We start from the raw sequence: 71812 nt of genomic DNA, 5'->3' as shown, positions 1-71812 counted from the left end.
GGGCACTGCGAAGGACATAAGGTCTCGAAAATCCTCTGTGTCCACCAGGTGGAAAGGCAGCATTTATGTAGCCAACAGCTTGCAGATTGTGAAATTCAGCCTCTTAGCTTTGTCATGGCTAGGAGAAAATGGTATTTTACTTGTCCACATCTGAGGGACCGAGGGCTGGCTGTTGTGCTTAGACGGGGTTGAGTAGGGTGTCCCCGGCAAACTGCCGGTCTGTGAGGAAGATGCAGGTGGAAAAGTTAGGTTGCCTTGATCCAAGGTGGTGCTCTCGATGTCGGAAAGCGCTCAACACCAGCTGGTGTTTCCACTTCCAAATGAAATAATGACCTGCCAATCACACTGGCTGATGCGGGTAAAGAGGTGGCTGGTCTGCATCCAAAGACATGTGTGACTGCTGTACCCCCAGTCACAGAGGGTGAAGAGGCCACGGATGCACAAGATGGGACAGACAGTGGTTGGCCCGGCCCGATAGGCCGCATTGTAGCACAGTGAGCTTCCCACTGCAACTTCTGCTTCATATCCATGTGACGGTTCATGCATTAAGTACTCAAACTATGGATTTTTTGGCCTCTACTTAGCTTTTGGTGACAAATATTACAGATAACACGAGTTGGGTCATCCTTATCGATCTGAAAAAATGCCCAGGCTATGCAAGGCTAAGAGCCCATGCGACCTGAAGAGCCAATACGACTTGTGGTCAGAGGCAGAGTTGTGGTTGAGGATGCAGTTGTTGACCTGCTTCCAGTACTCCGTCTCTGTCCAGGAAGGCGCAACCTAACCTCGTCATCAATAGCATTTGTGACGCCCAGCTGCGCTTGGTATCACAGATCCTAGAAGAGTGCATTGATGGAATCCTCCACAAGAGGCCCCCATAAACATTCACACATCTCCACCTTCCACCTCAGACCAGCAGAGGGAGCCCGTTAGGGACATAATTAGGGAAGGTGGAGCTAGAAAGTTCAGTTCCTCTGAAGAGTTCCTTCAGTAGAGAAGCCAAAGAGAGGTCAGTCTGCAGTAGAGCTCAGTCTAGTCTAGAGTACTCAGTTAATAGTTCAGCAGTGGAGCACGAGGCTCCTGCTAGCTTGATTCAGGGAGCCCAGTTAGAGATTAAGGTGTGCTGGCGCCATAAGATCGGTGAAGCACTGCAAGCTGCCGTTAGTGTGTATAGCCTAGTGAGGGCCCGAGTAGGCTGAAGGCGAGTGGAGAGTTAGTACATACTGGGCAGGGGAGCTTAACCAGCTCACCCAGAAGCATTTACCGGACACTGTATCCGAGCTAACCGGGATCTCTATGACCCAGTAAGGCATAACTGGAATCCCTGGAGACCTAAAAGTCCCAGGATCGCTAAGGTGCTGATACGTAACAGAGCCAGGAGACGCTTAGGCCCCGCATACTGGGAGCGTGAACTCCAAGACAAGGCCATACCATAAGGTCAGCCAGCGCAGGACAGAGACAAAGTTAAGCCTAGCCCCAGGCAGGTCAGAAACTTACTACGCAGAGGCAAGAAACAGGAGGCCCTACACCCGCTCATTGGGGAGGATACTGATATGCACCCTTCACCCTACAGTGCTCCGGGATGTGCCTGAATTTCCACCAGTAAAAGGTACTGAAGTGACTGCCGCGTCCTTTCCCTTTCTTGCTCTTACCCAGCTGGGTCTCGCCTGTCCTGCATTCCCCCTGCATACGCTGCCCTGAGGCCTAGCTCCACCTTTGGGAAGCTATACCATCGAGCTGCCTTATCACCGGCCTCAGTAGACTGCTGCAGCGCTGGTGGTTCTCACCAGATACCACAGGTGGCATCACAAACTCTTATAAAATTAACAATTATCCACCTTTTTAAAGAGTGACCCCAGGATACGGGCTCGGGAGCCGACCACCGCGACATCCCCAAGGCCAGGCAAAGGCCTGGGTACCAAGTCGTCCCCATTCCCTGGGTTAGTCACATCCTCCTCCACCTCCTCTGCTGACCTCATCGACTGGCTGACTGTGGGTTGACAGTAAGTGGGATCTCCAACCTCGTCATCATCACCCTGTGTGTTCTCACACCCGTCGTCCTCAGAGCCAACCTCTTCCTGCCCTGACCGAAAAGTCAAGTTGTCGCTCCAATCAGGTATTTGAGTCTCATCATTGTCTTCATCATTGTCTCCACCAACAGGAATTACAGTTTGGGAATAAGGGTCTACATTATGCTCAGAACCTTCTTCATCTGGTCCTGGATCCGACTCATAAAGATTCTGGGCATCAGCGCAGATCATTTCCTCGTCTGGATTAACAGAAGCTCTGGAGCAGACCTCCGTTTCCCAGGCTATAGTATGAGTAAACAGCTGTGCAGACTCAACCATCTGTGTTACCCCATACTCAGACGGGCAGCTGGAGACTTGGGAGCTGTGAGGAGGCAATTGCGATTTGGGTGACACCTCTGAGGACTGGAGTATTTGTGATGTTGAAGTTGAGGTGGAGGAGAGCCCACTTGAAGGAGCACTTGATATCCGTTGAATCACCTGCTATTTTTGTGCCTCATCTGGAATTTGTAGCGATGGGCGTATCCGTAAGAAAGCTATCGTATCACATTGTCCACGAAAAGAAGTAGACATCTTAGTTTGGCTGGAAGATGGTCTTTCTTCTGCAGATGTTACCCCCCCCACCGCAGGAGGCTCGACCCACCAGTGGACAGGCACCAGTATTGTTAGAGGGGGGCTGGCCGTCAGGGTCCACCGCGGCTCGGGCACAAACCTGGCGACACGGAGGTCGCAAGGGCAGGAACGGACTGGCCATGTCGGCTTCGCACTCCAGCGTAGTCCCTCTGCCCGCTCGCGCCCGTAACCTCAAAGGGATGCGCAAGCGGCTTTTCTTCCAAGGGCTGTTCCCCGCCCAGCAGGAGCATGGGTGAGCTCAGGTCGGCCTTCCACTGCACTTCCTTACCTCACTCGCCCTCTTTCCTTCTTCCGTACTCCATCTAACCCTTTGGCTCTGTGGTGTCCGTTCTCGCTCCAGCTCTCTCCTTCTCACAGGTGGACTACCGCGTGTATTCACACTGTGGTGAATCTTTCAGGCCCAGGCATAAGAAGTTGTCGAGGTACTGGATAATATGTGCCCCCTTAGAAACGTCCATTACAACCCATTCAAGGAAGCAACTAAATGCCTCAAATAGTGAGCAGGATCTGGAGCACCCCATGGGCAAACAGCGATCTATATAGTATGCTCCTTCCCAGAAGCAGCCCAATAGGTGGACACTATTTGGAGGCACAGGTAGTAAGTAACCGGAATGCAGCATCAATGTCTGTTTTGGCCATTAGGGTGACCCTTCCCAACTTCTTGATCCGCCTGATTGCCTTGTCAAAGGATGTACAGTATATAGTACTGTACTTGGTTCTGCGTCGATGTTGTCGTTTACTGACCTGCCCCTTGGATTTGACAAATGGTGGATTAGTCCGAATGTATTGGGTTCCGTTTTTGGCACAACTCACAAAAGGAATACCACTACGTCTTGTAAGGAAAGTGTTCTGAATGGAACCGCCATTCTACTTAAATATATATACTTTTTAATTTTCTTGTCACGACGTCTGGGTGTTGGTAGGCTGATTTAAGATTTTTACTCTAGCCTTTCTTGATTTTAGAAGGGCATGACATGCCTATATCTGTGTCTCCCCATCCTTTTACTCCTCCACCTCTTTTCTTTTCGCATGACTATATGTACTTGATGTAACATACCTGGCGGCGTACTTGCATAGTGTACCATCTCCCACTATGCAAGATTGCAATCTTAGCCTTCAGTCCAGTTTGTAAGTCGTGCTCCTGTTCTTGCTGTGGACATGCTCTGGTCTGTCTGTTTAGGGTGGCGGCCTGGTTATTTCCTGCTTCTTATAGCTGCTGTGGGCACACCTTTAATGTGTCCTCAGCCTGGTACTGTCTGTCACTGGATATTTAAACCAGCTTCACCTGGAAGCTAGTGCCTGAGCATCTTGGTCCTTCAGAGGGCTTCTTGCCTCTGTAGTGCCAGGTCCTGTCTGAACTATCTCCAAGCTGGTTGTCTGTTTGCCTTCCTGGAGGCTGTATATCCAGGCCTGTCTGAACTCGCTCTTAGCCTGTTCGTTTCTGCCTCTGGGGGCCATATTCCCAGGCTCGTTCCTCTATTTTGCTTCAGTACAGTTCCTGTCGGAACTGTCTCCTAGCTTCCTACCTGTTTTTTCTTTATGTTTGTTTGTTCCCTTTTTCTGCAGTGTCTGAACCAGCTCTTGAATTTACCTAGACTCGTTCCTGCATTTTGTTGCAGTAACTGTTCTTGTCTGAACTGTGTCCTAGCTTCTTACCTGTTTTGTCTTTATGTCTGTTTGCTCCCTTTTTCTGCAATGTCTGAACCAGCACTTGGCTTTATCTAGGCTCGGTCCTGCATTTTGTTGCAGTAACTGTTCTTGTCTGAACTGTATCCTAGCTTCATACCTGTTTGGTCTTTATGTCCATTTGCTCCCTTTTTCTGCAGTGTCTTAACCAGCACTTGGCTTTAAATAGGCTCGTTCCTGCATTTTGTTGCAGTAACTGTTCTTGTCTGAACTGTCTCCTAGCTTGGTACCTGTTTTGTCTTTATGTCCGTCTGTTCCCTTTTTCTGCAGTGTCTGAACCAGCACTTGGCTTTACCTAAACTCGTTCCTGCATTTTGTTGTAGTAACTGTTCTTGTCTGACTTGTCTCCTAGCTTCTTACCTGTTTTGTCTTTATGTCCATCTGCTCCCTTTTTCTGTAGAGTCTGAACCTGCGCCTAACTTCTACTCGTTGTCATTGTACTTCCGTTTGTGAGTTGGAGTCCTTTCTCTACTTCTTTGCAAGTACCTTGTGTGTATCTGGTTCTGCATTTCTTTTCCAGTCTGTTCCGTGTGAACAGAGCTCTGTCCCCTTTGCTTTGTCTTTGTTTAATGTTTCGGTGATTTATCTCTGTCCTGTCTTACTTACCGCTCAGGCGGTTCCTGCTTGCTCAGCCTTGTCCACCGCACTTGCGTTTTCGCTCTGCTCAGCCTTGTCCACCGCGTCTGCGGTTTCGCTCTGCTTAGCCTTGTTTACCGCGTCTGCTGTTTCGCTCTGCTCAGCCTTGTCTACCGCGTCTGCGGTTTTGTTCTGCTCAGCCTGGTCTACCGCGCTTGTGGTTTCGCTCTGCTCAGCCTTGTCTACCACGTCTGCGGTTTCGCTCTGCTCAGCCCTGTCCACCGCGTCTGCGGTTTTGCTCTACTCAGCCTTGTCTACCGCGTCTGCGGTTTTGCTCTGCACAGCCTTGTCTACCACGTCTGTGGTTTCGCTCTGCTCAGCTTTGTCTACCGCATCTGCGGATTTGCACTGCTCAGCCTTGTCCACCACGTCTGCGGTTTTGCTCTGCTAAGCCTTGTCCACCGCGTCTGCGGTTTTGCTCTGCTCAGCCTTGTCTACCGCTTCTGCGGTTTTGCTCTGCTCAGTCATGTCTACCGCGTCTGCGGTTTTGAACTGCTCAGCCTTGTCCACCACGTCTGCAGTTTTGCTCTGCTCAGCCATGTCTACCGCATCTGCAGTTTCGCTCTGCTCAGCCTTGTCTACCACGTCTGTGGCTTTGCTCTGCTCAGCCTTGTCTACCGCACCTGCGGTTTCGCTTTACTCTGCTTGATTACCACATCTTTGGCTCTGAACCCGTCTCCCAGTCTGTACTGGCCCTTACCCAGCCTGTGCTCCAGCCTGCCTGTTTCTGTATTCCCCAGTGTGGTTCAACAGCCGTGTCTGGGGTCTGACCTGGAGTGGCAGCTTGTCCCTCTGCTCGGTTCCTCCGTGGTGCACTGGCGTTGTATGCCGTCGTGCGACCTTGGTCGGATGGGGCAGATACTTAGTTATGCCACTCCAGGCACTCTCCAGTTCATGCCACAGTGGACTCACTAATCACGCACACGCCAGTCAGTCCGGTGGTGTGCATAACACTTGTCACTTTTCCATGTGTTAGTTGTGTCTTCTCAGCAGTTCGGAAGGAAAGGTAGGAAGTTCTAAAGGAGAGAAATGTCCAGAAACGATGGGAGATTTTGCTAAATTAAATTCTCACTGCACAATCAATAATAATCCCGAAAAGAAGGAAGAATGGAAAGCATTTATGGAGACCAGGATGGCTAAATACTGAACTTAAAAACATGCTAAAAAGGAACAAACAAATGAATATCAAATGAAAATAAAGGTTTATATCTAAAGAAGAATATAATGCTGTCTTCAGGGAAAGCTTGGCTAGCATTAGAAGAGCTAGAGACAGTAATGAAGTGAGGCTTGCAAGAGAGACCAAAAGAAATAAGAAAGGATTTTGGAAGTAAGTCAAATGTTAAATAAAAGCCAAAGATGATATAGGATTTTTACAGGATGGAAAGGGTAAAGTGGTGAAAAAATGATGTTGAGAAGACTGAACTTTTAAATTCCTATTTTGCTTCTGTGTTCTCTAAGAAAGCAAATGTAACATCAAGTGATCTTCACTGTGCTGTAGAAGAAAAGGAACATGTGAACAAGTCATACATATGAATACTGCATATGAGTGGTCAGGCTGGCTTTAGGAATTAGAATTTATTACATAATTTACCATCTATGTTACATCCATGTCAGTTCAATCAATGATCAACCATTCTCAAAATTTGCAAAAATCAATCTTGGTCAAAAGAAGTCTAACTGCTAGCTCATATCCCTGCTGCCTTTTTAGGGTTATCAATACAGGATGAGCAGAGTGATTAGCAAATATAAACAGAGCCATGCTGCTTCTGCTGCTTTCCAGTAAGTCACCCTAGTGATGGATTCACAGCTACACTGCTCTGCACTTCTGTATTACTGTATGTCTTCCTTGCTGCTGCTTCTTATTATCTGTTACGTACAGGCAGGGTTGTAGGAATGCTTCATGTTTGAGTGTCCTTTATATGGGAGATCACAGCAAGCAATCTATACCACCTAATTCAGTGATATCTAAAAATTAGCGGATGAGCCAACAGAGGAAAGATTAGTTATATATCTGGATACAAGTCATATGTTTTGTAAAATGGTGCCCCAGAGTAGTGTTGAGCCACCCCCGTAGTGTTCGAGTTCGGTTAGGTTCGTCGAACACCCGTGTGTTCGCCGAACTGTTCGTCGAACACCTTCGAACACCGTTAAAACCAATGGCAGGCAAACAAAAACACATAGAAACACATAGAAAACACCTTCAAAGGTGTCCAAAAGCTGACAAACTGCTCAGAAGACACAACTAACACATGGAAAAGTGACAAGTACATATAGTCATGCGAAAAGAAAAGAGGTGGAGGAGTAAAAGGAGGGGGAGACACAGATATAGGCATGTCATGCCCTTCTAAAATCCAAAAAGTGAGAAGCCGAGACGGCCAGTCCGCTCCTGCCCGTGCCACCTCCGTGTCGCTGGGTTTGTGCCAGAGCCGCGGTGAACCCTGACGGCCAGCCCCCCTCTCCCAATACTGGTGCCTGTCCGCTGGTGGGTCGAGAGAGCCCCCCTGTGGTGGAGGCAGCTCTAAGCTTTTTAATTTAAATTGTCCCTCTAATTTGAATGAATACACTTTAAATCCATTTACAAGGATCTATTGGAGGGCAAGTCTCATGCCTGCAGCCGCGTAATTCCAGCTCCAGTAGCGTCCACTAAAGCTGCTGCAGTTAAAAAGCTTTTATAAGGATCGAGCTCGGCTGTCCACCGCAAGGCATCCTAGTGCCAGTCCCAGCCCCTATGCCTTGGGGTGCCTCCTGATGCTCTTCACTAAGTATCCCGTGGTCCCGAAGCATTTCCTTTGAAAAAATTAAGTGTCCAAACTACAGGTGGTGTAGCTTGCTTAACAGCCGGGATAATCCGCTGACTAGCAGACACTGCTACTAGGCACAATGTATTTCCTGGGCTAGATGCAGTTAAAAATTTGTAAGTAGATACTCTCGTTGGATGCTGAGAAAGCATTCCATAGAGTCTCCTGGCACGCCATATATGATTCTCTTAAAAAGCTTGGGATAGGGGTCTAGGGGACCCTTTTATAGCCAAAATCACGGCCCTGTATCACAATACGTCACCTAGGCTGAAGATAAATGGAACTGTAGCACCGAGGGCTCGGTTGCTACAGACGTATTGCACCTCACCCAGAGGTGTGATATCTCACTCTCAGATAAGGATGGAGTGTGGATCAGGACCCGACACCTGCATGCATTACACCACATTGCCGTGGGGCAGGGCGACCAATATGCCCCTGAGATGGGCACGACTGTCCCTGTCCCTGGCTGGAGTGGGGGGAGGGAACACTGAGGAAGGGGAACCCTGCAGTGCAGGAGCAGGGAGGAAGCAGTTCCTGGGTGCATTGAGAAGGGAGTATAAAAGGTGGGCACCATCTTAGTTCAGTGCAGAGAAGTCTGAGCAGAAGTGGCAGGGAGCAGGGGCTCTGCATGAGCTCTGCTCCGGAGGCGGGCCTAGTAACAGAGGCCCAGGCCTGCAAGAGGGAGAAGGAAGGAAGAGGAGCGGAGAAGGCTCCAGGAACGAGGAATGAAGGGATCCCAGGGGTGCGGACGGGCGAGTCGCCACCGCACGCCCGAATCCACCTGCGTGGAGGGGTCAGGCCAAAGGGGGAGACCGGTCCCCGAACTAGTGGAGGCAGGAAACAACCCTCAGCTAGAAACCGGAGGCTCTGACATTTTATGTGGCGCAGCCCCTTGCTCCACCCGCTAGGAAGGCACCACATAGGGTCAGGGAAACTGGCGCCAAGTTTACCAAGAGGAGGCCCGAGGCAGCCGGACAGAAGTGTTGGTAAGAAAGGCCAGACAAAGGACACACAAAGGGGGTCCTGTGAAGCGCTCCAAAGTTATCTGGGAGTTGTCTGAGCCCCTCACCTGGTGAGCACAGTACGACGTGGGCAGCCGTTACCTGCAGACGTGGTCTGGATAATAAGAACTGTGAGTAAAGGCCCTGAACTGCATCACTGACTCTGTGTCGTTACTGCTGCTGCCCTGCACCATCACCCCCATCCTCCGCATACACTGCCCTGAGGCTATACTCCTCCCGTGGGGAGTTATGCTATGCTCTGCTGCACCCACAACACCAGCCTTAGCGGTCTGCCCTGTAGCGGCGGTTCACTCTGACAGCAATCCATGGGTGGCGTAGTCGGACATTTAAACATCAAAACCACATAAATAGTTCCGCCACTGGTTTGACCGCCCTGAGCCACGGAACCGGATCGCCGCCACGAAGACTACAACCACCAGCATCCACCAAAAAGGGTCCGGCTCCGGGTGTCCGAAGGCCCAGGGGGTGCGTCAGAACATTTTCATCACCTTTCACAATCACCAATGGGACAAGGCAGGGATGTCCTCTGTCCCCTTTCTTATACATCCTAGTGACGGAGCACCTGCTCTCATCAATTCGCCATAACCCCAATATTAGGTGGATTGAGGTGGGAGGCACCGAGTACAAGTGCTCTCTATTTGCTGATGATGTCCTAGTATATATCACTCAATCACATATATCCATCCCTGCTGTTATGGCTGAAATAGATCACTTTGTTACATGGTAAAATTTTAAAATCAATGCAGCGAAGTCTGAGGCCCTCGATGTCTCCCTCCCTAAATCCATATAGGATTCCATCCAGTCAAACTTTCCCTTTGCCTGGCCCTCACAGGGTATCAAATACTTAGGAATTCCTATTCATAGAGACCTCTCCCATCTATGTTATCTTAATTTTGGGCCCTTTATTGAACAATTCCATACAGACCACGGTTGGCAAGTTAGAACTGTAAGATTCACTATGTGAACCACTGGTGTTTTGTGGAAAAGCACATGTAAGATTCTGCAACAGTCTCTGCTGATACTGCTGCATGCGTGCATCCCTTTCTATGGCAGGAAAAATTTCTGCAAATTTACTTTTGTACCGGGGATCTAACAGTGTGGCAACCCAGTAGTCAGGATTATTTCTAATTCTCACAATTCGAGGGTCATGTTGCAGGTAGTGCAGCAAGAAGGCACTCATGTGTGTTGCGCATCCAGGAGCACCAAGTCCCTGTTGTGTTGGTGGCGAGGTAACAAACATGCTTCCTTCCTCTGTCCTCTCCCCCCAACCTCGCACAACAGAAATGTGATCAAGGTCTCCCTCATCTGATGAGTCTTCCATCAGTTCGTCCTCCACTTCTTCCTGGGCTCCTGCACCTTCCTCACTAGTTTGGCTGCTACCATGCGCCCTGGTAAAATCATCTCCCCCACCCTCACATGCCTGCCGCCCTGGTGCTGCCGACCGTCTGGACCTTGCAGATGTTAGCCCTTCCGCATACAACTCCTCCTCCTCTACTTCCTCCACCTCCTCTTGTGCCACCACCTGACTCCGAATTCTGTTTAACATGTGCTCCAGCATGTAAATCACCGGAATAGTCATGCTGATAATGGCATCGTCAGCACTAAACATCTTCGTCGCCATTTCAAAACTGTGCAGAAGGGTGCATAGGTCCCTGATCTGAGACCACTCCTCCAGCGTGATTTGCCCCACCTCTGAATCTCGTTGGCCCAGGCTATACGTCAGAACGTATTGCACCAGGGTTTGTCGGTGCTGCCACAGTCGCTGCAACATGTGCAGAGTTGAATTCCACCGGGTAGGCACATCGCATTTTAGCCGGTGAAGTGGCAGGCCCAACGACTTCTGTAGAGATGTAAGTCGCTGAGCTGCGGGATGCGAACGGCTTAAGTGATCACACAGCGACCGTGCCCTCTGCAGAAGGCCATCTAGTCTGGGATAGTGGGCTAAAAATTGCTGGACAACCAGGTTCAACACGTGAGCCATACAAGGCACGTGTGTGACATTGCCCCGGCGAAGGGCCGCACCCAGGTTTGCAGCATTGTCGCACACGGCCTTCCCTGGTTTCAGGTCCAGTGGAGACAACCATTCATGAAATTGGTTCTCCAGAGCTGACCACAACTCCTCAGCTGTGTGACTCACATTTCCCAGACATTTCAATGTAAAAACCGCCTGATGACGTTGAGCCCTACTGCCAGCATAGTAAGGAGGTGTGCAGGATCCCTTCTGCGCAGTTAGAAAGCTTGTGGCATGACCAGACAGGCTTTGGGTGCAGGTGGAAGACCGAGAGGAGGTTGAGGAGGCAGAAGCAGTGGAGGAAAAATGACATAAAGAGGATTGACGCACAACTCGTGGGGACGGCAAGACTTGGACAGCAGCCCCTTGTCCTGCTGTCACCATAGTTACCCAGTGCCCAGTCAGCGACATGTAACGCCCCTGTCCATGCCTACTCGTCCAAGTGTCTGTGGTGAAATGCACCCTGTCACACACAGAGTTTCTCAAAGAAGCGGTGATGTTGTGTGCGACATGCTGGTGGAGCGCAGGCACACCTTTCTTTGAGAAGTAGTGCCGACTGGGCATCTGGTACTGGGGCACTGCGACGGACATAAGGTCTCGAAAATCCTCTGTGTCCACCAGGCGGAAAGGCAGCATTTCTGTAGCCAAGAGCTTGCAGATGGTGAAATTCAACCTCTTAGCTTTCTCATGGCTAGGAGGAAATGGTCTTTTACTTGTCCACATCTGAGGGACCGAGGGCTGGCTATTGTGCTTAGACGGGGTTGATAAGGGTGTCCCCGGCAAACTGCCGGTCTGTGAGGAAGATGCAGGCGGACATGTTAGGTTGCCTTGATCCAAAGGTGGTGCTATCGATGTCGGACAGCGCTCAAGACCAGCTGGTGTTACCACCTCCAAAGAAAATGATGACCTGCCAATCACGCTGGCTGTTGCGGGTAAAGAGGTGGCAGGTCTGCGCCCCAAAACAGGTGTGACTGCTGTCCCCCCAGTCACAGAGGATGAAGAGGCCGCGGATGCACAAGATATGGCAGACGGTGGTTGGCCCGGCCGGCTAGACCGCATTGTAGCACACTGAGCTTCCCACTGCAACTTATGCTTCATGTCTTGGCCTCTACTTAGCTTTTGCTGACAAATGTTACAGATAACACGAGTTGGGTCATCTTTATCGATCTGAAAAAATGCCCAGGCTATGCAAGGCTTAGCACCCATGCGACCTGAAGAGCCACCACGACTTGTGGTGAGAGGCAGAGTTGTGTTTGAGGATGCAGTTGTTGACGTGCTTCCAGTACTACGTCTCTGTCCAGGAAGGCGCAACCTGACCTCGTCGTCACTAGCATCTTCCTCCACCTCCTCTGCTGACCTCATCTCTTGGCTGACTGTGGGTTGACAGTAAGTGGGATCTCCGACCTTATCATCATCACCCTGTGCGTTATCACACCCGTCGTCCTCAGAGCCAACCTGTTCCTGCCCTGACAAAAAACTAAAGTTGTCGCTCCAATCAGGTATTTGAGTCTTATCATCGTCTTCCTCATTGTCTCCACCAACAGGAGTTACAGTTTGGGAATGAGGGTCTACATTATGGTCAGAACCTTCTGCGTCTGGTCCTGGATCCGACTCATAAAGATTCTGGGCATCAGTGCAGATCATTTCCTCGTCTGGATTCACAGAAGCGCTGGAGTCGACCTCTGATTCCCAGGCTATAGTATGAGTAAACAGCTCTGCAGACTCAACCATCTGTTCTACCTCATACTCAGACGGGCAGCTGGAGATTTGGGAGCTGTGAGGAAGCAAGTGCGATTTGGGTGACACCTTTGAGGACTGGAGTATTTGTGATGTTGAAGTTGATGTGGAGGAGAGCCCACTTAAAGGAGCACTTGATATCCGTTGAAGCACCTGCTGTTTTTGTGCCTCATCTGGAATTTGTAGTGATTGGCGTGGCCGTAAGAAAGGGATCTTATCACATTGTCCGCTAAAAGAAGTAGACATTTTAGTTTGGCTGGAAGATGGTCTTTCTTCTGCACCTACCCCACGGACACAACCTTTTTTCCCCTTCCCAACACGCCTATTCCCCTTTCCACCAGCAGCAGGCCTTTTTCCACTCATTTTGGTGGTTAACTAATTCACAACTCTGGAGTTGTTTGCACAAAAAAACAATGGATGGTAACCGAGCAGAGCTGAGTGGCCAAACTGTGGTATTAGGCCAAAACTATTGGCTGGGTTAGATGCAGAAAAAAATTATTTTTAATTTGCAACGTGATGGAGGTCAGTATAGATGGACTAATAGACCAAGTCCCACACACCGCTAGAAGCCCAAATATTTTTTCAGAGCTAGATGCAGAAAAAAATTATATTCAATTTGCAACCTGCTGGACGTCAGTATAGAAGGACTAATAGAACAAGTCCCACACACTGCTAGAAGCCCAAATATTTTTTCAGAGCTAAATGAAGAAAAAAAATATTTTAATTTGCAGCCTAATGGAGGTCAGTATAGATGGACTAATAGACCAAGTCCCACACACTGCTAGAAGCCCAAATATTTTTTCAGAGCTAAATGAAGAAAAAAATTATTTTTAATTTGCAACCTGATGGAGGTCAGTATAGATGGACTAATAGACCAAGTCCCACACACTGCTAGAAGCCCAAATATTTTTTCAGAGCTAGATGCAGAAAAAAATTATTTTTAATTTGCAACCTGATGGAGGTCAGTATAGATGGACTAATAGACCAAGTCCCACACACTGCTAGAAGCCCAAATATTTTTTCAGAGCTAAATGAAGAAAAAAATTATTTTTAATTTGCAACCTGATGGAGGTCAGTATAGATGGACTAATAGACCAAGTCCCACACACCGCTAGAAGCCCAAATATTTTTTCAGAGCTAGATGCAGAAAATTTTTTTATTCAATTTGCAACCTGATGGAGGTCAGTATAGATGGACTAATAGACCAAGTCCCAAACACTGCTAGAAGCCCAAATATTTTTTCAGAGCTAGATGCAGAAAAAAAATATTTTTAATTTGCAACCTGATGGAGGTCAGTATAGATGGACTAATAGACCAAGTCCCACACGCTGCTAGAAGCCCAAATATTTTTTCAGAGATAAATGAAGAAAAAAATTATTTTTAATTTGCAACCTGATGGAGGTCAGTATAGATGGACTAATAGACCAAGTCCCACACACTGCTAGAAGCCCAAATATTTTTTCAGAGCTAGATGCAGAAAAAAATTATATTCAGTTTGCAACCTGATGGAGGTCAGTATAGATGGACTAATAGAATGATGCTATGCCCAAAAGATTTTACTTCACTAGGTGCAGTAAAAAAATTGGTATTCTATACACAGGTGGTATATCTTGCAACACAGATAGGCTACTCCACTGACTAACACACTCTGCAATAGGCCAAAAAGGATTAGCTTTGCTAGATTCAGCCAAATGCTGTGAAAAAAACTTGCACAGCACTGGCACAGACCTGCCTGGCAAAAACTGATAGGAACTGATGTAACCTAGTCCTGAAAAGGACTCCAATTACAATTAGTCTTTACTCCCACAATCTATCTATTTAAGAGCACAGACCTGCCTGATAAAAGTCGTAGGAAATGCTGTAACCTAGTCCTTAAAAGGACTGCAATCACAACTATTCCCTACTCCCAAGCTATCTGTATATTTGTGCGAAAATTGGCTTGAAATTAACAAGGTATAGCGCACACAGCAACAGCGGTGCCGTCTAACACGCAGCTGCAGCAGTGAGAAAATGGTGGCGACGGGGAAAATGTCTTGGTCTTATAGGGCAAGGACATGTGACATACACTGCCAATCACACATGCCCTTGCTTGTGTGAAAAAAAGCACTTCGCTCCGTGTGTGCGCTGCTGATAGGCTGACAGATTGCACCTCCCCACTGCAAATGCGGGAAAGAGAAAAAAAATGGAGATCTTCATTGTTCCTGCAGAGATCCATCCCCTGCCCCTTCCCCCGCCCCGCTGTACACTCAAACTGCGTATTAACATTAATTTTCATCATTACTGAGAAAAAATCCAGTTATGATTTTGGTGCACGAACAGTTATCGAACATAACCTCGAACAGCCGAATTTTTCTCAAATTGTTCGTGTTCGCCGACCGGCTCGAACACCGAACAAAACAGCTCGAATTTGAGATTGGCGAACAGTTCGAGTAGAACAACGCTCATCTCTACCCCAGAGTCAATGTACAAACAAATCCCTGATAACTATGTTGCTCATGCATAATAACATTTGTAATTTTGTCTATTTCTGAAACTTATATCATTAGCAAATTTCTGATTTAAATAAGTTTGAAAAAACATATGTGGTAGCGTGGCCAAGCGGTCTAAGGTGCTGGATTAAGGCTCCAGTCTTTCTGGAGGCTTGGTTTCAAAACCCATCGCTGCCATTATTTATTTGGATGTAATTTTTACCAAAAATTAGGAAATAGTTGAGGAAGTAAAGGGGATTGAGAATTTAGGAGGCAGCAGTAATTCTATCCTATACTTTTGAACTACAAAAGGTGGAAAACCTGCGAAAACTGAGATTTTAAGATTGGACTGTAGAAAGGCAGTTTTTAATGGACTCAGTAAAAAGGAAGGAAAGGTAGGATGTTCTAAAGGAAAGAAATGTCCAGGAAGGGTGGGAGATTTGGCTAAATTAAATTCTCACTGCACAATCAGAAACAATCCCGAAAAGAAGGAAGAATGGAAAGCATTTATGGAGACCAGGATGGCTGAATACTGAACTTAAAAGCTTGCTAAAAAGGAACAAAGAAATGAATATCAAATGGAAAGAAGGGTTCATATCTAAAGAAGAATATAATGCTGTCTGCAGGGAAAGCTGGGCTAGCGTTAGAAGAGCTAAAGCCAGTAATGAATTGAGGCTTGCAAGAGAGACCAAAAGCAATAAGAAAGGATTTTGGAAGTAAGTCAAAAGTTAAAGAAAAGCCAAAGATGCTATAGGATTTTTAAAAGATGAAAAGGGTAAAGTGGTCAATAATGATGTTGAGAAGACTGAACTTTTAAATTCCTTTTTGGCTTCTGTGTTCTCTAAGAAAGCAAATGTAACATCAAGTGATCTTCACTGTGCTGTAGAAGAAAAGGAACATGTGAACAAGCCAGAGGTATGAATACTGCATATGAGTGGTCATGTTGGCTTTAGGCATCTGAATTAATTACATAATTTACCATCTATGTTACATCCATGTCAGTTCAATCAATGATCAACCATTCTCAAAATTTGCCAAAATCAATCTTGGTCAAAAGAAGTCTAACTGCTAGCTCATATCCCTGCTGCCTCTTTAGGATTATCAATACAGGATGAGCAGAGTGATTAGCAAACATAAACAGAGCCATGCTGCTTCTGCTGCTTTCCAGTAAGTCACCCTAGTGATGAACTCATAGCTACATTGCTCTGCACTGCTGTATAATGTCTTCCTTGCTGCTGCTTCTGATTATCTGTTACGTACAGGCAGGGGTGTTGGAATCCTTCATGTTTGAGTGTGCTTTATATGGGAGATCATAGCAAGTAATCTTTACAACCAAATTCAGTGATATTTAAAAATTAGCGGATGAGCCAACAGAGGAAAGATTAGTAAAGTATCTGGATACAAGTCATATGTTTTGTAAAATGGTGCCCCAGAGTCAATGTACAAACAAATCCCTGAAAATTACGTTGCTGTTGCATAATAACATTTGTCCTTTTGTCTTAATGGATATAAAATATTTTCTGCCACTTACATCAAAAGCAAACTTTTGATATAAATAACATTGAATATCTTTGAAAGGTAGCGTGGCCGAGTGGTCTAAGACACTGGATTTAGGCTCCAGTCTCTCTGGAGGCGTGGATTCAAATCCCATCGCTGCCATTATTAATTTGGATCTAATTTTTTCAAACAAATAGGAAAAGGTTGAGGAAGTAAAGGGAGTTGAGAACTTAGGAGGCAGTGATCATGGTATCCTATAATTTTGAAATACAAATGGAGGAAAACCTGCGAAAACTGAGATTTTAAGATTGGACTGTAGAAAGGCAGTTTTTAATGGACTCAGTAAAAAGGAAGGAAAGGTAGGATGTTCTAAAGGAAAGAAATGTCCAGGAAGGATGGGAGACTTGGCTAAATTAAATTCTCACTGCACAATCAGAAACAATCCCGAAAAGAAGGAAGAATGGAGAGCATTTATGGAGACCAGGATGGCTGAATATTGAACTTAAAAGCTCGCTAAAAAGGAACAAAGAAATTAATATCAAATGGAAAGAAGGGTTTATATCTAAAGAAGAATATAATGCTGTCTGCAGGGAAAGCTGGGCTAGCGTTAGAAGAGCTAAAGCCAGTAATGAATTGAGGCTTGCAAGAGAGACCAAAAGCAATAAGAAAGGATTTTGGAAGTAAGTCAAAAGTAAAAGAAAAGCCAAAGATGCTATAGGATTTTTAAAAGATGAAAAGGGTAAAGTGGTCAATAATGATGTTGAGAAGACTGAACTTTTAAATTCCTTTTTGGCTTCTGTGTTCTCTAAGAAAGCAAATGTAACATCAAGTGATCTTCACTGTGCTGTAGAAGAAAAGGAACATGTGAACAAGCCATACGTATGAATACTGCATATGAGTGGTCATGTTGGCTTTAGGCATCAGAATTAATTACATAATTTACCATATATGTTACATCCATGTCAGTTCAATCAATGATCAACCATTCTCAAAATTTGCCAAAATCAATCTTGGTCAAAAGAAGTCTAACTGCTAGCTCATATCCCTGCTGCCTTTTTAGGGTTATCAATACAGGATGAGCAGAGTGATTAGCAAACATAAACAGAGCCATGCTGCTTCTGCTGCTTTCCAGTAAGTCACCCTAGTGATGGATTCATAGCTACATTGCTCTGCACTGCTGTATAATGTCTTCCTTGCTGCTGCTTCTGTTTATCTGTTACGTACAGTCAGGGGTGTAGGAATCCTTCATGTTTGAGTGTCCTGTATTTGGGAGATCATAGCAAGTAATCTATACCACCTAATTCAGTGAAATCTAAAAATTAACGGATGAGCCAACAGAGGAAAGGTTAGTTAAATATCTGGATACAAGTCATATGTTTTGCAAAATGGTGCCCCAGAGTCAATGTACAAACAAATCCCTGATAACTACGTTGCTCATGCATAATAACTTTTGTATTTTTGTCTAATTAGATATACAATGTTTTCTGCAACTTATATCATTAGCAAATTTCTGATTTAAATAAGTTTCAAAATCTGTATGGGGTAGGGTGGCCGAGCTGTCTAAGGCGCTGGATTAAGGCTCCAGTCTCTCTGGAGGCATGGGTTCAAATCTCACCGCTGCCACTATTTATTTGCATCTAATTTTTACCAAAAATTAGGAAACAGTTGAGGAAGTAAAGGGGATTGAGAAATTAGGAGGCAGCGGTAATTTTATCCTATACTTTCGAACTATAAATGGTGGAAAACCTGCGAAAACTGAGATTTTAAGATTGGACTGTAGAAAGGCAGTTTTTAATGGACTCAGTAAAAAATGAAAGAAAGGTAGGATGTTCTAAAGGAAAGTAATATCCAGGAAGGATGGGAGATTTTGCTGAATTAAATTCTCACTGCACAATCAGTAACAAAATCCCGAAGAGAAGGAAGAATGGAAAGCATTTATGGAGACCAGGATGGCTGAATACTGAACTTAAAAGCTTGCTAAAAAGGAACAAAGAAATGAATATCAAATGTTAAGAAGAATATAATGCTGTCTGCAGGGAAAGCTGGGCTAGCATTTGAAGAGCTAAAGCCAGTAATGAATTTAGGCTTGCAAGAGAGAACAAAAGCAATAAGAAAGGATTTTGGAAGTAAGTCAAAAGTTAAAGAAAAGCCAAAGATGCTATAGGATTTTTAAAGGATGAAAGGGTAAAGTGGTCAATAATGATGTTGAGAAGACTGAACTTTTAAATTCCTATTTGGCTTCTGTGTTCTCTAAGAAAGCAAATGTAACATCAAGTGATCTTCACTGTGCTGTAGAAGAAAAGGAACATGTGAACAAGTCATACCTATGAATACTGCATATGAGTGGTCATGTTGGCATTAGGCATCAGAATTAATTACATCATTTACCATCTATGTTACATCCATGTCAGTTCAATCAATGATCAACCATTCTCAAAATTTGCCAAAATCAATCTTGGTCAAAAGAAGTCGAACTGCTAGCTCTTATCCCTGCTGCATTTTTAGGGTTATCAATACAGGATGAGCAGAATGATTAGCAAACATAAACAGAGCCATGCTGCTTCTGCTGCTTTCCAGTAAGTCACCCTAGTGATAAACTCATAGCTACACTGCTCTGTACTGCTGTATAATGTCTTCCTTGCTGCTGCTTCTGATTATCTGTTACGTACAGGCAGGGGTGTAAGTATCCTTCATGTTTGAGTGTCCTGTATATGGGAAATCATAGCAAGTAATCTATACCACCTAATTTAGTGATATCTAAAAATTAGCTGATGAGAAAACAGAGGAAAGATTAGTTAAATATCTGGATACAAGTCATATGTTTTGTAAAATGGTGCCCCAGAGTCAATGTGCAAACAAATCCCTGATAACTACGTTGCTCATGCATAATAACATTTTTTATTTTTGTCTAATTAGTTATACAATGATTCTGCAACTTATATCATTAGCAAATTTCTGATTTAAATAAGTTTGAACATCCATATGAGGTAGCGTGGCCGAGCAGTCTAAGGCGCTGGATTAAGGCTCCAGTCTCTATGGAGGTGTGGGTTCAAATCCCACCACTGCCATTATTTATTTGGATCTAATTTTTACCAAAAATTAGGAAACAGTTGAGGAAGTAAAGGGGGTTGAGAATTTAAAAGGCAGCGGTAATTTTATCCTATACTTTTGAACTACAAAAGGTGGAAAACCTGCGAAAACTGAGATTTTAAGATTGGACTGTAGAAAGGCAGTTTTCAATGGACTCAGTAAAAAGGAAGGAAAGGTAGGATGTTCTAAAGGAAAGAAATGTCCAGAAAGGATGGGAGATTTTGCTAAATTAAATTCTCACTGCACAATCAGTATCAAACCCAAAAAGAAGGAAGAATGGAAAGCATTTATGGAGGCCAGGATGGCTGAATACTTAACTTAAAAGCTTGCTTAAAAGGAACAAAGAAATGAATATCAAAAGGAAAGAAGGGTTCATATCTAAAGAATATAATGCTGTCTGCATGGAAAGCTGGGCTAGCATTAGAAGAGCTAAAGCCAGCAATGAATTGAGGCTTGCAAGACAGACCAAAAACAATAAAAAGGATTTTGGAAGTAAGTCAAAAGTAAAAGAAAAGCCAAAGATGCTATAGGATTTTTAAAAGATGAAAAGGGTAAAGTGGTCAATAATGATGTTGAGAAGACTGAACTTTTAAATTCCTTTTTGGCTTCTGTGTTCTCTAAGAAAGGAAATGTAACATCAAGTGATCTTCACTGTGCTGTATAAGAAAAGGAACATGTGAACAAGCCATACGTATGAATACTGCATATGAGTGGTCATGTTGGCATTAGGCATCAGAATTAATTACATAATTTACCATCTATGTTACATCCATGTCAGTTCAATCAATGATCAACCATTCTCAAAATTTGCCAAAATCAATCTTGGTCAAAAGAAGTCTAACTGCTAGCTCATATCCCTGCTGCCTTTTTAGGGTTATCAATACAGGATGAGTAGAGTGATTAGCAAACATAAATAGAGCCATGCTGCTTCTGCTGCTTTCCAGTATGTCACCCTAGTGATGAACTCATAGTTACACTGCTCTGCACTGCTGTATAATGTCTTCCTTGCTGCTGCTTTTGATTATCTGTTACGTATAGGAAGGGGAGTAGGAATCCTTCATGTTTGAGTGTCCTGTATATGGGAGATCATAGCAAGTAATCTATACCACCTAATTCAGTGAAATCTAAAAATTAACGGATGAGCCAACAGAGGAAAGGTTAGTTAAATATCTGGATACAAGTCATATGTTTTGTAAAATGGTGCCCCAGAGTCAATGTACAAACAAATCCCTGATAACTACGTTGCTCATGCATAATAACATTTGTATTTTTGTCTAATTAGATATACAATGTTTTCTGCAACTTATATCATTAGCAAATTTCTGATTTAAATAAGTTTGAAAATCTGTATGAGTTAGCGTGGCCGTGCTGTCTAAGGCGCTGGTTTAAGGCTCCAGTCTCTCTGGAGGCATGGGTTCAAATCTCACCGCTGCCGCTATTTATTTGCATCTAATTTTTACCAAAAATTAGGAAACAGTTGAGGAAGTAAAGGGGGTTGAGAATTTAGGAGGCAGCAGAAATTCTATCCTATACTTTTGAACTACAAAAGGTGGAAAACCTGCGAAAACTGAGATTTTAAGATTGGACTGTAGAAAGGCAGTTTTTAATGGACTCAGTAAAAAATGAAAGAAAGGTAGGATGTTCTAAAGGAAAGTAATATCCAGGAAGGATGGGAGATTTTGCTGAATTAAATTCTCACTGCACAATCAGTAACAAAATCCCGAAGAGAAGGAAGAATGGAAAGCATTTATGGAGACCAGGATGGCTGAATACTGAACTTAAAAGCTTGCTAAAAAGGAACAAAGAAATGAATATCAAATGGAAAGAAGAATATAATGCTGTCTGCAGGGAAAGCTGGGCTAGCATTTGAAGAGCTAAAGCCAGTAATGAATTTAGGCTTGCAAGAGAGAACAAAAGCAATAAGAAAGGATTTTGGAAGTAAGTCAAAAGTTAAAGAAAAGCCAAAGATGCTATAGGATTTTTAAAGGATGAAAGGGTAAAGTGGTCAATAATGATGTTGAGAAGACTGAACTTTTAAATTCCTATTTGGCTTCTGTGTTCTCTAAGAAAGCAAATGTAACATCAAGTGATCTTCACTGTGCTGTAGAAGAAAAGGAACATGTGAACAAGTCATACATATGAATACTGCATATGAGTGGTCATGTTGGCATTAGGCATCAGAATTAATTACATCATTTACCATCTATGTTACATCCATGTCAGTTCAATCAATGATCAACCATTCTCAAAATTTGCCAAAATCAATCTTGGTCAAAAGAAGTCGAACTGCTAGCTCTTATCCCTGCTGCATTTTTAGGGTTATCAATACAGGATGAGCAGAATGATTAGCAAACATAAACAGAGCCATGCTGCTTCTGCTGCTTTCCAGTAAGTCACCCTAGTGATAAACTCATAGCTACACTGCTCTGTACTGCTGTATAATGTCTTCCTTGCTGCTGCTTCTGATTATCTGTTACGTACAGGCAGGGGTGTAAGTATCCTTCATGTTTGAGTGTCCTGTATATGGGAAATCATAGCAAGTAATCTATACCACCTAATTTAGTGATATCTAAAAATTAGCTGATGAGAAAACAGAGGAAAGATTAGTTAAATATCTGGATACAAGTCATATGTTTTGTAAAATGGTGCCCCAGAGTCAATGTGCAAACAAATCCCTGATAACTACGTTGCTCATGCATAATAACATTTTTTATTTTTGTCTAATTAGTTATACAATGATTCTGCAACTTATATCATTAGCAAATTTCTGATTTAAATAAGTTTGAACATCCATATGAGGTAGCGTGGCCGAGCAGTCTAAGGCGCTGGATTAAGGCTCCAGTCTCTATGGAGGTGTGGGTTCAAATCCCACCACTGCCATTATTTATTTGGATCTAATTTTTACCAAAAATTAGGAAACAGTTGAGGAAGTAAAGGGGGTTGAGAATTTAAAAGGCAGCGGTAATTTTATCCTATACTTTTGAACTACAAAAGGTGGAAAACCTGCGAAAACTGAGATTTTAAGATTGGACTGTAGAAAGGCAGTTTTCAATGGACTCAGTAAAAAGGAAGGAAAGGTAGGATGTTCTAAAGGAAAGAAATGTCCAGAAAGGATGGGAGATTTTGCTAAATTAAATTCTCACTGCACAATCAGTATCAAACCCAAAAAGAAGGAAGAATGGAAAGCATTTATGGAGGCCAGGATGGCTGAATACTTAACTTAAAAGCTTGCTTAAAAGGAACAAAGAAATGAATATCAAAAGGAAAGAAGGGTTCATATCTAAAGAATATAATGCTGTCTGCATGGAAAGCTGGGCTAGCATTAGAAGAGCTAAAGCCAGCAATGAATTGAGGCTTGCAAGACAGACCAAAAACAATAAAAAGGATTTTGGAAGTAAGTCAAAAGTAAAAGAAAAGCCAAAGATGCTATAGGATTTTTAAAAGATGAAAAGGGTAAAGTGGTCAATAATGATGTTGAGAAGACTGAACTTTTAAATTCCTTTTTGGCTTCTGTGTTCTCTAAGAAAGGAAATGTAACATCAAGTGATCTTCACTGTGCTGTATAAGAAAAGGAACATGTGAACAAGCCATACGTATGAATACTGCATATGAGTGGTCATGTTGGCATTAGGCATCAGAATTAATTACATAATTTACCATCTATGTTACATCCATGTCAGTTCAATCAATGATCAACCATTCTCAAAATTTGCCAAAATCAATCTTGGTCAAAAGAAGTCTAACTGCTAGCTCATATCCCTGCTGCCTTTTTAGGGTTATCAATACAGGATGAGTAGAGTGATTAGCAAACATAAATAGAGCCATGCTGCTTCTGCTGCTTTCCAGTATGTCACCCTAGTGATGAACTCATAGTTACACTGCTCTGCACTGCTGTATAATGTCTTCCTTGCTGCTGCTTTTGATTATCTGTTACGTATAGGAAGGGGAGTAGGAATCCTTCATGTTTGAGTGTCCTGTATATGGGAGATCATAGCAAGTAATCTATACCACCTAATTCAGTGAAATCTAAAAATTAACGGATGAGCCAACAGAGGAAAGGTTAGTTAAATATCTGGATACAAGTCATATGTTTTGTAAAATGGTGCCCCAGAGTCAATGTACAAACAAATCCCTGATAACTACGTTGCTCATGCATAATAACATTTGTATTTTTGTCTAATTAGATATACAATGTTTTCTGCAACTTATATCATTAGCAAATTTCTGATTTAAATAAGTTTGAAAATCTGTATGAGTTAGCGTGGCCGTGCTGTCTAAGGCGCTGGTTTAAGGCTCCAGTCTCTCTGGAGGCATGGGTTCAAATCTCACCGCTGCCGCTATTTATTTGCATCTAATTTTTACCAAAAATTAGGAAACAGTTGAGGAAGTAAAGGGGGTTGAGAATTTAGGAGGCAGCAGAAATTCTATCCTATACTTTTGAACTACAAAAGGTGGAAAACCTGCGAAAACTGAGATTTTAAGATTGGACTGTAGAAAGGCAGTTTTTAATGGACTCAGTAAAAAATGAAAGAAAGGTAGGATGTTCTAAAGGAAAGTAATATCCAGGAAGGATGGGAGATTTTGCTGAATTAAATTCTCACTGCACAATCAGTAACAAAATCCCGAAGAGAAGGAAGAATGGAAAGCATTTATGGAGACCAGGATGGCTGAATACTGAACTTAACAGCTTGCTAAAAAGGAACAAAGAAATGAATATCAAATGGAAAGAAGAATATAATGCTGTCTGCAGGGAAAGCTGGGCTAGCATTTGAAGAGCTAAAGCCAGTAATGAATTTAGGCTTGCAAGAGAGAACAAAAGCAATAAGAAAGGATTTTGGAAGTAAGTCAAAAGTTAAAGAAAAGCCAAAGATGCTATAGGATTTTTAAAGGATGAAAGGGTAAAGTGGTCAATAATGATGTTGAGAAGACTGAACTTTTAAATTCCTATTTGGCTTCTGTGTTCTCTAAGAAAGCAAATGTAACATCAAGTGATCTTCACTGTGCTGTAGAAGAAAAGGAACATGTGAACAAGTCATACATATGAATACTGCATATGAGTGGTCATGTTGGCATTAGGCATCAGAATTAATTACATCATTTACCATCTATGTTACATCCATGTCAGTTCAATCAATGATCAACCATTCTCAAAATTTGCCAAAATCAATCTTGGTCAAAAGAAGTCGAACTGCTAGCTCTTATCCCTGCTGCATTTTTAGGGTTATCAATACAGGATGAGCAGAATGATTAGCAAACATAAACAGAGCCATGCTGCTTCTGCTGCTTTCCAGTAAGTCACCCTAGTGATAAACTCATAGCTACACTGCTCTGCACTGCTGTATAATGTCTTCCTTGCTGCTGCTTCTGATTATCTGTTACGTACAGGCAGGGGTGTAAGTATCCTTCATGTTTGAGTGTCCTGTATATGGGAAATCATAGCAAGTAATCTATACCACCTAATTTAGTGATATCTAAAAATTAGCTGATGAGAAAACAGAGGAAAGATTAGTTAAATATCTGGATACAAGTCATATGTTTTGTAAAATGGTGCCCCAGAGTCAATGTGCAAACAAATCCCTGATAACTACGTTGCTCATGCATAATAACATTTTTTATTTTTGTCTAATTAGTTATACAATGATTCTGCAACTTATATCATTAGCAAATTTCTGATTTAAATAAGTTTGAACATCCATATGAGGTAGCGTGGCCGAGCAGTCTAAGGCGCTGGATTAAGGCTCCAGTCTCTATGGAGGTGTGGGTTCAAATCCCACCACTGCCATTATTTATTTGGATCTAATTTTTACCAAAAATTAGGAAACAGTTGAGGAAGTAAAGGGGGTTGAGAATTTAAAAGGCAGCGGTAATTTTATCCTATACTTTTGAACTACAAAAGGTGGAAAACCTGCGAAAACTGAGATTTTAAGATTGGACTGTAGAAAGGCAGTTTTCAATGGACTCAGTAAAAAGGAAGGAAAGGTAGGATGTTCTAAAGGAAAGAAATGTCCAGAAAGGATGGGAGATTTTGCTAAATTAAATTCTCACTGCACAAGCAGTAACAATCCCGAAAAGAAGGAACAATGGAAAGCATTTATGGAGACCAGGATGGCTGAATACTGAACTTAAAAGCTTGCTAAAAAGGAACAAAGAAATGAATATCAAATGGAAAGAAGGGTTCATATCTAAAGAATATAATGCTGTCTCCAGGCAAAGCTGGGCTAGCATTAGAAGAGCTAAAGCCAGTAATGAATTGAGGCTTGCAAGAGAGACCAAAAACAATAAGAAAGGATTTTGGAAGTAAGTCAAAAGTAAAAGAAAAGCCAAAGATGCTATAGGATTTTTAAAAGATGAAAAGGGTAAAGTGGTCAATAATGATGTTGAGAAGACTGAACTTTTAAATTCCTTTTTGGCTTCTGTGTTCTCTAAGAAAGGAAATGTAACATCAAGTGATCTTCACTGTGCTGTAGAAGAAAAGGAACATGTGAACAAGCCATACGTATGAATACTGCATATGAGTGGTCATGTTGGCTTTAGGCATCAGAATTAATTACATAATTTACCATCTATGTTACATCCATGTCAGTTCAATCAATGATCAACCATTCTCAAAATTTGCCAAAATCAATCTTGGTCAAAAGAAGTCTAACTGCTAGCTCATATCCCTGCTGCCTTTTTAGGGTTATCAATACAGGATGAGCAGGGTGATTAGCAAACATAAACAGAGCCATGCTGCTTCTGCTGCTTTCCAGTAAGTCACCCTAGTGATGAACTCATAGCTACATTGCTCTGCACTGCTGTATAATGACTTCCTTGCTGCTGCTTCTGATTATCTGTTACGTACAGGCAGGGGTGTAGGAATCCTTCATGTTTGAGTGTCCTGTATATGGAAAATCATAGCAAGTAATCTATACCACCTAATTCAGTGATATTTAAAAATTAGCGGATGAGGCAACAGAGGAAAGATAAGTTAAATATCTGGATACAAGTCATATGTTTTGTAAAATGGTGCCATAGAGTCAATGTACAAACAAATCCCTGATAACTACGTTGCTCATGCATAACAACATTTGTATTTTTGTCTAATTAGATATACGATGTTTTCTGCAACTTATATCATTAGCAAATTTCTGATTTAAATAAGTTTGAAAATCTGTATGAGGTAGCATGGCCGAGCTGTCTAAGGCGCTGGATTAAGGCTCCAGTCTCTCTGGAGGCATGGGTTAAAATCTCACCGCTGCCACTATTTATTTGCATCTAATTTTTACCAAAAATTAGGAAACAGTTGAGGAAGTAAAGGGGATTGAGAATTTAGGAGGCAGCGGTAATTTTATCCTATACTTTTGAACTACAAAAGGTGGAAAACCTGCGAAAACTGAGATTTTAAGATTCGACTGTAGAAAGGAATTTTTTAATGGACTCAGTAAAAAATGAAGGAAAGGTAGGATGTTCTAAAGGAAAGTAATATCCAGGAAGGATGGGAGATTTTGCTGAATTAAATTCTCACTGCACAATCAGTAACAAAATCCCGAAGAGAAGGAAGAATGGAAAGCATTTATGGAGACCAGGATGTCTGAATACTGAACTTAAAAGCTTGCTAAAAAGGAACAAAGAAATGAATATCAAATGGAAAGAAGAATATAATGCTGTCTGCAGGGAAAGCTGGGCTAGCATTTGAAGAGCTAAAGCCAGTAATGAATTTAGGCTTGCAAGAGAGACCAAAAGCAATAAGAAAAGATTTTGGAAGTAAGTCAAAAGTTAAAGAAAAGCCAAATATGCTATAGGGTTTTTAAAGGATGAAAGGGTATAGTGGTCAATAATGATGTTGAGAAGACTGAACTTTTAAATTCCTATTTGGCTTCTGTGTTCTCTAAGAAAGCAAATGTAACATCAAGTGATCTTCACTGTGCTGTAGAAGAAAAGGAACATGTGAACAAGTCATACGTATGAATACTGCATATGAGTGGTCATGCTGGCTTTAGGCATCAGAATTAATTACATCTTTTACCATCTATGTTACATCCATGTCAGTTCAATCAATGATCAACCATTCTCAAAATTTGCCAAAATCAATCTTGGTCAAAAGAAGTCGAACTGCTAGCTCTTATCCCTGCTGCCTTTTTAGGGTTATCAATACAGGATGAGCAGAGTGATTAGCAAACATAAACAGAGCCATTCTGCTTCTGCTGCTTTCCAGTAAGTCACCCTAGTGATGAACTTATAGCTACACTTCTCTGCACTGCTGTATAATGTCTTCCTTGCTGCTGCTTCTGATTATCTGTTACGTACAGGCAGGGGTGTAGGAATCCTTCATGTTTGAGTGTCCTGTATATGGGAGATCATAGCAAGTAATCTATACCACCTAATTCAGTGATATCTAAAAATTAGCGGATGAGAAAACAGAGGAAAGATTAGTTAAATATCTGGATACAAGTCATATGTTTTGTAAAATGGTGCCCCAGAGTCAATGTGCAAACAAATCCCTGATAACTACGTTGCTCATGCATAATAACATTTGTAATTTTGTCTAATTAGTTATACAATGATTCTGCAACTTATATCATTAGCAAATTTCTGATTTAAATAAGGTTGAACATCCATATGAGGTAGCGTGGCTGAGCAGTCTAAGGAGCTGGATTAAGGCTCCAGTCTCTATGGAGGCGTGGGTTCAAATCCCACCGCTGCCATTATTTATTTGGATCTAATTTTTACCAAAAATTAGGAAACATTTGACAAAGTAAAGGGGGTTGAGAATTTAGGAGGCAGCGGTAATTCTATCCTATACTTTAGAACTACAAAAGGTGGAAAACCTGCGAAAACTGAGATTTTAAGATTGGACTGTGGAAAGGCAGTTTTCAATGGACTCAGTAAAAAGGAAGGAAAGGTAGGATGTTCTAAAGGAAATAAATGTCCAGACAGGATGGGAGATTTTGCTTAATTAAATTCTCACTGGACAATCAGTAACAATTCCAAAAAGAAGGAAGAATGGAAAGCATTTATGGAGACCAGGATGGCTGAACACTGAACTTAAAAGCTTGCTAAAAAGGAACAAAGAATTGAATATCAAATGAAAAGAAGGGTTCATATCTAAAGAAGAATATAATGCTGTCTGCAGGGAAAGCTGGGCTAGCGTTAGAAGAGCTAAAGCCAGTAATGAAGTGAGGCTTGCAAGAGAGACCAAAAGCAATAAGAAAGGATTTTGGAAGTAAGTCAAAAGTTAAAGAAAAGGCAAAGATTCTATAGGATTTTTAAAGGATGAAAAGGGTAAAGTGGTCAATAATGATGTTGAGAAGACTGAACTTTTAAATTCCTATTTTGCTTCTGTGCTCTCTAAGAGAGCAAATGTAACATCAAGTGATCTTCACTGAGCTGTAGAAGAAAAGGAACATGTGCACAAGTCATACGTATGAATACTGCATATGAGTGGTCATGTTGGCATTAGGCATCAGAATTAATTACATAATTTACCATCTATGTTACATCCATGTCAGTTCAATCAATGATCAACCATTCTCAAAATTTGCCAAAATCAATCTTGGTCAAAAGAAGTCTAACTGCTAGCTCATATCCCTGCTGCCTTTTTAGGGTTATCAATACAGGATGAGCAGAGTGATTAGCAAACATAAAAACAGCCATGCTGCTTCTGCTGCTTTCCAGTAAGTCACCCTAGTGATGAACTCATAGCTACATTGCTCTGCACTGCTGTAGAATGACTTCCTTGCTGCTGCTTCTGATTATCTGTTACGTACAGGCAGGGGTGTAGGAATCCTTTATGTTTGAGTGTCCTGTATATGGGAAATCATAGCAAGTAATCTATACCACCTAATTCAGTGATATCTAAAAATTAGCAGATGAGCCAACAGAGGAAAGATTAGTTAAATATCTGGATACAAGTCGTATGTTTTGTAAAATGGTGCCCCAGTGTCAATGTACAAACAAATCCCTGATAACTACGTTACTCATGCATAATAACATTTATATTTTAGTCTAATTAGTTACACAATGTTTTCTGCAACTTATATCATTAGCAAATTTCTGATTTAAATGAGTTTGAACATCTGTATGAGGTAGCGTGGCCGAGCGGTCTAAGGTGCTGTATTAAGCCTCCAGTCTCTCTGGAGGCGTGTGTTCAAATCCCACTGCTGCCATTATTTATTTGGATCTAATTTTTACCAAAAATTAGGAAACAGTTGAGGAAGTAAAGGGGGTTGAGAATTTAGGAGGCAGCGGTAATTCTATCCTATACTTTTGAACTACAAAAGGTGGAAAACCTGCGAAAACTGAGATTTTAAGATTGGACTGTAGAAAGGCAGTTTTTAATTGACTCAGTAAAAAGGAAGGAAAGGTAGGATGTTCTATAGGAAAGAAATGTTCAGGAAGGAAGGGAGATTTTGCTAAATTAAACTCTCACTGCGCAATCAGTAACAATCCCGAAAAGAAGGAAGAATGGAAAGCATTTAAGGAGACGAGGATGGCTGAATACTGAACTTAAAAGCTTGCTAAAAAGGAACAAAGAAATGAATATCAAATAAAAAGAAGGGTTCATATCTAAAGTAGAATATAATGCTGTCTGCAGGTAAAGCTTGGCTAGCGTTAGAAGAGCTAAAGCCAGTAAGGAACTGAGGCTTGCATGAGAGACCAAAAGCAATAAGAAAGGATTTGGAAGTAAGTCAAAAGTAAAAGAAAAGCCAAAGATGCTATAGGATTTTTAAAGGATGAAAAGGGTAAAGTGGTCAATAATGATGTTGAGAAGACAGAACTTTTAAATTCCTGTTTTGCTACTGTGTTCTCTATGAAAGCAAATGTAACATCAAGTGATCTTCACTGTGCTGTAGAAGTAAAAAGGAACATGTGAGCAAGTCATACGTATGAATACGGCATATGAATAGTCATGTTGACTTCAGTCATCAGAAATAATTACATAATTTACCATCTATGTTACATCCCTGTCAGTTCAATCAATGATCAACCATTCTCAAAATTTGCCAAAATCAATCTTGGTCAAAAGAAGTCTAACTGCTAGCTCATATCCCTGCTGCCTTTTTAGGATTATCAATACAAGATGAGCAGAGTGATTAGCAAACATAAACAGAGCCATGCTGCTTCTGCTGCTTTCCAGTAAGTCATCCTAGTGATGAATAGAGATGAGCGTTGTTCGACTCGAACTGTTCGCCAATCTCAAATTTGAGCTGTTTTGGGCGGTCTTCGAGCCGTTCGGCGAACACGAACGATTTGAGAAAAATTCGGCTGTTCAAGGTTATGTTCGATAACTGTTCGTGCACCAAAATCATAACTGGATTTTTTCTCAGTAATGATGAAAATTAATGTTAATACGCAGTTTGAGTGTACAGCGGGGTGGGGGGAGGGGCAGGGGATGGATATCTGCAGGAATAATGAAGACCTCCATTTTTTTTTCTCTTTCCCACATTTACAGTGGGGAGATGCAATCTGTCAGCCTATCAGCAGCGCACACACGGAGCAAAGTGCTTTTTTTCACACAAGCAAGGGCATGTGTCACTGGCAGTGTATGTCACATGTCCTTGCCCTATAAGACCAAGCTATTTTCCCCGTCGCCACCATTTTATCACTGCTGCAGCTGGGTGTTAGACGGCACCGCTGTTGCTGTGTGCGCTATACCTTGTTAATTTCAAGCCAATTTTCGCACAAATCTACAGATAGCTTGGGAGTAGGGAATAGTTGTGATTGCAGTCCTTTTAAGGACTAGGGTACAGCATTTCTAACGACTTTGATCAGGCAGGTCTGTGCTCTTAAATAGATAGATTGTGGGAGTAAAGACTAATTGTAATTGCAGTCCTTTTCAGGACTAGGTTACATCAGTTCCTATCAGTTTTTGCCAGGCAGGTCTGTGCCAGTGCTGTGCAAGTTTTTTTCACAGCATTTGGCTGAATCTAGCAAAGCTAATCCTTTTTGGCCTATTGCAGAGTGTGTTAGTCAGTGGAGTAGCCTATCTGTGTTGCAAGATATACCACCTGTGTATAGAATACCAATTTTTTTACTGCACCTAGTGAAGTAAAATATTTTGGGCATAGCATCATTCTATTTGTCCATCTATACTGACCTCCATCAGGTTGCAAATTGAATATAATTTTTTTCTGCATCTAGCTCTGAAAAAATATTTGGGCTTCTAGCAGTGTGTGGGACTTGTTCTATTAGTCCATCTATACTGACCTCCATCAGGTTGCAAACTGAATATAATTTTTTTCTGCATCTAGCTCTGAAAAAATATTTGGCCTTCTAGCATTGTGTGGGACTTGTTCTATTAGTCCATCTATGCTGACCTCCATCACGCTGCAAATTCAAAATAATTTTTTGTCTGCATCTTGCTCTGAAAAAATATTTGGCCTTCTAGCAGTGTGTGGGACTTTCTCTATTAGTCCATTTATACTGACCTCCATCAGGTTGCAAATTAAAAATAATTTTTATCTGCATCTACCTCTGAAAAAATATTTGGGCTTCTAGCTGTGTGTGGGACTTGTTCTATTAGTCCATCTATACTGACCTCCATCAGGTTGCAAACTGAATATATTTTTTTTCTGCATCTAGCTCTGAAAAAATATTTGGCCTTCTAGCAGTGTGTGGGACTTTCTCTATTAGTCCATCTATACTGACGTCCATCAGGTTGCAAATTAAAAATATTTTTTTTCTGCATCTAGCTCTGAAAAAATATTTGGCCTTCTAGCAGTGTGTGGGACTTTCTCTATTAGTCCATCTATACTGACCTCCATCAGGTTGCAAACTGAATATAATTTTTTTCTGCATCTACCTCTGAAAAAATATTTGGCCTTCTAGCAGTGTGTGGGACTTGGTCTATTAGTTCATCTATACTGACCTGCATCAGGTTGCAAATTAAAAATAATTTATATCTGCATCTAGCTCTGAAAAATTATTTGGCCTTCTAGCAGTGTGTGGGACTTTCTCTATTAGTCCATCTATACTGACCTCCATCAGGTTGCAAATTAAAAATAATTTTTTGTCTGCATCTAGCTCTGAAAAAATATTTGGCCTTCTAGCAGTGTGTGGGACTTTCTCTATTAGTCCATCTATACTGACCTCCATCAGGTTACAAACTGAATATATTTTTTTTCTGCATCTACCTCTGAAAAAATATTTGGGCTTCTAGCTGTGTGTGGAACTTGTTCTATTAGTACATCTATACTGACCTCCATCAGGTTGCAAACTGAATATAATTTTTTTCTGCATCTAGCTCTGAAAAAATATTTGGGCTTCTAGCCGTGTGTGGGACTTGTTCTATTAGTCCATCTATACTGACCTCCATCACGCTGCAAATTCAAAATAATTTTTTGTCTGCATCTAGCTCTGAAAAAATATTTGGCCTTCTAGCAGTGTGTGGGACTTTCTCTATTATTCCATCTATACTGACCTCCATCAGGTTGCAAATTAAAAATATTTTTTATCTGCATCTACCTCTGAAAAAATATTTGGGCTTCTAGCTGTGTGTGGGACTTGTTCTATTAGTCCATCTATACTGACCTCCATCAGGTTGCAAAATGAATATAATTTTTTTCTGCATCTAGCTCTGAAAAAATATTTGGCCTTCTAGCAGTGTGTGGGACTTTCTCTATTATTTCATCTATACTGACCTCCATCAGGTTCCAAATTAAAAATAATTTTTATCTGCATCTAGCACTGAAAAAATATTTGGCCTTCTAGCAGTGTGTGGGACTTTCTCTATTAGTCCATCTATACTGACCTCCATCAGGTTGCAAATTAAAAATAATTTTTTGTCTGCATCTAGCTCTGAAAAAATATTTGGCCTTCTAGCAGTGTGTGGGATTTTCTCTATTAGTCCATCTATACTGACCTCCATCAGGTTGCAAACTGAATACAATTTTTTTCTGCATCTACCTCTGAAAAAATATTTGGGCTTCTAGCTGTGTGTGGGACTTGTTCTATTAGTTCATCTATACTGACCTCCATCAGGTTGCAAATTGAATATAATTTTTTTCTGCATCTAACCCTGCCAATAGTTTTGGCCTAATACCACAGTTTGGCCACTCAGCTCTGCTCGGTTCCCATCCATTGTTTTTTTTGTGCAAACAACTCCAGAGTTGTAAATTAGTTATCCACCAGAATGAGTGGAAAAAGGCCTGCTGCTGGTGGAAAGGGGAATAGGCGTGTTGGGAAGGGGAAAAAAGGTTGTGTCCGTGGGGTAGGTGTTAAAGCAACAGTAACATCTGCAGAAGAAAGACCATATTCCAGCCAAACTAAAATGTCTACTTCTTTTAGCGGACAATGTGATAAGATCCCTTTCTTACGGCCACACCAATCGCTACAAATTCCAGATGAGTCACAAAAACAGCAGTTGCTTCAACGGATATCAAGTGCTCCTTTAAGTGGGCTCTCCTAAACATCAACTTCAACATCACAAATACTCCAGTACTGAAAGGTGTCACCCCAATCGAACTTGCTTCCTCACAGCTCCCAAATATCCAGCTGCCCGTCTGAGTATGAGGTAGAACAGATGGTTGAGTCTGCAGAGCTGTTTACTCATAATATAGCCTGGGAATCAGAGGTCGACTCCAGCGCTTCTGTGAATCCAGACGAGGAAATGATCTGCACTGATGCCCAGAATCTTTATGAGTCGGATCCAGGACCAGACGCAGAAGGTTCTGACCATAATGTAGACCCTCATTCCCAAACTGTAACTCCTGTTGGTGGAGACAATGAGGAAGACGATGATGAGACTCAAGTACCTGATTGGAGCGACAACTTTAGTTTTTTGTCAGGGCAGGAACAGGTTGGCTCTGAGGACGACGGGTGTGATAACGCACAGGGTGATGATGATGAGGTTGGAGATCCCACTTACTGTCAACCCACAGTCAGCCAAGAGATGAGGTCAGCAGAGGAGGTGGAGGAGGATGCTAGTGACGACGAGGTCAGGTTGCGCCTTCCTGGACAGAGACGTAGTACTGGAAGCACGTCAACAACTGCATCCTCAAACACAACTCTGCCTCTCACCACAAGTCGTGGTGGCTCTTCAGGTCGCATGGGTGCTAAGCCTTGCATAGCCTGGGCATTTTTTCAGATCGATAAAGATGACCCAACTCGTGGTATCTGTAACATTTGTCAGCAAAAGCTAAGTAGAAGCCAAAAAATACATAGTTTGAGTACTTCATGCATGAACCGGCACATGGACATGAAGCATAAAATGCAGTGGGAAGCTCAGTGTGCTACAATGCGGCCTAGCCGGCCGGGCAAACTGCCGTCTGCCATATCTTGTGCATCCGCGGCCTCTTCATCCTCTGTGACTGGGGGGACAGCAGTCACACCTGTTTTGGGGCGCAGACCTGCCACCTCATTACCCGCAACAGCCAGCGTGATTGGCAGGTCATCATTTTCTTTGGAGGTGGTAACACCAGCTGGTGTTGAGCGCTCTCCGACATCGATAGCACCACCTTTGGATCAAGGCAACCTAACATGTCCACCTGCATCTTCCTCACAGACCGGCAGTTTGCCGGGGACACCCTTATCAACCCCGTCTAAGCACAATAGCCAGCCCTCGGTCCCTCAGATGTGGACAAGTAAAAGACCATTTCCTCCTAGCCATGAGAAAGCTAAGAGGTTGAATTTCACCATCTGCAAGCTCTTGGCTACAGAAATGCTGCCTTTCCGCCTGGTGGACACAGAGGATTTTCGAGACCTTATGTCCATCGCAGTGCCCCAGTACCAGATGCCCAGTCGGCACTACTTCTCAAAGAAAGGTGTGCCTGCGCTCCACCAGCATGTCACACACAACATCACCGCTTCTTTGAGAAACTCTGTGTGTGACAGGGTGCATTTCACCACAGACACTTGGACGAGTAGGCATGGACAGGGGCATTACATGTCGCTGACTGGGCACTGGGTAACTATGGTGACAGCAGGACAAGGGGCTGCTGTCCAAGTCTTGCCGTCCCCACGAGTTGTGCGTCAATCCTCTTTATGTCAAAGTTCCTCCACTGCTTCTGCCTCCTCAACCTCCTCTCGGTCTTCCACCTGCACCCAAAGCCTGTCTGGTCATGCCACCTGCTTTCTAACTGTGCAGAAGGGATCCTGCACACCTCCTTACTATGCTGGCAATAGGGCTCAACGTCATCAGGCGGTTTTTACTTTGAAATGTCTGGGAAATGTGAGTCACACAGCTGAGGAGTTGTGGTCAGCTCTGGAGAATAGAGATGAGCGGTGTTCGACTAGAACTGTTCGCCAATCTCAAATTCGAGCTGTTTTGGGCGGTGTTCGAGTTGTTTGACGAACGCGAACGATTTGCAAAAAATTCGGCTGTTCGAGGTTATGTTCGATAACTGTTTGTGCACCAAAAGCGTGTCCTGCATGTCTGGCGCTACTTTGAGCACCAATCATGCAGGGATTGTCTGCCACTCACTGTAATGCTACAGCCATGGTGGTTGTGGCATTACAGTGATTGCCCAAATGGATGGGAACAGTGCCAACAGTGAAACATGAAAAGCCGGCAATTCAGCAGCGGCATACACCGGTACCCGACAATTTAGAACTGAAAGAATAGAGCTTCACACAAAGATTAGATAGATAGAAACATGTCAGTCACATATATATGAAGTACAGTGAAAGTGTTGCTTACTGTACTTGTCATTTAGTGTAAAGGATTTATAAAAAAAAAATAATAGTGTTTTCATGCACAGTCTCTTTAAAAAAGCCGGCCGGCAATTCAGCAGCGGTACCCGACAATTTAGAATAGAAGGAATAGAGAATCACACATAGATTAGATAGATAGAAACATGTCAGCCACATATATACGAAGTACAGTGACAGTGTTGCTTACTGTAATTGTCATTTAGTGTAAAGGATTTATCCAAAAAAATAATAGTGTTCTCATGCACCGTCTCTTTAAAAAAGCCGGCCGGCAATTCAGCAGCGGTACCCGACAATTTAGAATAGAAAGAATAAAGAATCACACATAGATTAGATAGATAGAAACATGTCACTCACATATATATGAAGTACGGTGACAGTGTTGCTTACTGGACTTGTCATTTAGTGTAAAGGATTTATTAAAAAAAATAATAGTGTTTTCATGCACTGTTTCTTTAAAAAAGCCGGCCGGCAATTCAGCATCTGTACCCGACAATTTAGAATAGAAGGAATAGAGAATCACACATAGATTAGATAGATAGAAACATGTCAGCCACATATATACGAAGTACAGTGACAGTGTTGCTTACTGTAATTGTCATTTAGTGTAAAGGATTTATCAAAAAAAATAATAGTGTTTTCATGCACCGGCTCTTTAAAAAAGCCGGCCGGCATTTCAGCAGCGGTACCCGACAATTTAGAATAGAAAGAATAAAGAATCACACATAGATTAGATAGATAGAAACATGTCAGTCACATATATATGAAGTACAGTGACAGTGTTGCTTACTGTACTTGTCATTTAGTGTAAAGGATTTATTAAAAAAAATAATAGTGTTTTCATGCACTGTCTCTTTAAAAAAGCCGGCAGGCAATTCAGCATCTGTACCCGACAATTTAGAATAGAAGGAATAGAGAATCACACATAGATTAGATAGATAGAAACATGTCAGTCACATATATATGAAGTACAGTGACAGTGTTGCTTACTGTACTTGTCATTTAGTGTAAAGGATTTATTAAAAAAAATAATAGTGTTTTCATGCACTGTTTCTTTAAAAAAGCCGGCCGGCAATTCAGCATCTGTACCCGACAATTTAGAATAGAAGGAATAGAGAATCACACATAGATTAGATAGATAGAAACATGTCAGTCAAATATATATGAAGTACAGTGACAGTGTTGATTACTGTACTTGTCATCTAGTGTTAAAATAAAGGCTTTATTAAAAAAAAAATTGGCGTGGGGGTCCCCATAATTTTAGGCTCTAGCGAAGGTTAAGCAGTCGGCATTGGCAGATGTTTGAAGCTTGGGAAGGGGGTAATGCCCACGGAGCTTTCCAGGCTACTAATATCAGCCCCCAGCGGAATACCTAGCCTTTACTAGCTATTAAAATGGGGGACCACCCCCAAAAAAATGACGTGGGGTCCCCCCTATTTTAATAGCTAGCAAAGGCTAGGCAGACAGCTGGGGGCTGATATTAATATCCCAGGAAGGGTGCCATGAATATTGGCCCCCTCCCAGGCTAGAAACACCAGCCGTCAGCCGCTCCAGAAATGGCGCATCCGTAGGATGCGCCAATTCTGGCACTTAGCCTCGCTCTTCCCACTGCCCTGTAGCGGTGGCAGTGGGGAAATAGGGTTGGGGTTGATGTCAGCTTATAATGCCAGCTGACATCAAGCCCAGGTTAGCAACGGAGAGGCGTCTATAAGACACCCCCATTACTAACCCCATAGTCAAAGTTAAAAGAAAACATAAACACCCAGAATAAAGTCCTTTTTTTCTGGGTGTTGTGTTTTTTTTATATACTTTACTAGAAATTCATGGCGGTCATGTCTAATATTGTCGTAACCCCATGAATTTCGGGCTTAGGGCCAGATTACAATGCCAAGCTGGCCCAAACCCCTTTATTACCCAGTGAGCCACCGCACCAGGGTCCTGGATGAGTTGGGTACAGCGCCAGAAGATGGCGCTTCTATGAATGCGCCATTTTCCGGGGTGGCTGCGGACTGCATTTTGCAGCGGGGGGGACCCAGAAGGCTTGGGCCTCCCTGCGCTGCAGATTCCAGCCCCCAGCTGCCTAGTTGTACCTGGCTGGACACAAAAATAGGGCGAAGCCCCACGTAATTTTTTTTTTAATTATTTCTTGAAATTCATGGAATAATTAAGAAAAAAAGGGCTTCCCTATATTGTTCTGTCCGGCCAGGTACAAATAGGCAGCTGGTGGTTGGGGGCAGCCCGTTCCTGCCTGCTGTACCTGGCTGGACACAAATATAGGGCGAAGCCCCACGTCAATTTTTTTTTTAATTATTTCATGAAACTAGATGGTGGCCCAATTCTAACGCATCGGGTATTCTAGAATATGTATGCGGCAGACCCGGCGCAATCAGCAGAGCGGTGTTTAAATTTGGCGCCAAAAATCGCTGACTGGTCGCGGCCAGCAACCGCGACCAATCAGCAAAGCGGTATTTAAATTTTGCGTCAACAATGCTGATTGGTTGCGATCGCGACCAATCAGCAAAGCGGTGTTTAAATTTGGCGCCCAAATCGGTGATTGGTCGCGGTCAGCGCCAGCGACCAATCAGCGATTTTTAACAAAAATGTCCGGACCTTTGTAACACCATGTGGATACTGTGGGGACATCAGTGGTTAGGGTGTGAAGGGAGGACCGGGGAGCGGCGCTGCGGGTCGGGATACTTCTGCTCCGAGCGCCCGCTCATGTCCCGGGTTCTCGCAGCGGAAGTATCCGCACAGGCAGCGCCGCTGACATCCATGCGGCTAGGGTGTAAAGGGAGGACCGGGGAGCTGCCATCCAATTGGTCGCGGCCGCTATTTAAATGTGCCGCACAAATCGGTGATTGGTCGCCGTCTTGACTGCGACCAATCACTGATCTTGCTGCCAAAGTTAAACACTACTGTGCTGATTGGTCGCGGACGCTGCCCGCTTCCAATCACAGATTTGTGCGCCAAATTTAAATATCGGCCGCGACCAATCACCGATCATGGATCCACATTTAAACAACACTGTGCTGATTGGTCGCGGCCGATATTTAAATGTGGCGCCCAAATCGGTGATTGGTCGCGGTCTTGGCGCGCGACCAATCACTTATCTTGGCGCCAAAGTTAAACACTACTGTGCTGATTGGTCGCGGACGCTGCCCGCGACCAATCACAGATTTGTGCGCCAAATTTAAATATCAGCCTCATGCACGTCACTGACAGCGTGGGAAAATTCTCCTGCACTCAGCGCTTCAGCCTGAGAATTCTCCCATGCTGTCAGTGACGTACATGAGGTGAGCCGAGTTCATTGGACATGAACTCGGCTCATCTTTATGCCGTCACAGAGAGACACTGAGGAGCGCAAGCATGCCTGCGCTTCTCAGTGTCTGCGGGATGACAGGCTGGATGGCAGCTTTCTGCTGCTGTCCAGCCTGTCATCTCGATGTAGCAGAGCAGAAGCTGTCGTGGGAACCATGGAAAGGTAAGGATGAGTTTGCTTTATTATTTTTCTTTTAATGCAGGAGATCGTTGGCTTCAGCTGGAATGGGCTTGACGGTAAGTATGGTTTAATTTAGAACAATAAAGAATTGTGTGTTTATTTCAATTAAAGGACTTTATTCTGGGTGTTTTTGTTTTTTTTTTAACTTTGACTATGGGGTTAGTAATGGGGGTGTCTAATAGACGCCTCTCCATTACTAACCTGGGCTTGATGTCAGCTGGCATTATAAGCTGATATCAACCCCAGCCCTATTACCCCACTGCCACCGCTACAGGGCAGTGGGAAGAGCGAGGCTAAGTGCCAGAATTGGCGCATCCTACGGATGCGCCATTTCTGGGACAGCTGACAGCTGGTGTTTCTAGCCTGGGAGTGGGCCAATATTCATGGCACCCTTTCTGGGCTATTAATATCAGCCCCCAGCTGTCTGCCTAGCCTTTGCTAGCTATTAAAAATAGGGGGGACACCACATCATTTTTTTGGGGGGGTCCCCCATTTTAATAGATAGTAAAGGCTAGGTATTCAGCTGGGGGCTGATATTAGTAGCCTGGGAAGCTCCGTGGGTATTACCCCCTTCCCAGGCTTCAAACATCTGCCCCAGCCGTCTGCTTAACCTCCGCTAGAGCATAAAATTACGGGGAACCCCAGGCTAATTTTTTTAATAATAAATCCTTTATTTTATCACTAAATGACAAGTACAGTAATCAACACTGTCACTGTACTTCATATATATGTGACTGACATGTTTCTATCTATCTAATCTATGTGTGATGCTCTATCTTTCTGTTATAAATTGTCGGGTACCACTGCTGAATTGCCGGCCGGCTTTTTTAAAGAGACGGTGCATGAAAACACTATTATTTTTTTTAATAAATCCTTTACACTCAATGACAAGTGCAGTAAGCAACACTATCACTGTGCTTCTTATATGTGTGACTGACATGTTTCTATCTATCTAATCTATGTGTGATGCTCTATTCCTTCTTGTCTAAATTGTCGGGTACCGGTGTATGCCGCTGCTGAATTGCCGGCCGGCTTTTTTAAAGAAAGCGTCTTCTGAGCAGTTTGTCAGCTTTTGGACACCTTTGAAGGTGTTTTCGATGTGTTTGTATGTGTTTTTGTTTGCATGCCATAGGTTTTAACGGTATTCGACGGTGTTCTAAGCTGTTCGACGAACAGTTCGACGAACAGTTCCTCGAACATCCCGGTGTTCGACGAACCGAACCGAACCCGAACACTACGGGGGTGGCTCAACACTACTGGAGAACCAATTTCATGAATGGTTGTCTCCACTGGACCTTAAACCAGGGAAGGCCGTGTGCAACAATGCTGCAAAACTGGGTGCGGCCTTTCGCCGGGGCAATGTCACACACGTGCCTTGTATGGCTCACGTGTTGAACCTGGTTGTCCAGCAATTTTTAGCCCACTATCCCAGACTAGATGGCCTTCTGCAGAGGGCACGGTCGCTGTGTGCTCACTTCCGCCGTTCGCATCCCACAGCTCAGCGACTTACATCTCTACAGAAATCGTTGGGCCTGCCACTTCACCGGCTAAAATGCGATGTGCCTACCCGGTGGAATTCAACTCTGCACATGTTGCAGTGACTGTGGCAGCACCGACAAGCCCTGGTGCAATACGTTCTGACGTATAGCCTGGGCCAACGAGATCCAGAGGTGGGGCAAATCACGCTGCAGGAGTGGTCTCAGATCAGGGACCTATGCACCCGTCTGCACAGTTTTGAAATGGCGACGAAGATGTTTAGTGCTGACGATGCCATTATCAGCATGACTATTCCGGTGGTTTACATGCTGGAGCACATGTTAAACAGAATTCGGAGTCAGGTGGTGGCACAAGAGGAGGTGGAGGAAGTAGAGGAGGAGGAGTTGTATGCGGAAGGGTTAACATCTGCAAGGTCCAGACGGTCGGCAGCACCAAGGCGGCAGGCATGTGAGGGTGGGGGAGATGGTTTTACCAGGGCGCATGGTAGCAGCCAAACTAGTGAGGAAGGTGCAGGAGCCCAGGAAGAAGTGGAGGACGAACTGATGGAAGACTCATCAGATGAGGGAGACCTTGATCACATTTCTGTTGTGCGAGGTTGGGGGGAGAGGAAAGAGGAAGCAAGAATGATTGTTACCTCGCCACCAACACAACATGGACTTGGTGCTCCTGGATGCGCAACACACATGAGTGCCTTCTTGCTGCACTACCTGCAACATGACCCTCGAATTGTGAGAATTAGAAATAATCCTGACTACTGGGTTGCCACACTGTTAGATCCCCGGTACAAAAGTAAATTTGCAGAAATTATTCCTCCCATAGAAAGGGATGCACGCATGCAGGAGTATCAGCAGAGACTGTTGCAGAATCTTACATGTGCTTTTTCACAAAACACCAGTGGTGCACGTAGTGAATCTCACAGTTCCAACTTGCCAACCGTGGGACCGTCAAGTGTTCAGCACTCAAACCGTAACAGAACCACAGTATCTGCTGGTAACATCAATTTTGCGGAATCATTTCACCACTTTTTTAGCCCATCCTTTGCAAGGCCACAGGAGACAAGAAGTCTGACACATAGTCAACGCCTAGAGACGATGGTACAGGAGTATCTCCAAGTAAACATTGAAGCCATGACTGTGTCACTGGACCCTTGCTCTTTTTGGGCTTCCAATCTGGATAAATGGCCGGAGCTAGCCACTTACACCTTGGAGATCTTGTCATGCCCCGCAGCCAGCGTTCTGTCTGAACGTGTGTTCAGCGCTGCTGGTGGTGTGCTGACAGATAAGCGCACGCGGCTCTCCACTGATAATGTAGACAGACTCACGTTCATAAAGATGAACAAATCATGGATACGAAACAAATTTTCTACCCCTGTGTCATCCTGGGGAGAGTAAAAGCTTGATGATTGGTTAAAATCACCCTACCAACCGTTTTAAGCTTTCAAATTACTAATCATGTTTATCTGTATCTTGGCTGGAAAATAATTTGGGCTTTGTAGCAGTCTGCAGCACTGATTCTATTAGGCCATCTATAATAAGCTCCACCAGATTTAAAATTACTAATCATGTTTATCTGTATCTTGACTGGAAAATAATTTGGGCTTTGTAGCAGTGTGCAGCACTGATCCTATTAGGCCATCTATACTAAGCTCCACCAGATTTAAAATTAATAATAATTTTTAGCTGCATCTAGCCCGGAAAATAATTTTGGGGCTCCGAGATGCGCAAGACACATGAGTGCCTTCTTGCTGCACTACCTGCAACATGACCCTCATATTGTCAGAATTCGAAGTAATCATGACTACTGGGTTGCCACCCTCTTATATCACCCAAACTTTTCGATCAACCTTTTCATTTTAATAAAGACCAAAAAAATGGTCATTTTTGAAATTATAAGCTTTAGCAGGTTATTAGAAATTGAAATCAAACAGTTTTCAACTCAAAACTTTATTCTAGGTGATGTTACATTTTCACATAGGATCCCTTGTTCGAAAGGAGCTTCTGAACTCTCTCGTCCATTGAATTTGTCAGGTTTTGGATGGTTTCTGCTTCAATTGTTTTGCATGAGGACAGAATACCCTCCCAGAGCTGTTGCTTAGATGTGAACTGCCTCCCGCCATCATAGACACTCCTTTTGATGATGCTCCTGAGGTTCTCAATGGGGTAGAGGTCAGGGGAGCATGGGGGTCACACCATAAGTTTGTCCCCTTTTATGCCCATATCAGCCAGAGATGCAGATGTTTTATGTGCAGCATGAGATGGTGCATTATCATGCAAAAAAATGATCTTGCTGTGAAATACACGGTTCTTCTTCTTGAACCATGGCAGGAAGTGCTGTTTGAGAAAATCCACATACATTACGTAGTTCATCTTTAGCGCCTTCAGGGATCCTAAAGGGGCCGACAATCTCTCTCCCCATGATTCCAGCCCAAAACATTACTCCACCTCCTCCTTGTTGGCGCTGTAGCCGTGTTTGCGTGGGGTGTCCATCAACCAGCCATCCTCCACTCCATCCATCTGGACCATCGAGCGCTGCACGGCACTCATCCGTGAACAAAACAGTTTTGAAATCAGTCTTCATGTAATGTTTGGCCCACTGGAGCTGTTTCTGCTTGTGTGAAGTGGATAGAGGAGGTCGACAGGATGGCGTATGCACAGCTGCAAACCTCTGAAGGACCCTGCATTTTGTTGTTCGGGGGACGTTGGAGGCACCAGCAGCTTCAAAAACTTGTCTGCTGCTATGACAAGGCTTTTTTGCCGCTGCTCTTTAAACTTGACGTAATTGCCTGTAGGAAAGAGTCTTCAATTTGCCCTTATCAGCACACACACGTGTGTACTGTGAATCAGCTACATACTTCTTTATTGCCAAGACACTTCATCCTGATCATCGCACAATGTTGATTGTAGTCATGCCTTGACCTAAACACTCCACAATTTGTTGCTTCTCAGCAGCCGACACATCCTTTTTCTTTCCCATTTTGGCAGAAAATGTAGGCTGCTTACTAATGTGAGACAGCCTTCTTAAGTAGTCTTGCCTTTCATTGGACACACCTGCCAAACTAATTAGCACAGGTGTCTGCAATTGCTTACAGTGATATAAAGAGCCCTGACACACATCACCATCAATGAGTTTAACTGACAAACAAACAAATTCTTCCCTTATCACTCCTAAACACTTTTTGCATAATAATTTGGAACACAGTGTACATGTGCTTTTCCACAAAACACCAGTGGTTCCCGTAGTGAATCTTACAGTTCTAACTTGCCAACCGTGGTCTGTATGGAGTTGTTCAATAAAGGGCCCAAAATTAAGATAACATAGATGGGAGAGGTCTCTATGAATAGGAATTCCTAAGTATTTGATACCCTGTGAGGGCCAGGCAAAGGGAAAGTTGGACTGGATGGAATCCTATATGGATTTGGGGAGGGAGACATCGAGGGCCTCAGACTTCGCTGCATTGATTTTAAAATTTGACCATGAAACAAAGTGATCTATTTCAGCCATAACAGCATGGATGGATATATGTGATTGAGTGATATATACTAGGACATCATCAGCAAATAGAGAGCACTTGTACTCGGTGCCTCCCACCTCAATCCACCTAATATTGGGGTTATGGCAAATTGATGAGAGCAGGTGCTCCGTCACTAGGATCTATAAGAGAGGGGACAGAAGACATCCCTGCCTTGTCCCATTGGTGATTGTGAAAAGAGATGAAATGTTCTGATGCACCCCCTGGGCATTGGGACACCCGGAGCCGGACCCTTTTTGGTGGATGCTGGTGGTTGTAGTCTTCATGGCGGCAACCTGGTTCCGTGGCTCAGGGTGGTCAAACCAGTGGCGGAACTATTTATGTAGTTTTGATGTTTAAATGTCCGACTACGCCACCCGTGAATTGCGGTCAGAGTGAACCGCCACTGCAGGGCAGACCGCTGAGGCTGGTGTTGTCGGTGCAGCAGAGCGTAGCATAACTCCCCACGGGAGGAGTATAGCCTCAGGGCAGTGTATGCGGAGGATGGGGGTGATGGTGCAGGGCAGCAGCAGTAACAACACGGAGTCAGTGATGCAGTCCAGGGCCTTTACTCACAGTTCTTATTATCCAGACCACGTCTGCAGGTAACGGCTGCCCACGTCGTACTGTGCTCACCAGGTGAGGGGCTCAGACAACTCCCAGATAACTTTGGAGCACTTCACAGGACCCCCTTTGTGTGTCCTTTGTCTGGCTTTTCTTACCAACCCTTCTGTCCGGCTGCCTCGGGCCTCCTCTTGGTAAACTTGGCGCCAGTTTCCCTGACCCTATGTGATGCCTTCCTAGCGGGTGTAGCGAGGGGCTGCGCCACATAAAATGTCACAGCCTCTGGTTTCTAGCTGAGGGTCATTTCCTGCCTCCACTAGTTTTGGGGACCGGTCTCCCCCTTTGGCCTGACCCCTCCACGCAGGTGGATTCGGGCGTGCGCTGGCGACTCGCCCATCCACAGCCCTGGGATCCCTTCTTTCCTCGTTACTGGAGCCTTCTCCGCTCCTCTTCCTTCCTTCTCCCTCTTCCAGGCCTGGGCCTCTATTACTAGGCCCGCCTCCGGAGCAGAGCTCATGCAGAGCCCCTGCTCCCTGCCACTTCTGCTCAGACTTCGCTGCACTGAACTAAGATGGTGCCCACCTTTTATACTCCCTTCTCAATGCACCCAGGAACTGCTTCCTCCCAGCTCCTGCACTACAGGGTTCCCCTTCCTCAGTGTTCCCTCCCCCCACTCCAGCCAGGGACAGGGACTGTCGTGCCCATCTCAGAGGCATATTGGTTGCCCTGCCCCACGGCAATGTGGCGTAATGCATGCAGGTGTCGGGTCCTGATCCACACTCCATCCTTACCTGAGAGTGAGATATCACACCTCTGGGTGAGGTGCAATACCTCTGTAGCAACCGAGCCCTCAGGGTGCTACAGTTCCATTTATCTTCAGCCTAAGTGACGTATTGTGATACAGGGCCGTGATTTGGGCTCTAAAAGGGTCCCCTAGACCCCTACCCCAAGCTTTTTAAGAGAATCATATATGGCGTGCCAGGAGACTCTATGGAATGCTTTCTCAGCATCATACGAGAGTATCTAATTACAAATTTTTAACTGCATCTAGCCCAGGAAATACTTTGTGCCTAGTAGCAGTGTCTGCTAGTCAGCGGATTATCCCGGCTGTTAAGCAAGCTACACCACCGGTAGTTTGGACACTTAATTTTTTCAAAGGAAATGCTTCGGGACCACGGGATACTCAGTGAAGAGCATCAGGAGGCACCCCAAGGCATAGGGGCTAGGACTGGCAGTAGGATGCCTTGCGGTGGACAGCCGAGCTCGATCCTTATAAAAGCTTTTTAACTGCAGCAGCTTTAGTGGACGCTACTGGAGCTGGAATTACGCGGCTGCTGGCATGAGACTTGCCCTCCAATAGATCCTTGTAAATGGATTTAAAGTGTATTCATTCAAATTAGAGAGAGAATTTAAATTAAAAAGCTTAGAGCTGCCTCCACCACAGGGGGGCTTGCTCGACCCACCAGCGGACAGGCACCAGTATTGGGAGAGGGGGGCTGCCCGTCAGGAATCACCGCGGCACTGGCACAAACAAGGCGACACGGAGGTGGCACGGGCAGGAGTGGATTGAACGTGTCAGCTTCTCACTTTTTGGATTTTAGAAGGGCATGACATGCCTATATCTGTGTCTCCCCCTCCTTTTACTCCTCCACCTCTTTTCTTTTTGCATGACTATATGTACTTGTCACTTTTCCATGTGTTAGTTGTGTCTTCTGAGCAGTTTGTCAGCTTTTGGACACCTTTGAAGGTGTTTTCTATGTGTTTCTTTGTGTTTTTGTTTGCCTGCCATTGGTTTTAACGGTGTTCGAAGGTGTTCGACGAACAGTTCAGCGTACACACGGGTGTTCGACGAACCGAACCGAACTCGAACACTGCGGGGGTGGCTCAACACTAGTGATGAACTCATAGCTACATTGCTCTACAATGCTGTATAATGTCTTCCTTGCTGCTGCTTCTGATTATCTGTTATGTACAGGTAGGGGTGTAGGAATCCTTCATGTTTGAGTGTCCTGTATATGGGAAATCATAGCAAGTTATCTATACCACCTAATTCAGTGATATCTAAAAATTAGCGCATGAGCCAACATAGGAAAGATTAGTTAAATTTCTGGATATATGTCATATATTTTGTAAAATGGTGCCCCAGAGTCAATGTACAAACAATTCCCTGATAATTACGTTGCTGTTGCATAATAACATTTGTCTTATTGGATATAAAATATTTTTGATATAAATAACGTTAAACATGTGTAAGTGGTAGTGTGGCCGAGCAGTCTAAGGCACTGGATTTAGGCTCCAGTCTTTCTAGAGGCATGGGTTCAAATCCCACCGCTGCCATTATTCATTTGGATCTAATATTTACCAAAAATTAGGAAACGGTTGAGGAATAAAGGGGATTGAAAACTTAGGAGGCAGCGATCATGCTATCCTATGATTTTGAACTACAAAAGGAGGAAAATATGCGAAAACTGAGATTATAAGATTGGACTGTAGAAAGGAAGTTTTTAATGGACTCAGTAAAAAGGAAGGAAAGGTAGGGTGTTCTAAAGGAAAGAAGTGTTCAGGAAGGATCGGAGATTTTCCTAAATTTAATTCTCACAGCACAATCAGTAACAATCCCGAAAAGAAGGAAGAATGGAAAGCATTTATGGAGACCAGGATGGCTGAATACTGAACTTAAAAGCTTTCTAAAAAGGAACAAAGAAATGAGTATCAAATGGAAAGAAAGGTTCATATCTAAAGAAGAATATAATGCTGTCTGCAGGGAAAGCTGGGCTAGCGTTAGAAGAGCTAAAGCCAGTAATGAATAGAGGCTTGCAAGAGAGACCAAAAGCAATAAGAAAGGATTTTGGAACTAAGTCAAAAGTAAAAGAAAAGCTAAAGATGCTATAGGATTTTTAAAGGATGAAAGGTTAAAGTGGTCAATAATGATGTTGAGAAGACTGAACTTTTAAATTCCAATTTGGCTTCTGTGTTCTCTAAGAAAGCAAATGTAACATCAAGTGATCTTCACTGTGCTGTAGAAGAAAAGGAACATGTGAACAAGTCATACGTATGAATACTGCATATGAGTGTTCATGCTGGCTTTAGGCATCAGAATTAATTACATCATTTACCATCTATGTTACATCCATGTCTGTTACAACTCTCCTGTTAGGTTTTTTTAGTTTGCTTGTCACATGACCATTTTGCTTATTTCATCCGGCTCCGCCCTCCTGGCTTTGCTGGACTTCATTTGTATTTACTATTGTTGAGCTAGCTTGTTGCTCTATTGCCGTACTCTGTTAGTTTGCTAGGTCTTATTACCTGTTTGCTTTTTTGCCGTGTGTTTGTCTTGGACTGCTACTATTTCTGCTAGGAGGTGTCCAACTAAATCCCAGTCCTTAGATCTTGTAGGGATCCTTCCCCCACATCTATAGGTCTGCGTTCAGACTAGCCGAGGACTTTAGCGGGTCTGATCGCAGGATCAGGTTCCCCGTTACATCGTAGGGATCTAGTTTAGTTCTATTGTAGGGACAGATCTCCTGCCTTTCCTTAGTCTCTGTAGCAGATCATAACAGTAAGTCCAGCCAGTAAAAAAAAAAAAAAAAAAAAAAAAAATTCTCTAAGGAAACACCTCCAGTTTTCCATCATGGTCTCGGTGCAAGATTTGGCTCAACGCTTGCAGCGACTCTCTCTGGAGGTGACCAAGCTCCAACAACACGTGAGTAGCTGTTCTGGAGCGCATTTTGTTGAACCTAAGGTACAGTACAGACCAAAAGTTTGGACACACGTTCTCATTTAAAGATTTTTCTGTATTTTCATGACTATGAAAATTGTACATTCACACTGAAGGCATCAAAACTATGAATTAACACATGTGGAATTATATACTTAACAAAAAAGTGTGAAACAACTGAAAATATGTCTTATATTCTAGGTTCTTCAAAGTAGCCACCTTTTGCTTTGATGACTGCTTTGCACACTCTTGGCATTCTCTTGATGAGCTTCAAGAGGTAGTCACCGGAAATGGTTTTCACTTCACAGGTGTGCCCTGTCAGGTTTAATAAGTGGGATTTCTTGCCTAATAAATGGGGTTGGGACCATCAGTTGTGTTGTGCAGAAGTCTGGTGGATACACAGCAGATAGTCCCACTGAACAGACTGTTAGAATTTGTATTATAGCAAGAAAAAAGCAGCTAAGAAAAGAAAAATGAGTGGCCATCATTACTTTAAGAAATGAAGGTCAGTCAGTCCGAAAAATTGGGAAAACTTTGAATGTGTCCCCAAGTGCAGTTGCAAAACCCATCAAGCGCTACAAAGAAACTGGCTCACATGAGGACCGCCCCAGGAAAGGAAGACCAAGAGTCACCTCTGCTTCTGAGGATAAGTTTATCCGAGTCACCAGCCTCAGAAATCACAGGTTAACAGCATCTCAGATTAGAGACCAGGTCAATGCCACACAGAGTTCTAGCAGCAGACACAACTCTACAACAACTGTTAAGAGGAGACTTTGTGCAGCAGGCCTTCATGGTAAAATAGCTGCTAGGAAACCACTGCTAAGGACAGGCAACAAGCAGAAGAGACTTGTTTGAGCTAAAGAACACAAGGAATGGACATTAGACCAGTGGTAATCTGTGCTTTGGTCTGATGAGTCCAAATTTGAGATCTTTGGTTCCAACCACCGTGTCTTTGTACGACGCAGAAAAGGTGAACGGATGGACTCTCCATGCCTGATTCCCACAGTGAAGCATGGAGGAGGAGGTGTGATGGTGTGGGGGTGCTTTGCTGGTGACACTGTTGGGGATTTATTCAAAATTGCAGGCATACTGATCCAGCATGGCTACTACAGTATCTTGCAGCGGCATGCTAATCCATCCGGTTTGTGTTTAGTTGGACCATCATTTATTTTTCAACAGGACAATGACCCCCAAACACACCTCCAGGCTGTGTAAGGGCTATTTGACCAAGAGGGAGAGTGATGGGGTGCTACGCCAGATGACCTGGCCTCCACAGTCACCAGACCTGAACCTAATCGAGATGGTTTGGGGTGAGCTGGACCGCAGTGTGAAGGCAATAGGTCCAACAAGTGCTAAGCATCTCTGGGAACTCCTTCAAGATTGTTGGAAGGCCATTTCCGGTGACTACCTCTTGAAGCTCATCAAGAGAATGCCAAGAGTGTGCAAATCAGTCATCAAAGCAAAAGGTGGCTACTTTGAAGAACCTAGAATATAAGACATATTTTCAGTTGTTTCACACTTTTTTGTTAAGTATATAATTCCACATGTGTTAATTCATAGTTTTGATGCCTTCTGTGTGAATGTACAATTTTCATAGTCATGAAAATACAGAAAAATCTTTAAATGAGAAGGTGTGTCCAAACTTTTGGTCTGTACTGTACGTCTGCCTGATCTGTTTTTTGGCGAACAACAAGATTTTTTTTCTTTTAAAAATGCTTGTCTATTATATTTTCGTTTGAGACCCGGATCCTCTGGTGATGAATCACAGAGCATAGGGTTCATAATGTCACTTTTGCGCAAAGATCCTCAGGGATGGGCCTTCTCTCTCCATCCTAGTGATCCGTGCTTTAGATCAGTGGATAGTTTTTTTTCTGCTTTGGGTTTGTTGTACGATGATCTTGATCGTGTCTCATCTGCTGAGTCTGAATTAAGACGTTTGAGGCAGGGATCAGGTAATGTGGAAAAATATTGTTCTCACTTCCGTCGGTGGTCTGCCCAGGTGGGGTGGATCGATTCTGCTTTGAAAAGCTTGTTTCTTGCAGGGCTATGTGAAAGGGTAAGGGATTTACTGATTGCTTACCCCAGACCTGAAAACTTGCAGGAGGCAATGCAATTAGCTATATGGGTGGACAGGAGACTGCGTGAAAGTGTTAATGTGAGCAAATCCTCTGCTATGTCTGCTTCGAGTTCTGAGAGGTTCGTTGCTGAAAATGGAGAGCCGATGGAAATTGGAGCGATGGCACCCCGCTCTCAGGAAAAAGATCGCCGACTTTCTGAAGGCTTGTGTTTCTATTGCGGAAATTCTGGTCATTTTATTAAAAGCTGTGTGCTTCGTATGAAGAAAGAAAAAAAAATGGTCAGTCATGCCCGTATTGCCTGTTTAAATTCTAAGGGAGTATTCCTATCTGCCACTACTGCTGCTCAGGATGAATTAATTGAATTTCGGGTATTTGTGGATTGTGGATCTACTCTGAATTTGATTGATGGGGGATTCTTGTAAAAACTTAAATTAGAACCTAAAACTTTGTCATCCCCTATTGCTGTGGTTTCGGTCGATGGCTCTCCCTTGAAGAGTGTTACTCACAAGGTCTGTGAATTTCCCCTCACCATTAATGGTATTCATCAAGAGAATTTGGATTTGGTGGTATTGGATAATTTGCCTTCTCCAGTAATATTGGGGTTACCCTGGTTGAAATTGCACAATCCTGTGCTGGATTGGTCTACCAATGAAATTAAGTCCTGGAGCCCTAAGTGTTATGACAAGTGTTGTAACGGGCGCATTGCTGCTGTAGATAGAGGGGAATTGCCTATACCTATTCAGGATTTTTGGAGAGTTTTTTCTGAGGAGGAGTCGCAGGTTTTGCCTCCCCATAGAGACTATGATTGTACCATTGAATTTGTCCCTGGGGCGACTCTTCCTAAGAGTCGTTAATTTAATCTTACTATTCCTGAGAGAAAGGCTTTGGAGGAATACATACAGACAAGCTTGGCCGCCGGTAACATTAGGCCTTCCAAGTCTCCTGTGGCTGTTGGTTTTTTTTTTGTAAAAAAAAAGATGGCGGTTTACGTCCTTGTCTGGACTTTCGTGAGATTAATAAAATTACTGTACGCAATCCTTACCCACTGCCATTGATTCCCGATTTATTTAACCAGTTAGTGGGGGCCAAGTGGTTCTCTGAAATTGATCTCCGGGGGGCATACAATTTGTTGCGCATGAAGGAGGGTGATGAATGGAAGACTGCTTTTAACACTCCTGTGGGTCATTTTGAGAATCTAGTTATGCCTTTTGGTCTCACCAATGCTCCAGCATTTTTTCAGAATCTTATTAATGATATCCTTAGACCTTTAATCGGCAAAAATGTGGTTGTGTATATGGATGACATTTTGATTTATTCGCCGGATCTGGAGTCTCATTGGCGGAGCGTACGTGAGGTATTACAGTTATTAATGGACAATTCGCTTTTTGCTAAGCTGGAGAAATGTGAGTTCGCTGTACAGAGAATTAGTTTTTTGGGCTACATTGTCTCCAGTGAGGGTTTTGAGATGGACCCGGTTAAAGTTCAGGCTGTACAGGAATGGCCTAGGCCTATTGGTTTGAAATCGATACAGAGGTTTTTGGGTTTCGCCAATTATTACAGAAAATTCATAAAAAATTTTTCTATTATTGTCAAACCGCTGACCGATCTCACCAGGAAAGGTGCTAATGCGGTTCAGTGGACTTCTGAGGCCATTGAAGCTTTTGTGTTTTTAAAGGAGAGGTTCACCTCTGCTCCCATCCTTATGCAGCCTGATGTGACTAAGCCGTTTTTGGTTGAGGTTGATGCTTCTTCGGTGGGGGTTGGTGCGGTGTTGTCTCAGGAAAAGAAGGATGGAGTACATCCCTGTGCCTTTTTTTCAAAAAATTTTTCCGAGACTGAACTTAATTACGATATTAGTAATCGGGAATTGCTGGCGATTAAACTCGCATTTGAACACTGGCGTCACCTCTTGGAAGGTGCTGAATTTCCCGTTCAGGTTTTCACTGATCATAAAAATCTGATCTATCTTGATGCTGCCAAGCGCTTGAATGCCCGTCAGGCTAGGTGGGCACTTTTTTTCTCGCGGTTTAATTTTTCCGTTACTTACATCCCGGGTACCAAGAATGTTAAAGCGGATGCTTTGTCTCGCAGCTTTTCTCCCATGGTCGGTGTTGAGGAGGAGGAGGAGACCATTTTACAAGAAGGTGTTGTGATTGCTGCTTTGGACTCCGTTTTGGAGGATGAGATTCTTAAAGCACAGGAGAATGCCCCATCTAACACTCCCCATGGGAGGTTGTTTGTGCCTAGGACCTTTAGGAGAGATTTGTTTGTTGAGTGTCATGAGTCTCGGTTGGCAGGTCATCCAGGAATTTCTGAGACCAAGAGACTTGTGGGTCGCAGTTTTTGGCTGCCTTGGATGGCAGAAGGAAGTCATTAAGTGGGTGCGCCAATGTACTGTGTGTGCAAGATCTAAGTCTTCGCATGCACCTGCTGCGGGGTTGCTTTGCCCTCTGGAGGTTCCTAGTGCACCTTGGACACATCTGGCTATGGACTTTATTACTGACCTTCCTCCCTCTGAATGTTTCACGGTCATCTGGGTGGTCGTGGACCGTTTTAGCAAGATGTGTCACTTGGTTCCCTTCATCAAACTGCCTTGCGCTAAGACACTCGCTAAGGCCTTTGTCAAGGAGATTGTCAGACTACATGGTGTTCCTACTGACATTGTTTCTGATAGGGGACCTCAGTACGTGGCTCGTTTTTGGCGTGCCTTTTGTGACAGGTTGGGAGTTCATTTGTCGTTTTCATCCGGATATCATCCTGAGTCTAATGGCCAGACAGAAAGGAAGAACCAGGATGTTGAGCAGTTCTTGTGTTGTTTTGTGGCAGACAATCAAGAGGGGTGGTCTGAGTTTCTGCCACTTGCAGAATTTGCTTTTAACAACCATACATCCTCTTCTGCTGGGTGTTCGCCTTTTTTTTGTTGTTCTGGGAGACATCCGTCTTTTGGGTCATTTTCCAAATTGGTTTCGGCTGTGCCTGAGGAGGAGAGTTTTTCCGGTGATTTGGAGAGAGTTTGGACGGATGTGCGTGGTAATCTTCAGGAGGCTAACAAAAAATCTAAGAGGTACTTTGATAAGAAACGGCAAGAGGTTTTGTTTGCTGTTGGTGACATTGTTTGGTTGTCCTCTAAGAATCTGCGATTGAAGTTTCCTTCTAAAAAATTGGGTCCCAAGTTCATAAGGCCCTTTAAGGTACTTCAGATAGCTAACCAATCTGCTGTTAGGCTGGAGGTTCCTACGTCCTGGAGGATTAATCCGGTGTTTCATGTTTCTCTGTTGAAAAAAGCTGATGTGTCGGATGGTGACGCCTCTGCCACTGTTCCTCCGGTGGTGGAGGACGGGGAATATGAAATTTCCCGCATCCTAAATTCTAGACTGTATAGAGGGAGTTTGCAGTATCTCGTCGCTTGGAAGGGTTTCGGACCTGAGGATAACTCATGGGTGAGGGCGGATGATGTTTCTGCCCCAAGACTTGTCCAAGCGTTTCACAGGAGGTTTCCTGGTAAGCCTGGGCCTAGGGGATCCGGAGGATCCTCTTAGAAGAGGGGGTACTGTTACAACTCTCCTGTTAAGTTTTTTTTAGTTTGCTGGTCACATGACCATTTTGCCTATTTAATCCGGCTCCGCCCTCCTGGCTTTGCTGGACTTAATTTGTATTTACTACTGTTGAGCTAGCTTGTTGCTCTATTGCCGTACTCTGTTAGTTTTGCTAGGTCTTATTACCTCTTTGCTTTTTTGCCGTGTGTTTGTCTTTGACTGCTACTATTTCTGCTAGGAGGTGTCCAACTCAATCCCAGTCCTTAGATCTTGTACGTATCCCTCCCCCACATCTATAGGTCTGCGTTCAGACTAGCCGAGGACTTTAGCGGGTCTGATCGCAGGATCAGGTTCCCCGTTACATCGAAGGGATCTAGTTTGGTTCTATTGTAGGGACAGATCTCCTGCCTGTCCTTAGTCTCTGTAGCAGATCATAACAATGTCAGTTCAATCAATGATCAACCATTCTCAAAATTTGCCAAAATCAATCTTGGTCAAAAGAAGTCTAACTGCTAGCTCATATCCCTGCTGTGTTTTTAGGATTATCAATACAAGATGAGCAGAGTGATTAGCAAACATAAACAGAGCCATGCTGCTTCTGCTGCTTTCCAGTAAGTCACCCTAGTGATGAACTCATAGCTACTTTGCTCTGCACTGCTGTATAATGTCTTCCTTGCTGCTGCTTCTGATTATCTGTTACGTACAGGCAGGGGTGTAGGAATCCTTCATGTTTGAGTGTCCTGTATATGGGAAATCATAGCAAGTAATCTGTACCACCTAATTCAGTGATATTTAAAAATTAGCGGATGAGCCAACAGAGGAAAGATTTGTTAAATATCTGGAAACAAGTCATATGTTTTGTACAATGGTGCCCCAGAGTCAATGTACAAACAAATCCCTGATAACTACGTTACTCATGCATAATAACATTTGTATTTTTGTCTAATTAGTTATACAATGTTTTCTGCAACTTATATTATTAGCAAATTTCTGATTTAAATAAGCTTGAACAACCGTATGAGGTAGCGTGGCTGAGCGGTCTAAGGCGCTGTATTAAGGCTCCAGTCTCTCTGGAGGCGTGTGTTCAAATCCCTCTGCTGCCATTATTTATTTGGACCTAATTTCTACAAAAGTTAGGAAACAGTTGAGGAAGTAAAGGGGGTTGAGAATTTAGGAGGCAGCGGTAATTCTATCCTATACTTTTGAACTACAAAAGGTGGAAAACCTGCGAAAACTGAGATTTTAAGATTGGACTGTAGAAAGGCAGTTTTTAATGGACTCAGTAAAAAGGAAGGAAAGGTAGGATGTTCTAAAGGAAAGAAATGTTCAGGAAGGAAGGGAGATTTTGCTAAATTAAATTCTCACTGCGCAATCAGTAACAATCCCGAAAAGAAGGAAGAATGGAAAGCATTTATGGAGACCAGGATGGCTGAATACTGAACTTAAAAGCTTGCTAAAAAGGAACAAAGAAATGAATATCAAATGAAAAGAAGGGTTCATATCTAAAGAAGAATATAATGCTGTCTGCAGGAAAAGCTGGGCTAACATTAGAAGAGCTAAAGCCAGTAATGAAGTGAGGCTTGCAAGAGAGACCAAAAGCAATAAGAAAGGATTTTGGAAGTAAGTCAAAAGTTAAAGAAAAGCCAAAGATGCTATAGGATTTTTAAAGGATGAAAAGGGTAAAGTGGTCAATAATGATGTTGAGAAGACTGAACTTTTAAATTCCTATTTTGCTTCTGTGTTCTCTAAGAAAGCAAATGTAACATCAAGTGATCTTCACTTTGCTGTAGAAGTAAAAAGGAACATGTGAGCAAGTCATACGTATGAATACGGCATATGAATAGTCATGTTGGCTTCAGGCATCAGAATTAATTACATAATTTACAATCTATGTTACATCCATGTCAGTTCAATCAATGATCAACCATTCTCAAAATTTGCCAAAATCAATATTGGTCAAAAGAAGTCTAACTGCTATCTCATATCCCTGCTACCTTTTTAGGATTATCAATACAAGATGAGCAGAGTGATTAGCAAACATAAACAGAGCCATGCTGCTTCTGCTGCTTTCCAGTAAGTCACCCTAGTGATGAACTCATAGCTACATTGCTCTACAATGCTGTATAATGTCTTCCTTGCTGCTGCTTCTGATTATCTGTTATGTACAGGTAGGGGTGTAGGAATCCTTCATGTTTGAGTGTCCTGTATATGGGAAATCATAGCAAGTTACCTATACCAACTAATTCAGTGATATCTAAAAATTAGCGCATGAGCCAAAATAGGAAAGATTAGTTAAATATCAGGATACAAGTCATATGTTTTGTAAAACGGTGTCCCAGAGTCAATGTGCAAACAAATCCCTGATAACTATGTTGCTGTTGCATAATAACATTTGTCTTTTTGTCTTATTGGATATAAAATATTTTCTGCCACTTACATCAAAAGCAAACTTCTGATATAAATAACTTAAAACATCTTTAAGAGGTAGTGTGGCTGAGCGATCTAAGGCGCTGGATTTAGGCTCCAGTCTCTCTGGAGGCGTGGGTTCAAGTACAACTGCTGTCATTATTTATTTGGATCTAATTTTTACCAAAAATTAGGAAACATTTGAGGAATAAAGGGGATTGAGAATGTAGGAGGCAGCGATCATGCTATCCCTTAATTTTGAACTACAAAAGGAGGAAAATATGCAAAAACTGAGATTTTAAGATTGGACTGTAGAAAGGAAGTTTTTAATGGACTCAGTAAAAAGGAAGGAAAGGTAGGATGTTCTAAAGGAAAGAAATGTCCAGAAAGGATGGGAGATTTTGCTTAATTAAATTCTCTCTGCACAATCAGTAACAATCACAAAAAGAAGGAAGAATGGAAAACATTTATGGAGACCAGGATGGCTGAATACTGAACTTAAAAGCTTGCTAAAATGGAACAAAGAATTGAATATCAAATGAAAAGAAGGGTTCATATCTAAAGAAGAATATAATGCTGTCTGCAGGGAAAGCTGGGCTAGCGTTAGAAGAGCTAAAGCCAGTAATGAAGTGAGGCTTGCAAGAGAGACCAAAAGCAATAAGAAAGGATTTTGGAAGTAAGTCAAAAGTAAAAGAAAAGTAAAAGATGCTATATGATTTTTAAAGGATGAAAGGGTAAAGTGGTCAATAATGATGTTGAGAAGACTGAACTTTTAAATTCCTATTTGGCTTCTGTGTTCTCTAAGAAAGCAAATGTAACATCAAGTGTTCTTCACTGTGCTGTAGAAGAAAAGGAACATGTGAACAAGTCATACGTATGAATACTGCATATGAGTGGTCATGTTGGCTTTAAGCATCAGAATTAATTACATCATTTACCATCTATGTTACATCCATGTCAGTTCAATCAATGATCAACCATTCTCAAAATTTGCCAAAATCAATCTTGGTCAAAAGAAATCTATCTGCTAGCTCTTATCCCTGCTGCCTTTTTAGGGTTATCAATACAGGATGAGCAGAGTGATTAGCAAACATAAACAGAGCCATGCTGCTTCTGCTGCTTTCCAGTAAGTCACCCTAGTGATGAACTCATAGCTACATTGCTCTGCACTGCTGTATAATGTCTTCCTTGCTGCTGCTTCTGATTATCTGTTACGTACAGGCAGGGGTGTAGGAATCCTTCATGTTTGAGTGTCCTGTATATGGGAGATCATAGCAAGTAATCTATACCACCTAATTCAGTGATATCTAAAAATTAGCGGATGAGAAAACAGAGGAAAGTTTAGTGAAATATCTGGATACAAGTCATATGTTTTGTAAAATGGTGCCCCAGAGTCAATGTGTAAACAAATCGCTGATAACTACTTTGTTCATGCACAATAACATTTGTATTTTTGTCTAATTAGTTATACAATGTTTTCTGCAACTTATATCATTAGCAAATTTCTGATTTAAATAAGTTTGAAGATACATATGAGGTAGCGTGGCCGAGCGGTCTAAGGCGCTGGATTAAGGCTCCAGTCTCTATGGAGGCGTGGGTTCAAATCCCACTGCTGCCATTATTTATTTGGATCTAATTTTTACCAAAAATTAGGAAACAGTTGAGGAAGTAAAGGGGGTTGAGAATTTAGGAGGCAGCGATAATTCTATCCTATACTTTTGAACTACAAAAGGTGGAAAACCTGCGAAAACTGAGATTTTAAGATTGGACTGTAGAAAGGCAGTTTTCAATGGACTCAGTAAAAAGGAAGGAAAGGTAGGATGTTCTAAAGGAAAGAAATGTCCAGAAAGGATTGGATATATTGCTAAATTAAATTCTCACTGCACAATCAGTAACAATCCCAAAAAGAAGGAAGAATGGAAAGCATTTATGGAGACCAGGTTGGCTGAATACTGAACTTGAAAGCTTGCTAAAAAGGAACAAAGAATTGATTATAAAATGAAAAGAAGGGTTCATATCTAAAGAAGAATATAATGCTGTCTGCAGGGAAAGCTGGGTTAGCGTTAGAAGAGCTAAAGCCAGTAATGAATTGAAGCTTGAAAGAGAGACCAAAAGCAATAAGAAAGGATTTTGGAAGTAAGTCAAAAGTAAAAGAAAAGCCAAAGATGCTATAGGATTTTTAAAGGATGAAAAGGGTAAAGTGGTCAATAATGATGTTGAGAAGACTGAACTTTTAAATTCCTATTTGGCTTCTGTTCTCTCTAAGAAAGCAAATGTAACATCAAGTGATCTTCACTGTGCTGTAGAAGAAAAGGAACATGTGATCAAGTCATACGTTTGAATACTGCATAAGAGTGGTCATGTTGTCATTAGGCATCAGAATTAATTACATCATTTACCATCTATGTTGCATCCATGTCAGTTCAATCAATAATCAACCATTCTCAAAATTTGCCAAAATCAATCTTGGTCAAAAGAAGTCTAACTGCTAGCTCATATCCCTGCTGCCTTTTTAGCGTTATCAATACAGGATGAGCAGAGTGATTAGCAAACATAAACAGAGCCATGCTGCTTCTGCTGCTTTCCAGTAAGTCAACCTAGTGATGGATTCATAGCTACACTGCTCTGCACTGCTGTATAATGTCTTCCTTGCTGCTGCTTCTGATTATCTGTTACGTACAGGCAGGGGTGTAGGAATCCTTCATGTTTGAGTGTCCTGTATATGGGAGATCATAGCAAATAATCTATACCACCTAATTCAGTGATATTTAAAAATTAGCGGATGAGCCAACAGAGGAAAGATTAGTTAAATATCTGGATACAAGTTATATGTTTTGTAAAATGGTGCCCCAGAGTCAATGTACAAACAATTCCCTGATAATTACGTTGCTGTTGCATAATAACATTTGTCTTTTTGTCTTATTGGATATAAAATATTTTTGATATAAATAACTTTAAACATATGTAAGAGGTAGCGTGGCTGAGCTGTCTAAGGTGCTGGATTTAAGCTCCAGTCTTTCTGGAGGCGTGGGTTCAAATCCCACCGCTGCTATTATTTATTTGGATCTAATTTTTACCAAAAATTAGGAAACGGTTGAGGAATAAAGGGGATTGAGAACTTAGGAGACAGCGATCATGCTATCCTATAATTTTGAACTACAAAAGGAGGAAAATATGCGAAAACTGAGACTATAAGATTGGACTGTAGAAAGGAAGTTTTTAATGGACTCAGTAAAAAGGAAGGAAAGGTAGGATGTTCTAAAGGAAAGAAATGTCCAGGAAGGATGGGAGATTTTGCTAAATTTAATTCTCACTGCACAATCAGTAACCATCCCGAAAAGAAGGAAGAATGGAAAGCATTTATGGAGACCAGGATGGCTGAATACTGAACTTAAAAGCTTGCTAAAAAGGAACAAAGAAATGAGTATCAAATGGAAAGAAGGGTTCATATCTAAAGAAGAATATAATGCTGTCTGCAGGGAAAGCTGGGCTAGCGTTAGAAGAGCTAAAGCCAGTAATGAAGTGAGGCTTGCAAGAGAGACCAAAAGCAATAAGAAAGGATTTTGGAAGTAAGTCAAAAGTTAAAGAAAAGCCAAAGATGCTATAGGATTTTTAAAGGATGAAAAGGGTAAAGTGGTCAATAATGATGTTGAGAAGACTGAACTTTTAAATTCCTGTTTTGCTTCTGTGTTCTCTAAGAAAGCAAATGTAACATCAAGTGGTCTTCACTGTGCTGTAGAAGAAAAGGAACATGTGAGCAAGTCATACGTATGAATACGGCATATGGATAGTCATGTTGGCTTTAGGCATCAGAATTACATAATTTACCATCTATGTTACATCCATGTCAGTTCAATCAACGATCAACCATTCTCAAAATTTGCCAAAATCAATCTTGGTCAAAAGAAGTCTAAATGCTAGCTCATATCCCTGTTGCCTTTTTAGGATTATCAATACAAGATGAGCAGAGTGATTAGCAAACATAAACAGAGCCATGCTGCTTTGCTGCTTTCCAGTAAGTCACCCTAGTGATGAACTCATAGCTACATTGCTCTACAATGCTGTATAATGTCTTCCTTGCTGCTGCTTCTGATTATCTGTTACGTACAGGCAGGGGTGTAGGAATCCTTCATGTTTGAGTGTCCTGTACATGGGAGATCATAGCAAGTTATCTATACCACCTAATTCAGTGATATCTAAAAATTAGCGCATGAGCCAACATAGGAAAGATTAGGTAAATATCTGGATACAAGTCATATGTTTTGTAAAATAGTGCCCCAGAGTCAATGTACAAACAATTCCCTGATAATTACAATGCTGTTGCATAATAACATTTGTCTTTTTGTCTTATTGGATATAAAATATTTTCTGCCACTTACATCAAAAGCAAACTTCTGATATAAATAATTTTAAACATCTGTAAGAGGTAGTGTGGCCGAGCGGTCTAAGGTGCTGGATTTAGGCTCCAGTCTCTCTGGAGGCATGGGTTCAAGTCCCACCACTGCCCTTATTCATTTGGATCTAATTTTTACCAAAAATTAGGAAACGGTTGAGGAATAAAGGGGATTGAGAACTTAGGAGGCAGCGATCATGCTATCCTTTAATTTTGAACTACAAAAGGAGGAAAATATTCAAAAACTGTGATTATATGATTGGACTGTAGAAAGGAAGTTTTTAATTGACTCAGTAAAAAGGAAGGAAAGGTAGGATCTTCTAAAGGAAAGAAATGTCCAGGAAGGATGGGAGATTTTGCTAAATTTAATTCTCACTGCACAATCATTAACAATCCCGAAAAGAAGGAAGAATGGAAAGCATTTATGGAGACCAGGATGGCTGAATACTGAACTTAAAAGCTTGCTAAAAAGGAACAAAGAAATGAGTAACAAATGGAAAGAAGGGTTCATATCTAAAGAAGAATATAATGCTGTCTGCAGGGAAAGCTGGGCTAGCGTTAGAAGAGCTAAAGCCAGTAATGAATTGAGGCTTGCAAGAGAGACCAAAATCAATAAGAAAGGATTTTGGAAGTAAGTCAAAAGTTAAAGAAAAGCCAAAGATGCTATAGGATTATGAATAGTCATGTTGGCTTTAGGCATCAGAATTAATTACATAATTTACCATCTATGTTACATCCATGTCAGTTCAATCAATGATCAACCATTCTCAAAATTTGCCAAAATCAATCTTGGTCAAAAGAAGTCTAACTGCTAGCTCATATCCCTGCTGCCTTTTTAGGGTTATCAATACAGGATGAGCAGAGTGTTTAGCAAACATAAACAGAGCCATGCTGCTTCTGCTGCTTTCCAGTAAGTCATCCTAGTGATGAACTCATAGCTACATTGCTCTGCACTGCTGTATAATGTCTTCCTTGCTGCTTCTGATTATCTGTTACGCACAGGCAGGGGTGTAGGAATCCTTCATGTTTGAGTGTCCTGTATATGGGAAATCATAGCAAGTTACCTATACCAACTAATTCAGTGATATCTAAAAATTAGCGCATGAGCCAAAATAGGAAAGATTAGTTAAATATCAGGATACAAGTCATATGTTTTGTAAAACGGTGTCCCAGAGTCAATGTGCAAACAAATCCCTGATAACTATGTTGCTGTTGCATAATAACATTTGTCTTTTTGTCTTATTGGATATAAAATATTTTCTGCCACTTACATCAAAAGCAAACTTCTGATATAAATAACTTAAAACATCTTTAAGAGGTAGTGTGGCTGAGCGATCTAAGGCGCTGGATTTAGGCTCCAGTCTCTCTGGAGGCGTGGGTTCAAGTACAACTGCTGTCATTATTTATTTGGATCTAATTTTTACCAAAAATTAGGAAACATTTGAGGAATAAAGGGGATTGAGAATGTAGGAGGCAGCGATCATGCTATCCCTTAATTTTGAACTACAAAAGGAGGAAAATATGCAAAAACTGAGATTTTAAGATTGGACTGTAGAAAGGAAGTTTTTAATGGACTCAGTAAAAAGGAAGGAAAGGTAGGATGTTCTAAAGGAAAGAAATGTCCAGAAAGGATGGGAGATTTTGCTTAATTAAATTCTCTCTGCACAATCAGTAACAATCACAAAAAGAAGGAAGAATGGAAAACATTTATGGAGACCAGGATGGCTGAATACTGAACTTAAAAGCTTGCTAAAATGGAACAAAGAATTGAATATCAAATGAAAAGAAGGGTTCATATCTAAAGAAGAATATAATGCTGTCTGCAGGGAAAGCTGGGCTAGCGTTAGAAGAGCTAAAGCCAGTAATGAAGTGAGGCTTGCAAGAGAGACCAAAAGCAATAAGAAAGGATTTTGGAAGTAAGTCAAAAGTAAAAGAAAAGTAAAAGATGCTATATGATTTTTAAAGGATGAAAGGGTAAAGTGGTCAATAATGATGTTGAGAAGACTGAACTTTTAAATTCCTATTTGGCTTCTGTGTTCTCTAAGAAAGCAAATGTAACATCAAGTGTTCTTCACTGTGCTGTAGAAGAAAAGGAACATGTGAACAAGTCATACGTATGAATACTGCATATGAGTGGTCATGTTGGCTTTAAGCATCAGAATTAATTACATCATTTACCATCTATGTTACATCCATGTCAGTTCAATCAATGATCAACCATTCTCAAAATTTGCCAAAATCAATCTTGGTCAAAAGAAATCTATCTGCTAGCTCTTATCCCTGCTGCCTTTTTAGGGTTATCAATACAGGATGAGCAGAGTGATTAGCAAACATAAACAGAGCCATGCTGCTTCTGCTGCTTTCCAGTAAGTCACCCTAGTGATGAACTCATAGCTACATTGCTCTGCACTGCTGTATAATGTCTTCCTTGCTGCTGCTTCTGATTATCTGTTACGTACAGGCAGGGGTGTAGGAATCCTTCATGTTTGAGTGTCCTGTATATGGGAGATCATAGCAAGTAATCTATACCACCTAATTCAGTGATATCTAAAAATTAGCGGATGAGAAAACAGAGGAAAGTTTAGTGAAATATCTGGATACAAGTCATATGTTTTGTAAAATGGTGCCCCAGAGTCAATGTGTAAACAAATCGCTGATAACTACTTTGTTCATGCACAATAACATTTGTATTTTTGTCTAATTAGTTATACAATGTTTTCTGCAACTTATATCATTAGCAAATTTCTGATTTAAATAAGTTTGAAGATACATATGAGGTAGCGTGGCCGAGCGGTCTAAGGCGCTGGATTAAGGCTCCAGTCTCTATGGAGGCGTGGGTTCAAATCCCACTGCTGCCATTATTTATTTGGATCTAATTTTTACCAAAAATTAGGAAACAGTTGAGGAAGTAAAGGGGGTTGAGAATTTAGGAGGCAGCGATAATTCTATCCTATACTTTTGAACTACAAAAGGTGGAAAACCTGCGAAAACTGAGATTTTAAGATTGGACTGTAGAAAGGCAGTTTTCAATGGACTCAGTAAAAAGGAAGGAAAGGTAGGATGTTCTAAAGGAAAGAAATGTCCAGAAAGGATTGGATATATTGCTAAATTAAATTCTCACTGCACAATCAGTAACAATCCCAAAAAGAAGGAAGAATGGAAAGCATTTATGGAGACCAGGTTGGCTGAATACTGAACTTGAAAGCTTGCTAAAAAGGAACAAAGAATTGATTATAAAATGAAAAGAAGGGTTCATATCTAAAGAAGAATATAATGCTATCTGCAGGGAAAGCTGGGTTAGCGTTAGAAGAGCTAAAGCCAGTAATGAATTGAAGCTTGAAAGAGAGACCAAAAGCAATAAGAAAGGATTTTGGAAGTAAGTCAAAAGTAAAAGAAAAGCCAAAGATGCTATAGGATTTTTAAAGGATGAAAAGGGTAAAGTGGTCAATAATGATGTTGAGAAGACTGAACTTTTAAATTCCTATTTGGCTTCTGTTCTCTCTAAGAAAGCAAATGTAACATCAAGTGATCTTCACTGTGCTGTAGAAGAAAAGGAACATGTGATCAAGTCATACGTTTGAATACTGCATAAGAGTGGTCATGTTGTCATTAGGCATCAGAATTAATTACATCATTTACCATCTATGTTGCATCCATGTCAGTTCAATCAATAATCAACCATTCTCAAAATTTGCCAAAATCAATCTTGGTCAAAAGAAGTCTAACTGCTAGCTCATATCCCTGCTGCCTTTTTAGCGTTATCAATACAGGATGAGCAGAGTGATTAGCAAACATAAACAGAGCCATGCTGCTTCTGCTGCTTTCCAGTAAGTCAACCTAGTGATGGATTCATAGCTACACTGCTCTGCACTGCTGTATAATGTCTTCCTTGCTGCTGCTTCTGATTATCTGTTACGTACAGGCAGGGGTGTAGGAATCCTTCATGTTTGAGTGTCCTGTATATGGGAGATCATAGCAAATAATCTATACCACCTAATTCAGTGATATTTAAAAATTAGCGGATGAGCCAACAGAGGAAAGATTAGTTAAATATCTGGATACAAGTTATATGTTTTGTAAAATGGTGCCCCAGAGTCAATGTACAAACAATTCCCTGATAATTACGTTGCTGTTGCATAATAACATTTGTCTTTTTGTCTTATTGGATATAAAATATTTTTGATATAAATAACTTTAAACATATGTAAGAGGTAGCGTGGCTGAGCTGTCTAAGGTGCTGGATTTAAGCTCCAGTCTTTCTGGAGGCGTGGGTTCAAATCCCACCGCTGCTATTATTTATTTGGATCTAATTTTTACCAAAAATTAGGAAACGGTTGAGGAATAAAGGGGATTGAGAACTTAGGAGACAGCGATCATGCTATCCTATAATTTTGAACTACAAAAGGAGGAAAATATGCGAAAACTGAGACTATAAGATTGGACTGTAGAAAGGAAGTTTTTAATGGACTCAGTAAAAAGGAAGGAAAGGTAGGATGTTCTAAAGGAAAGAAATGTCCAGGAAGGATGGGAGATTTTGCTAAATTTAATTCTCACTGCACAATCAGTAACCATCCCGAAAAGAAGGAAGAATGGAAAGCATTTATGGAGACCAGGATGGCTGAATACTGAACTTAAAAGCTTGCTAAAAAGGAACAAAGAAATGAGTATCAAATGGAAAGAAGGGTTCATATCTAAAGAAGAATATAATGCTGTCTGCAGGGAAAGCTGGGCTAGCGTTAGAAGAGCTAAAGCCAGTAATGAAGTGAGGCTTGCAAGAGAGACCAAAAGCAATAAGAAAGGATTTTGGAAGTAAGTCAAAAGTTAAAGAAAAGCCAAAGATGCTATAGGATTTTTAAAGGATGAAAAGGGTAAAGTGGTCAATAATGATGTTGAGAAGACTGAACTTTTAAATTCCTGTTTTGCTTCTGTGTTCTCTAAGAAAGCAAATGTAACATCAAGTGGTCTTCACTGTGCTGTAGAAGAAAAGGAACATGTGAGCAAGTCATACGTATGAATACGGCATATGGATAGTCATGTTGGCTTTAGGCATCAGAATTACATAATTTACCATCTATGTTACATCCATGTCAGTTCAATCAACGATCAACCATTCTCAAAATTTGCCAAAATCAATCTTGGTCAAAAGAAGTCTAAATGCTAGCTCATATCCCTGTTGCCTTTTTAGGATTATCAATACAAGATGAGCAGAGTGATTAGCAAACATAAACAGAGCCATGCTGCTTTGCTGCTTTCCAGTAAGTCACCCTAGTGATGAACTCATAGCTACATTGCTCTACAATGCTGTATAATGTCTTCCTTGCTGCTGCTTCTGATTATCTGTTACGTACAGGCAGGGGTGTAGGAATCCTTCATGTTTGAGTGTCCTGTACATGGGAGATCATAGCAAGTTATCTATACCACCTAATTCAGTGATATCTAAAAATTAGCGCATGAGCCAACATAGGAAAGATTAGGTAAATATCTGGATACAAGTCATATGTTTTGTAAAATAGTGCCCCAGAGTCAATGTACAAACAATTCCCTGATAATTACAATGCTGTTGCATAATAACATTTGTCTTTTTGTCTTATTGGATATAAAATATTTTCTGCCACTTACATCAAAAGCAAACTTCTGATATAAATAATTTTAAACATCTGTAAGAGGTAGTGTGGCCGAGCGGTCTAAGGTGCTGGATTTAGGCTCCAGTCTCTCTGGAGGCATGGGTTCAAGTCCCACCACTGCCCTTATTTATTTGGATCTAATTTTTACCAAAAATTAGGAAACGGTTGAGGAATAAAGGGGATTGAGAACTTAGGAGGCAGCGATCATGCTATCCTTTAATTTTGAACTACAAAAGGAGGAAAATATTCAAAAACTGTGATTATATGATTGGACTGTAGAAAGGAAGTTTTTAATTGACTCAGTAAAAAGGAAGGAAAGGTAGGATCTTCTAAAGGAAAGAAATGTCCAGGAAGGATGGGAGATTTTGCTAAATTTAATTCTCACTGCACAATCATTAACAATCCCGAAAAGAAGGAAGAATGGAAAGCATTTATGGAGACCAGGATGGCTGAATACTGAACTTAAAAGCTTGCTAAAAAGGAACAAAGAAATGAGTAACAAATGGAAAGAAGGGTTCATATCTAAAGAAGAATATAATGCTGTCTGCAGGGAAAGCTGGGCTAGCGTTAGAAGAGCTAAAGCCAGTAATGAATTGAGGCTTGCAAGAGAGACCAAAATCAATAAGAAAGGATTTTGGAAGTAAGTCAAAAGTTAAAGAAAAGCCAAAGATGCTATAGGATTATGAATAGTCATGTTGGCTTTAGGCATCAGAATTAATTACATAATTTACCATCTATGTTACATCCATGTCAGTTCAATCAATGATCAACCATTCTCAAAATTTGCCAAAATCAATCTTGGTCAAAAGAAGTCTAACTGCTAGCTCATATCCCTGCTGCCTTTTTAGGGTTATCAATACAGGATGAGCAGAGTGTTTAGCAAACATAAACAGAGCCATGCTGCTTCTGCTGCTTTCCAGTAAGTCATCCTAGTGATGAACTCATAGCTACATTGCTCTGCACTGCTGTATAATGTCTTCCTTGCTGCTTCTGATTATCTGTTACGCACAGGCAGGGGTGTAGGAATCCTTCATGTTTGAGTGTCCTGTATATGGGAGATCATAGCAAGTAATCTATACCACCTAATTCAGTGATATCTAAAAATTAGCGGATGAGCCAACAGAGGAAAGATTAGTTAAATATCTGGATACAAGTCAAATGTTTTGGAAAATGGTGCCCCAAAGTCAATGTACTAACAAATCCATGATAACTATGTTGCTCATGCATAATAACATTTGTATTTTTGTCTTATTGGATATAAAATATTTTCTGCCACTTACATCATAGCAAACTTCTGATATAAATAAGTTTAAATATCTGTAAGAGGTAGTGTGGCCGAGTGGTCTAAGGTGTTGTATTTAGGTTCAAGTCTCTCTGGAGTTGAGGGTTCAAATCCCACAGCTGCCATTATTTATTTGGATCTAATTTTTACCAAAAATTAGGAAATGGTTGAGGAAGTAAAGGGGATTGAGAACTTAGGAGGCAGCGATAATGGTATCCTATAATTTTGAACTACAAAAGGAGGAAAACCTGAGAAAACTGAGATTTTAAGATTGGACTGTAGAAAGGCAGTTTTTAATGGACTCAGTAAAAAGGAAGGAAAGGAAGGATGTTCTAAAGGAAAGAAATGTCCAGGAAGGATGGGAGATTTTGCTAATTTAAATTCTCACTGCACAATCAGTAACAATCTCAAAAATAAGGAAGAATGGAAAGCATTTATGGAGACCAGGATGGCTGAATACTGAACTTAAAAGCTTGCTAAAAAAGGAACAAAGAAATGAATATCAGATGGAAAGAATGGTTCATATCTAAAGAAGAATATAATGCTGTCTGCAGGGAAAGCTGGGCTAGCGTTAGAAGAGCTAAAGCCAGTAATGAAGTGAGGCTTGCAAGAGAGACCAAAAGCAATAAGAAAGGATTTTGAAAGTAAGTCAAAAGTTAAAGAAAAGCCAAAGATGCTATAGGACTTTTAAAGGATGAAAAGGGTAAAGTGGTCAATAATGATGTTGAGAAGACTGAACTTTTAAATTCCTATTTGGCTTCTGTGCTCTCTAATAGAGTTGAGCGTTGTTCGACTCGAATTGTTCACCAATCTCAAATTCGAGCTGTTTTGGGCGGTGTTCGAGCCGTTCGGCGAACACGAACGATTTGAGAAAAATTCGGCTGTTAGAGGTTATGTTCGATAACTGTTCGTGCACCAAAATCATAACTGGATTTTTTCTCAGTAATGATGAAAATTAATGTTAATACGCAGTTTGAATGTACAGCGGGGTGGGGGGAGGGGCAGGGGATGAATCTCTGCAGGAATAATGAAGATCTCCATTTTTTTTTCTCTTTCCCGCACTTACTGTGGGGAGGTGCAATCTGTCAGCCTATCAGCAGCGCACACACGGAGCGAAGTGCTTTTTTTCACACAAGCAAGGGCATGTGTCATTGGCAGTGTATGTCACATGTCCTTGCCCTATAAGACCAAGCCATTTTCCCCGTCGCCACCATTTTCTCACTGCTGCAGCTGCGTGTTAGACGGCACTGCTGTTGCTGTGTGCGCTATACCTTGTTAATTTCAAGCCAATTTTCGCACAAATCTACAGATAGCTTGGGAGTAGGGAATAGTTGTGATTGCAGTCCTTTTAAGGACTAGGTTACAGCATTTCCTACGACTTTTATCAGGCAGGTCTGTGCTCTTAAATAGATAGAGTGTGGGAGTAAAGACTAATTGTAATTGCAGTCCTTTTCAGGACTAGGTTACATCAGTTCCTATCAGTTTTTGACAGGCAGGTCTGTGCCAGTGCTGTGCAAGTTTTTTTCCCAGCATTTGGCTGAATCTAGCAAAGCTAATCCTTTTTGGCCTATTGCAGAGTGTGTTAGTCAGTGGAGTAGCCTATCTGTGTTGCAAGATATACCAACTGTGTATAGAATACCAATTTTTTTACTGCACCTAGTGAAGTAAAATCTTTTGGGCATAGCATCATTCTATTATTCCATCTATACTGACCTCCATCAGGTTGCAAATTGAATATAATTTTTTTCTGCATCTAGCTCTGAAAAATTATTTGGCCTTCTAGCAGTGTGTGGGACTTGGTCTATTAGTCCATCTATACTGACCTCCATCAGGTTGCAAATTAAAAATAACTTTTATCTGCATCTACCTCTGAAAAAATATTTGGGCTTCTAGCTGTGTGTGGGACTTGTTCTATTAGTCCATCTATACTAACCTACATCAGGTTGCAAATTAAAAATATTTTTTTTCTGCATCTACCTCTGAAAAAATATTTGGGCTTCTAGCAGTGTGTGGGACTTTCTCTATTAGTCCATCTATACAGACCTCCATCAGGTTGCAAACTGAATATAATATTTTTCTGCATCTACCTCTGAAAAAATATTTGGCCTTCTAGCAGTGTGTGGGACTTTCTCTATTAGTCCATCTATACTGACCTCCATCAGGTTGCAAATTCAAAATAATTTTTTGTCTGCATCTAGCTCTGAAAAAATATTTGGCCTTCTAGCAGTGTGTGGGACTTTCTCTATTAGTCCATCTATATAGACCTCCATCAGGTTGCAAACTGAATATAATTTTTTTCTGCATCTACCTCTGAAAAAATATTTGGCCATCTAGCAGTGTGTGGGACTTTCTCTATTAGTCCATCTATACTGACCTCCATCAGGTTGCAAACTGAATATATTTTTTTCTGCATCTACCTCTGAAAAAATATTTGGGCTTCTAGCTGTGTGTGGGACTTGTTCTATTAGTCCATCTATACTGACCTCCATCAGGTTGCAAATTCAAAATAATTTTTTGTCTGCATCTAGCTCTGAAAAAATATTTGGCCTTCTAGCAGTGTGTGGGACTTTCTCTATTAGTCCATCTATACTGACCTCCATCAGGTTGCAAACTGAATTTATTTTTTTTCTGCATCTACCTCTGAAAAAATATTTGGGCTTCTAGCTGTGTGTGGGACTTGTTCTATTAGTCCATCTATACTGACCTCCATCAGGTTGCAAATTGAATATAATTTTTTTCTGCATCTAAACCAGCCAATAGTTTTGGCCTTATACCACAGTTTGGCCACTCAGCTCTGCTCGGTTCCCATCCATTGTTTTTTTGTGCAAACAACTCCAGAGTTGTGAATTAGTTAACCACCAAAATGAGTGGAAAAAGGCCTGCTGCTGGTGGAAAGGGGAATAGGCGTGTTGGGAAGGGTAAAAAAGGGTTGTGTTCGTGGGGTAGGTGTTAAAGCAACAGTAACATCTGCAGAAGAAAGACCATCTTCCAGCCAAACTAAAATGTCTACTTCTTTTAGCGGACAATGTGATAAGATCCCTTTCTTACGGCCACGCCAATCGCTACAAATTCCAGATGAGGCACAAAAACAGCAGGTGCTTCAACGGATATCAAGTGCTCCTTTAAGTGGGCTCTCCTCCACATCAACTTCAACATCACAAATACTCCAGTCCTCAAAGGTGTCAACCCAATCGCACTTGCTTCCTCACAAGTGCGATTGGGTTGACACCTTGCTGCCCGTCTGAGTATGAGGTAGAACAGATGGTTGAGTCTGCAGAGCTGTTTACTCATACTATAGCCTGGGAATCAGAGGTCGACTCCAGCGCTTCTGTGAATCCAGATGAAGAAATGATCTGCACTGATGCCCAGAATCTTTATGAGTCGGATCCAGGACCAGACGCAGAAGGTTCTGACCATAATGTAGACCCTCATTCCCAAACTGTAACTCCTGTTGGTGGAGACAATGAGGAAGACGA

At 42.1% G+C, this 71812-nt stretch overlaps 9 non-coding genes across 9 annotated transcripts; all 9 read left to right on the top strand.

Annotated features, from left to right (window-relative positions):
* Positions 1-16595: 16595 nt before the first annotated feature.
* On the top strand, positions 16596-16677 carry TRNAL-UAG (transfer RNA leucine (anticodon UAG)). The gene has a single exon. It is a non-coding gene; the product is annotated as a tRNA-Leu (tRNA).
* A 2824-nt stretch (positions 16678-19501) lies between these two features.
* TRNAL-AAG (transfer RNA leucine (anticodon AAG)) lies at positions 19502-19583 on the top strand. The gene has a single exon. It is a non-coding gene; the product is annotated as a tRNA-Leu (tRNA).
* A 2820-nt stretch (positions 19584-22403) lies between these two features.
* TRNAL-AAG (transfer RNA leucine (anticodon AAG)) lies at positions 22404-22485 on the top strand. The gene has a single exon. It is a non-coding gene; the product is annotated as a tRNA-Leu (tRNA).
* Positions 22486-25305: 2820 nt separating this feature from the next.
* TRNAL-AAG (transfer RNA leucine (anticodon AAG)) lies at positions 25306-25387 on the top strand. Its single transcript has one exon. It is a non-coding gene; the product is annotated as a tRNA-Leu (tRNA).
* A 22167-nt stretch (positions 25388-47554) lies between these two features.
* TRNAL-UAG (transfer RNA leucine (anticodon UAG)) lies at positions 47555-47636 on the top strand. The gene has a single exon. It is a non-coding gene; the product is annotated as a tRNA-Leu (tRNA).
* A 10937-nt stretch (positions 47637-58573) lies between these two features.
* On the top strand, positions 58574-58655 carry TRNAL-AAG (transfer RNA leucine (anticodon AAG)). The gene has a single exon. It is a non-coding gene; the product is annotated as a tRNA-Leu (tRNA).
* A 2807-nt stretch (positions 58656-61462) lies between these two features.
* On the top strand, positions 61463-61544 carry TRNAL-UAG (transfer RNA leucine (anticodon UAG)). Its single transcript has one exon. It is a non-coding gene; the product is annotated as a tRNA-Leu (tRNA).
* A 2662-nt stretch (positions 61545-64206) lies between these two features.
* Positions 64207-64288, top strand: TRNAL-AAG (transfer RNA leucine (anticodon AAG)). The gene has a single exon. It is a non-coding gene; the product is annotated as a tRNA-Leu (tRNA).
* Positions 64289-67095: 2807 nt separating this feature from the next.
* Positions 67096-67177, top strand: TRNAL-UAG (transfer RNA leucine (anticodon UAG)). Its single transcript has one exon. It is a non-coding gene; the product is annotated as a tRNA-Leu (tRNA).
* The last annotated feature ends 4635 nt before the right edge of the window (positions 67178-71812 follow it).

The sequence above is a fragment of the Phyllobates terribilis genome, unplaced genomic scaffold, assembly GCF_046119375.1.
Source record: "Phyllobates terribilis strain yellow unplaced genomic scaffold, ASM4611937v1 Scaffold_11__3_contigs__length_659146591, whole genome shotgun sequence".
NCBI classification, from domain to species: domain Eukaryota; kingdom Metazoa; phylum Chordata; class Amphibia; order Anura; family Dendrobatidae; genus Phyllobates; species Phyllobates terribilis.
The sequence above is the reverse complement of the archived record's forward strand: the minus strand, read 5'-3'. Positions and strand labels throughout refer to the sequence as shown.